At 49.2% G+C, this 71,051-nt stretch overlaps 1 protein-coding gene and 1 long non-coding RNA gene across 4 annotated transcripts; one reads left to right on the top strand and one right to left on the bottom strand.

Moving 5' to 3' along the window:
• Positions 1-33,631: 33,631 nt before the first annotated feature.
• On the top strand, positions 33,632-54,536 carry TSKU (tsukushi, small leucine rich proteoglycan). 3 transcript variants are annotated; one of them, XR_002517131.2, is made up of 3 exons: positions 43,074-49,168; positions 51,360-51,467; positions 54,254-54,536. XR_002517131.2 is itself a non-coding variant. In XM_021926342.2 (2 exons), the coding sequence occupies exon 2, from the start codon at positions 45,958-45,960 to the stop codon at positions 47,017-47,019; it is 1,062 nt and encodes a 353-aa protein (XP_021782034.1). In that variant the 5' UTR covers positions 33,632-33,795; positions 45,950-45,957; the 3' UTR covers positions 47,020-48,489. The 3 variants fall into 3 exon arrangements, 1 of the variants encoding a protein (XP_021782034.1); XM_021926342.2 differs by lacking the exons at positions 51,360-51,467; positions 54,254-54,536 and adding an exon at positions 33,632-33,795 and having other exon boundaries at positions 45,950-48,489; XR_002517132.2 differs by lacking the exon at positions 51,360-51,467.
• An 11,239-nt stretch (positions 54,537-65,775) lies between these two features.
• Positions 65,776-67,838, bottom strand: LOC108581990. The gene is made up of 3 exons (XR_001895015.3): positions 67,797-67,838; positions 66,982-67,050; positions 65,776-66,766 (listed from the first exon to the last, which is right to left on the bottom strand). It is a non-coding gene; the product is annotated as an uncharacterized LOC108581990 (long non-coding RNA).
• Positions 67,839-71,051: the final 3,213 nt, after the last annotated feature.

Below are 71,051 nucleotides of genomic sequence, written 5' to 3'. Positions count from 1 at the left end.
TGTCACATCATGTCTCTTCCCTGCTCAAAACCTTCAATGGGCCAGGCCTGGTGGCTCACACCTGTAATCCTAGCACTTTGGGAGATCAAGACGGGTGGATTATGAGGTGAGGAGATGGAGACCATCCTGGCCAACACGGTGAAACCCCGTCTCTACTAAAATACAAAAAAATTAGCTGGGCGTGGTGGCATGCGCCTGTAATCCCAGCTACTCGGGAGGCTGAGGCAGGGGAGTTGCTCGAACCTGGGAGGTGGAGGTTGCAGTGAGCTGAGATGGCACCACTGCACTCCAGCCTGGGCAACAGAGTGAGACTCCATCTCAGAAAAAAACAAAACAAAACAATACAAAACAAAAAAAAATTCCCTCCAATGGCTCAGGTCACTCAGGGCAAAAGCCAAAGCCCTTACCATGGCCTGTAAAGCCCTGGTGAACCCGCAGTAACAAACAGCGTGACCTCCTGCCCTAATGCTCTCCTGTTCCCTGCCACCCACAACAAGCCAGGTGGCCCCACCTTAGAGCCTTTGCCATGGCTGTTCCTTGGCCAGAAACATGCTTCCCACAGACAAGTGGATGATGAAGCCCACTCTTCAAGCCCTGGCCCAACTGTCCTTCTAAAGAGGCCTGCACCGACCACCCAATTTAAAATTGTAACCCACCCCCTTTCCCCCCACACTCCCCCTCACACTGCTCTATTTTTATCCATAGTGCAGTCATTTTCTAACATTCACTGTGTTTGCTCTTTGTCATCTGCTCCCTCTGCTAGAAAGCAAGCCCCACAAGGACAGGATTTGTGACTTTTGTTCACTGATGTCACCTAAGTGCCACAGACGGAACCTGACACAGAGTATACGCTCACTAAGTTTTTGTTGAGTGATTGAGCGATGCACAGAGAATGCTCCCCACATTGCCTCTCACACAGGGAGGCTCAGAGAATGTGGCCCTATTTAGCTTGTGTGGGTCAAGGTCAGGGCCACGCCCCTCGCATGTGTTACGATGGATGGGTCAGGTCCTGCGTTAGGCACTGGGGATCAAAATAACCCAGTGCTCAAGGACTTCCCATTCTGATGGGGAATACACGTCAACTAACATAACACAGAAAGCAAGACAAATTTTTATTGAAGGAAAAAAGTATCACCATAAGGAGATAATTTATATGCTAAAATCATGCTGGGCACGTTTGTACAAGTTTTCTCACCCAATACTCATAGGACCCACAGGTAGGTACAAACAGCACCATATGCAAGCAAGTAAACGGAGACTCATTGAGTCAGGTAACCTGCCCGAGGTCAGGTTGGTGTGGGAGTCATTCTGACCCAGGGGGATCTTGGGGAGTTGCAGTAGAGCTGAAGGATAGGTAAGATGTTAACAGAAAGAGAAGGCGGACTGCACATCCCAGGTGGCAGGGACAGCAGAACCAAGGCAAAGACGCAGTAGCCTGTGAGATGTACTTAAGGGCAGCTGGAATCAGGAAAGGGCAGGTCTGTCTGCTATGCCGCCTGGACCCATGCTGAAGTGGGACAAGAGTCTGGTGCTCAGCCTGGGGGTAGAGTGTGCCCAGGCTCACTGCTGAGATAGGGAGTGAAGCCTGTAGTCCTGAAGACAGCCTCACCCCTCCATCCAGGCCCTCACTGGCAGGACTGGCCCTCTGACCCTGGCCTCCTCGGGCCTGCTTCAGGGTACAGCCTCCCCAGATTTGCATCTCTGGCTCTCAGCAGTCACCCTGGCCACTTGGTCAAGAACCTGCAATAATAAGTTGGGCACACTGACTCACACCTGTAATCTCAGTGATTTGAGAGGCCGAGGCAGGAAGATCACTTGAGCCCAGGAGTTCAAGACCCGCCCAGGCAACAAAGCAAGATGCCCATCTCTACAGAAAAATAAAATAAAGTAAAATAATAATAATAATTTGCTGAGTGTGGTGGTGTGTACTTGTAATCCTTGAGCTAAGGAGGCTGAGGCTTCAGTGAGCTATGATTGCACCACTGCACTCCAGTCTGGGTGACAGAGGAGATCCTGTCTCTTAAAACAAACAAGCAAAAAAACAACCTGCAAAAAGTCTCCAGGCACCTTCACTCAATCTGCTGTGGGCTTGAGGGCCACTAAAAGGCAAGCCAGGGCCTTTTTCCATGCTCCTTAGCAGTTTGGGCTTAAGTGGGGCAACTGCCCCAGCATTTTGTGACTCTTAATTTTTTATTTTAAGTCTTGCACTAGGATTATCATAATTTATATAAGGGCAAATGTGTATGAGCACTGACTGTGCACTTTCATATTCCTTATTCAATTTCATTTTCTTGACAAGTTTGCAATGTAAGTTTTACGTTTCCATTTTCCTGAGAATCTGTGATATATGCAAAGCCACAGGTGACCAGTGATTGAGATTCAGTCATTCATTGTCTCCTCATCCCTTCATTTGTTTACTGTTCAATTCTTTTTGAGCATCCCCCTGGCCAGCCACAGAAGGCATAGATGGGATTTGAACACAGATACCCTGACTCCTGGCTTATTCCTTTGTCAGGCTTTCAGATTCCTTCCCAAATAACATTTATCAAGAGCCTTCAGTGTTGGAGGTTTTATCCATGTCTTAACATGTAATTCCTGTAACAGTGTACCAGCAGGGAATCTGCTGTCCCATTTTACAGGGAAAAAACAGAGGCTCAGAAAAAAGAACTCATTTGCCCGAAGCCTCCCACTGGCAAGGGGCAGAGCCCAGGATCCCACAGGGCTGAATCTAACCTGTTGATTCTCACCTCAGCATTCACATTCCATCCCATTTTTCCTTTCTGTGCCTTGCCCTCTCATGCCTGGGTTCTCCTATATCCCTCAGACTGGGTTCTAGGGTGAAAACTGAAGCAGCGAGATTTCTAACAGCCCAGCTCCCAGCGGGCTCTGTGGGAGAAAGTCAGCAGAGGAAAGCATTCCCCAGTGTGTGTATGTTTGGGGGTGGGGGCATAAGTGCAGCCCCTGTTCTGGGGGCTCCTCCCTCGCCAGGCACTGGAGCAGTCAGGGACTGGAAGGGACCAGGCTGCTTCATGCAGGGTAGGGGTGGGGCATCTCCAAGCTGGCAAAGCGCAGATGACCTTGGCCATGGGTCACAACCAGTCCCTTCTCCCCCTCGGGAAGGCAACGCTGGGATGTTATGGGTCCAGTACACTCCCCCAACTGTCCTGGGGCATACACCCGACAGAGGTGTGTGGAGGAGGTTGGGTGGGAGAGGGGATTCAGGCTGGTCAGGGCAGGTTCGGAGGCGGGCCTGGTTCGGAGAAACAACCACCCGTCAGCCAGGCTTGGGGAGGGGAAGGCCAGAGGAGAGGAAGGAGGAGTCTGGAGAAGGGAGAGAAAGACATAGAAAAACAGACAAGGAGAGAGGGCAGGAGTTGGGGACACAGGTACCGGGGGCGAGTAGAGACACAGAGACGAGAGAAAAGACAACAAAGACAAAGCCAGAGATGCACAGCCTGAGAGAGAGCCACACGGAGAGAACGGAGAGGGGAGCAGGGTCAGAGGGCCCTGACGACGCAGAGGAGGACGCGAGAGGACACAAGAGGGACTTTCCCCAGGGGCAGGGAGAGGCCTTGGGCAGCTCCTCCGCTGGGCCGGGCTGCCTGCCTGCTGGACTCCGGAAAGGAGGCAGTGACCGCACCCATCTGGAAGCTGTCAGGTCCCTCAAGGATGAGGGCGTTGGGAGGAAGCCAGACATGAGCCACGTCGATGTGAGTGGGCAGAGGGGGCAGGGAGGTTGCAGTAGACTGGGTTCTCCTGTCTGGAATTTTTCAGCGGGGAAAAGAGAAAGAGTCTGGCAGTTTGGGACTCTTCTGGAGAAGGCCTGGGCTGGGCGGGTTGGTCAGAGAGAAGGCCAGCTCCCCAACTCCACCTCTGTACAGATGGAAAACAGAGCCCTAGAGAAGGGAAGTGACAGGCCCAAGGTCACAGTTTTCAGGTCATCTCATCATTCATTCATTTATGCTCTCATTGATTCAGCAAACATTAACTGAGCCCAGTACTGTGTTAGGTTCTAAGGGAACATAGATGAGTGTTAGGTGGTCTCTGCCCCAGAGCCCACAGTCTGTGAGGAAGGCGGGCATGACTACACAGTGTGCCACGTGCCACCATGCAGAGAAGCCCAGGGCTGTGAAGGTCAGTCTGGGGGTTCAAAGGCAACTTCCTGAGGAGGGATGCCAGGGCTAAACTGAACCGAACAGGAGGAGCAGGGAGGGAGGGCATGCCAGGCCATGTCACACTGGTGGGGGGAGTCACAAAATTCAGCTCACTTTACTCTCCAGTGCACAAGGAAGCTGTGATTTATGGGTTACTAATCTGACTTTCCTCCCAAACTGCTCCCTCCCCTCCCTAACCCTGGACTGGCAGGAAACAGTTACAGAATGCCATCTAATTTGGTTGAAAGTTTGGTCTGAGCTGATCATTGAAACTGTCTAGGTAATATCAGTCTGTCTTGTGTAAAAACGCCCTGTCCCTCAGGTCACTTCCCCTTTCACCTGCCTCTCAGCTGTGTGGGAGCATCAGGGGTGGTGGGGGAGAGGGGTTTTAGTGGGAGCAGCCAGGCAGGCCAATCGTCCTGAACCGGCAGATGCAGTCAGTGCCACTGCCTCTCCAGGGCCATCTTGAGCCTGTCCAGTTGCTGGTTTCTCCTATGGGGTCTCCAGCTCATGAATTCAGGGCCTTCCTCTAGCCCAGGCCATTCCTCCAGTGGTGGCCCTGGCTGATCTGACTGCACCTGGGCTCCTAGTGCTTGCAGACCCACAGTCTCTGCCCTGGTCCCCATCAATCCCCCTGCCCAGTGCGCTCTCATCAGCCTCTACCACCCAGGCCCTTTACCCTTTCAGGCCTATTCTTTCACTGGCCCTCAATTCAGTCTCCTGGTGCCCCTGGGACAGACCAGCCCAGGGAAGCTGACGCTCAGGCCTCCCTCTCTTGGGCCACGTTGTAAGTCTAAGTTTACAGGGCTGCATTGCCTTGTTGCTCAATGGCATTCCATAGTATAAATATATTGGAGTTTTTTGTTTTTCTTTTTTGAGCCAGGGCCTGGCTCTGTCGCCCAGGCTGGAGTGCAGTGGCACAATCTCAGCTTACTGTGACTTCCAACTCCCGGGCTGAAGCCATCCTCCCCATATCAGCCCCCCTAGTAGTTGGGACTAGAGGCACACGCCACCATGCCTGGCTAAATTTTGTTGGAGTTTTTAACCACTTCTTATTCTTCTACATTTTCCTCCAATTTTTCACTATTATAAACAGTGCTGCAGTGAATATCCTCTACTTTCCTCTCTGTGCACATATGCAGGTGTTTTTCTGGGGTAGATACCACGAGGTGAATTGCTGGGTCAAATACATAAAGATATGTGCATTTTAAATTCTAATAGAGCAGGAGTGTCTAATCTTTTGGCTTCCCAGAACCACATTGGAAGAAGAGTTGTCTTGGGCCGCACATAAAATACACTAACACTGGCCGGGCATGGTGGCTCATGCCTGTAATCCCAACACTTTGGGAGGCCAAGGCTGGTGGATCACCCGAGGTCAGGAGTTCGAGACCAGCCTGGCCAATGTGGTGAAACCCCATCTCTACTAAAAATACCAAAATATATATATATATATATATATATATATATATATATATATGACACAGAGAGATATCCTGGCATGGTGGGTGGTGCTCAATCCCAGCTACTTGGGAGGCTGAGGCAGGAGAATTGCTTGAACCCGGGAGGCAGAGGTTACAGCGAGCCATGAGCCGAGATCCCGCCACTGCACTCAAGCCTGGGCAACAGAGCAAGACTCTGTCTCAAAATAAATAAACAAACAAACAAACACACACTAACACTAACGATAACTGATGAGGTAAAAACAAAAATTCACAAAAGTGTTTTAAAAAAGTTTATGAATTCGCGTTGAGCTTCATTCAAAGCCGTCCTGGGCCACATGCAGCCCGTGGGCCCCAGGCTGGACAAACTTGTGATAGAGTCTATCAGATGGCCTCCAAAAGGCGACGCCAATTTACATGGCCAGCAACTCTTACCAACGTTGACTATCATCAATATTTTTCAAAATGTGTCAATGTTATAGGTGAAAACTAATTTCTGATTTATGTTCCTTTTATTTATTCATTTATGTACTTATCTATTTATTTGTTTAATAGAGATGAAGTCTCCCTATGTTGCTCAGGCTGATCTCATATGCTTGGGCTCAAGCAATCCTCCTACCTTGGCCTTCCAAAGTGCTGGGATTACAGGCATAAGCCACCACGCCCTGCTCATGTTCCTTTTAAACTTCCATTTCCCTGATGACCAGTAAGGAGGGCATCTTTGCATGTATACATCCTTTTTATTTCTTTTGTGATTTTCTTATTCAAACACTTTGCCCAGTTTTCTGTTTTGTCTGTCTTTTCTTATTGATTTATAGGAGCTGTTTCTATTTCCCAGACATTGATCTCTTCTCATACATGGGGCAAATATTTCTCGTGATTTGTCATTTATGTCTTAACATTATTCTGTCTCTTATTACAAAAAAAGTTCCTAATTGATATGTGGTCAAATGTAGCTGACTTAATTCTTCAGGGCCATTGTGCTTTATTTTTTTCTAAATTAAAATTAAAATTTGCTCAGATCTCCAATCTTATCTTTCTTGGGGAGATACCCTCTGAATTGTTCCCCAGACAGTGGGAAAGGGACTTAGTTCAACTTTCCCAGCCAGTGAGCCAGCACCTGTGTCCAAGGAACCCTTGCGGCCATCACTCCTCCCAACCACCAGCAGCACCGCATGGAAACTTGGCCCTGCCAGCTGCAGCAGGGCCCTCTGCCAGGCCATTGTGGTCCCCTGAGGGATCATCCCACTACCTCCATGCCAAGCTCAGATAAGGGTGCACCTGGTTTCTTTGCTTGGCAGCCCTGGCCATGGGTGGTCCTGCTTGGGTGGAGGCTGGCGCCACCATTCTCTCAATGATAAGACTTCTGTTCCCTCATCTCCTCTGGGTTGGCTCAGGGGCCTGGCAGCTTTTCCTTTTCAGCCCACAAAATACTTTAATTACACTCTAATTACACTCCCATTCCCTGCCACACTGCTGTCCCCACCCAGGCAGGGCTTGTCTCCATGCTTCCCTGCCCACCCCATTCAAAGGGTGACTGTGTTTCCCAGGAGCTGAGAAGAATACAAATCCTCTAGCAGCAACCTCACCCCTTATCAACCCCTTCTACCCTGACAGCCTAAGCATATGTTGCAGTTATTAGGGGGACCCCGTTCTCGTTTTTCATTCCCAGGCAACCCCAGAGTCCAAGATGCAGGTTGCTTCCAGGGTCTGCTTTCTCAAGAACCCTGACCCACCCCTGTTCCCCCAGGGCCCTCTCACTCTCCTAGGACAGTGGAGGCCTGCCCTGCAGCAGCGTTGTAAGGAAGGCCACATTCAGGAAATCCAAGGTCATTTTCTGCCTATTAGGCTTCCTGTTAAATAAAATACAATTTAACTCCTTACAGGGCCCACCTTCAGGGAGAGCACCCACTGCTCACCTGAATTCTAGAGAACCACTCAAGTGCATATAGACATTCAGGACGGCATCCATCCTAAGAAGGAAAGTGCTCTCTAAGAAACCACTATGCCTGAAATGCCACCATATGTATACACCATTCCACTGTGGAAAACGTTGCCTTTTCGGGGCTCTTCCTGTGAAATGCAGGCATATTTAGCTCTTCATGCTATAGTATGAATTAGCCTGTCACGGGGTTCCCTTGTGACAAGAAAGCCCATGGCAACCAGACTGCCCAGGTTTCCCAGGGACATCCTGATTCTAAATATTAAAACATTGCATTAACTGGAATCTATGTAACCAAAGTTTGTACTCGCTACACATCATCCTGTTCTTTTCAAGGAAGTCATTGGTTGAGTGTGTGACTGCATATGGTTTCATTTTTATGCCTTATTGACACTTAACCCTGTCCCAGGCCGTGAGCTAGTGCTGGAGATAGCAGAACAAAGACACAGTCCCTTCAAGGTGGCATTCATAGCCATAGGGCGGGACGACAGGTGGGTGACAACCATAGCCAGCAGAAGAGCAGACGCTGGAACAGAGGTTCGAACCGAGCACTATGGAGCCAGCTGAGGTGGTAACTCATGGTCTGGGGAGCTGAGAAAGCCCTGAGGGATCTCTGGATGTAGCCAGATGGAATAGACTAGCAAGGGCATTCCAGACAGAAGGAACAGCCGTGCTAAAGCCCAGAGGCTGAAAGCAGCATCTCGCTTTCAGGGAGTGGCAATCACCTTGGTGCTGTGAGGGCTGGAGAAGGGGTGGGTGGAGTGAGAGCAGGACAGCAAGGCAGGGGCCAGGTCATGAAGGACTTTGCATTTGCCAGTCTAGAAGGGAGTCTGTAGGTTTTATCCTGAATGCAATCAAGACTCAGGGAAGATTTTATTTATTTCTTTATTTTAGCTTTTTATTGAAGCATAATATAACATACAGAAAAATTCACCTATCATAAGTATGCATCTTGGTAAACTTTCACCGGGAATATACCCATGGAACCAACATCCAGATCAAAATCTGTCAGGCGTCTAGCACCCAGAAGCCCCTGCGAGTCCCTGCGAGTTACTATGTGTCCCCAAGGCTGACCACTATCCTGTCTTCTGGTACCACAGGTTTGTTTTGCCTGTTTTTTGAACTTTATAAATGCAAGTGTACAGTATGAACTTTGTCGTGTCTTTTCTGTTGTTCAACAGGACATCTGTGAGATTTCTCAATATTGCAGCTATCTCCGTAGCTTGTAGCACTCTGTTGTGTGAATCCACCACTGTCTGCTGATGGGCATCGGGTGGTCTCCTATTCTTGGCTATTATGCATAGTGCTCTGAATGTCCTTGTATACATCTTTGATACACATGTGTACACATGTCTGTTGGGTATATTCCCAAGAGTAGACTTGCTGGGTTGGAGAGTGTATGCACGCTCAACTTGAATATGTGACGCCAAATCATTTTCTCAAGTGTTTGTAGATGGAGGGTTTCGAGCAAGGAGGTGGCAGGAGCAGGCCTGGGTCTCGGCAGTCCCTCTCTGCACAGGCTGAGTGTGAGGGGCATAGGGACATCCCAGTGGAGCTGTCCTAAGGCTAGAGAGCAGTGGGTCTGGAGCTGGGGAGCTGGGGAGCCAGGCAGCAAGGCTCTAGGCTGGAGAAGGTGGAGAGGGTGTGGAGTGAGGAAGGCAGGAACCAGGGCCAGGCCATGGATACAGCAATAATTAGGATGCCATGGACACAGAGGAGCCCTCGGAGGCAACTGAGGAGGTGCAGCCTAGAGAAGAGGGAAGACGCAGCAAGGGAAGGAAGAAAATCACATGGCTGCCAAGGGGAGCATCTGAGGCAGAGGCAGGCCTAGAGCAACAGAGGCACTAAGGGGCCAGTTAGTCAAGACTGAGCAGGAAGTGTTTACCAGACTTGATAAGGGGGCCATGAGGACCTTAAGGAAGGCGTGGTCAATGGGGTTGGTGTGCGTGTCAGACTGCAACAGGCAAAGCAGGGAAGAGATGAGGGATGAGCTTTAAGAATTCAGCACTGCACCTGGAAGCATGGTATTGGTGCTGCTGAAGTCAGCCCACCTGGAGGCTGGGCCTCCCCAGCATCCTCCCATCCCCCAGGTGTAGTGGGAGCTGTTCTGCTATTCCAACTAACAAAGGCCTCCCATGGCCAGTGCACTGTGGAGGAGGAGAGTGGGGTGGAGACTCAAGGAGATTAAAAGGGACAGGCAGTTCTCTCTACTCTTCCATTGTTTATCTGAAGCTTAAAGGTGATTAGAGAATGTAGAAATGGCAGTAGCTTTGTGGGATGAGAATGAAAACAAAGAACTCCCCACGGACTGTTTCCAACACAAAGCAACTTTGGTCACTGTCCAGGTCTTCTCCTCCCTGGGGACACCTTGCCACTTACTCTCCCTGGGTGTGGCTCTCTCATACCAAAGAGACCTACATCCTAACCCTAGGGATGACAACCACAGCGGAGTATTCTGCCAGGCCTTGTGTTAAATGCTTCCCACACAGCATCTCATTTAATTTTCATTACAATCTGATGAAGATAGAATAGCGTATTATTACCCCATTTTATAGATGAGAAAACCGAGACTCAGGGAAGTAAAATGACTTGCTCAAGATTACCCCAACCAGAAGGCTGCAGACACTGACTCCAAAGCCTGTGTGCTTCTGCCAGCAAGTCAGCCTCCCCAACACCCAGGCTCTTAGAATCTTGGAGTCATAATGTGGCCACCTGCTCTATTCTTTAGGAAAACCCAAATCTACCCCTTTTATCTCGACTTCCCTGAAGTAGGACTCTGTTTTGTATCAGGGAACAATTGTGCCTCCATAAGAGGGTAGAATTTTCTACTAGCTGCACAACCATGGGCAAGTCATTCCTTCTTTCCCAGCTTGTTTTCTCCCCTGTAAAATGGGGATAATAATTTAACCTCTGAGATTAACTGAGCTGTACATTAAGGCCCGAGCGCAGGTGTCTCAGAGTAATGGTCTACCCCTGTGAGTTATGTTCTTTCCCACTCCAGTTTCCATGCTTGGTCCTCCCATCTCCCTTTCTCACCAGACACCTGGGCCTCTGCATGGACAGATCCAGGGATGGTCTTTGCTGTGAGATGTGGTAAGGGCTCATGTTTGCTTTGGGTGACTCAGATCTCCCCAGCTTCTGACAGCCTCCTCTCACCTTTCAGCCTAAAGAGCCCCTTACCCCAAGACACCAACAAACCCTGCAAAAGAAAAAAAAAAAAAAGACAAAAAACAAAAACAAGGCTGAGAGTCTTTTGGCTTAGAGCCGCTGAACTGGCCTACCAACAGGCTAACTGTTGGGATCCTCATTTGAACACACTGACTCAGAGGCTGATAGGTGTGTAGCACTTGCTGGGTCTTCATTCAAACTTATCTGACTTACTTTCATGAAGTTCCTTGTGTGGGCGCACACACACACACATCCTCACAAAAGCCCTGCTCATAGGTGCACTCACAGCCAAGGCCACAGCCACACATACTCATAGCCAACAATATACGCCCCAACTCAACCTGCTAGCAAGTGAGCTTGGGGGTGCAGGGGCATCAGGTGAGCAGGATACAGAGCTCTGTTATGTGGGAAATTTCATGGTCCTGAACAAACGGGGGTCTGTTTTTAGCCCCCCCTCCAAAAGAAGAGTGAAGCTTCCAGCCAGAAGGGGCTTTACTGTGATGTGTGTGCCCATCACTGCCGAATGGCGGGTGCCCACTGCAGAGAATTGACATGGGCTCAGCATGGAGCAGGGGCTGAGCTCCGTCATGCAACCAAGCTTGTGGACCCAGAAGCGTCACCTTAACGCTTCACTCTGGTGCTGGTGGGCATGATGCTGGTCAGTTCAGGGTTCCCTCAGACAATTCAGGGCTTTTCCCCACTCCTACTTGGAGTGCATTTGCGTTCTGGAGGTGGGAGAGGTACAGAGGGCCAGGGCATTGGCCTAGGTCACCTTCAGTCTATAAGGGCATCCCCCGCTGCCCCTCATTCCCACTGGTAGCTCGAGCATGAGCATCTCCCCTCTGACATCTGTGGAAGGCTTACATTTCCACCTACTCAGACCCATAAGGGGCCTGAGTTTTGAGATTTAGAGTCCCATGCATATCACAAAAACTTAGATACAAACATATAGATGGAGTCTTGTAATAAGAAAGCCCACTAACTGACTGAAACAACAAAAATGATCAGAGATGGAAGTAAGAGGCAAATTTCCTCCTCTCCCTGCCAGGCTGGAGGATCTGGGCTGAGATGCGGCACCAGTTGAGAACAGAGCAGTCCCGTGTCTCAGGCTCGCTGAGGTGTCAGGAGGGGAAGGCACATTGCAGAGATGGCCCTCATCCCCTCACAGATCCACCTGGGCTCTCAGCTGCCCCCACTGTGCCTGGACCCCTCAGTTCAGTGCTACCAGCACCATTAACCTCACAGCAAGTCTGAGCACCAGGAGGTCATAAGCTCAAACAGGCTTTGGGGCAGTCATTAAATCAGGCCAATGGCAGTGGGTCATAACTGAGTGCAGGAAAATGAGGAAGCATCTTTAAGGTTCTGAAGGAAAATAGAAGCACAGAGGCATTCCCACGGGGCCTGGCTAAAGCTCTGGACTCAGGTAAGGCGGGACTCAGGTGGCACAGGGCAGGGGGTAGAGGACAGGAGTTCCCAGCTGTGAATCTGCTCAGACTCATCAATCCTCAGAGCTGGAGGTTCCAGCAGTCTCTGTGCAGCTGAGGAGGTGAGGCCCAGGGTGGGCAGGGCTTACAGCTGAGCCAGGATTGAAACCAGATCTTTTGATAAATGGCTCTACCTACCTCCCCATGCACCTCAGGAGCCCTGGAAGTTCCAGGCTATGACTCATCCCCATGTGACTGGGGCTTTGTTTCTTCATCATAAGATAATGATATTGATGAGACCAAGTCACTGAATCCTACCTTGACCCCAAGCAGGGCCCTGCATCTCCACGATGACAGCTTCCATCCCCCAAAGACAAATATAACCTTAAGAATAGCTGGTCAAATGAGCAAACTCAGCACATAGATTTTCGGCTGTTGCATTGCTTTGGAAACTGACCTGAGTTCAAGGACTGGTCCCACTACTGACTTGCTAAGAGCAACTGGATAGTCACCTGATCTGTCTTAGCCTCAGTTGCCTCAGCTTTCACATCAAAATAACCCATTCCTTGCACAGTTCTTGTGAGAATTACAGAGAACATCTTGCATTGTGCCAGGTACACAGCAGGCCCGAATGACATGTAGTAGGTCAAACCATGAGGAATTGTCAGTTTTTCGAATAATGGATCCACCTAATAATTATCTATTTTATTCGTATTAGCATAATCATTATCAACTATGTGCATATTACTTTATCTCTCAGTCTCCTCATGCAAAAAACTGGAGATGATATGCAAAGCACCCTGCATAAGGCCTGGCACCCTGCAGAAGGTGCTCACGAAAGCTTCGCCTCCTCCCTCCCCACTCCCTCCTAATGCAGTCACTTCTTCTTCCATGGGTGGCCACGGGGAACTTGTCCTCTTTCCTGATTACCACAGCCCTGTTGGCATGAAGCTGAAACTGTGACTGAGAGATGGGAGAGGAGTAAGAAAATGGTTTCTAAAATAATATTCTCAGAGAAGTTTAAAAGTTAAAAGAAAAGGAAAACATGTTGTGTTTTCAAAAACCTGACACAGTGCCGCACTTTCAGGTCATGCCCAAGACTTCTGGTGGGTTCTGGGGCAGGAGACCAGAGCACTGCAGATGGGCCTCTCCCTCCCCATCCGCCCCCTGCTGACACTCTTCTTGACTCCCTGAACAGGGTTCTGCAAGGAAGTTATTCTGCGAGTTATGAGTCACAGCCGACCAAACAATCAGAATATCTTTTAGGCATCCAGATGCCACCTGGAGCCATAATGGAGCAGAAGATTCCAGGTCCGGTAAGGCTCCAGCATCTCTGAGTCCAGCCGTCTGCCTCCAAGTGGAGTAGCTGTCACACCCTGCAGGGCAGAGGCTGGTGGCCCCATCCCTGATGCCCCCTGCAGGGTTCTCTCTCATGCCAGTCATGCAGCCCTTTCTTTTGTTCAATCTCAGCCCTTCCTTCCTTCATCCGTTCATCAGATAGCCCATGACAGCATCACTGTGCTGGCACAGGAATAACGCAGGGATGATGGAACAGCCCCTGTACGTTCCCCAGTCTGTTTCACTTGGATGGCATTACCTATTAAGCACCCAACTTCTCCACCAGCCCGGGCGCAGGTGAAGCTGGAACCAGGTGAAACAGGACCCAGGTAAGGCTGGACCAGGTAAGGTGGGACTCAAGTGGCACAGGGCATGGGAGGTACTCTCTAAATAGTTGCTCAATGTTAAAGGAATGGATGAACAAATGAATGAATAGCCAGGTCCATAGGAACACTTTGGTAACGAGATGCTCACTGCTTCAAATGCAGCTCATTTTCCTGAAGGTTGGAGGTGACAGAACCAGGTTGAGGCAGGCATAGCTGGCGCCAGATCTCCTTCTGACATGGGAGGTGGCATCCACTGGAGAAGCCGCTGCTACCCAGAACCTTCCCATACATGCCTGGGCTCCAAACTGGGAGCTGGGGGATTCCCCAGGCCTGGAAACCCCCAGTAGGGTTGTCTCACTCCACCCACACCCCACAAGGCTGGTCATTCTCAACCCTGCTTCTTGGAAGGAGAAACTGGCTCATGATCAGAAGTTCTGGAATTCACTACAGGAAGTGGCCATTGAGCGAGAGGAAAGGCCCTTAGTTAAATGAGCCAAGAATTCTGCATTCTGATTCCCACTCCAACATTTAAAGGCATGGGATGCAGGCTCAGGCGGACCTGGCTTCAACTCCAGTTCTGCTGTTTCAGAGCTGCTTGGTTTCTGCAAAGTTACTTACTTCACTGAGCCCTGGTTTCCTCTTTTGGGAAAGGGATTATAGTATCTGCCTCAACAGGTTCTTGTGAGGATTCTAAGAGGAACTGGTAGGGCTGATACTCAGCTGGCATGCAAAGATTCTAACTTACTGCTTGGTAAATAGCCATGACTCCGAGCCCTTGAGTGCCCCTGCCATGCAACCCAGCATCCCCCGACCTTCCCACCATGATTCAGCAACCAAGGGGTTAACATCTAGCCCCTTGGAAGGTCCTCAAGATCCTGGCAACCCTTCTGATTGGTTGCTTCCCATAGTGAACTAAATGGGTGCCAGTAAATGCTCTGTAAACTACAAAGTGCTGGCTAACTCCAGATCCACACTTCCAGCTCCAGTTTATCTCCTGGAGCCTCTTCACCCAACTCTTGGCCCTTCCACCTGCATACCTCATGCAAATGGCACTCTCACAACTCCCAAACTGAACTGAGTTTCTCCAGTTAAACTCATCCCAGGGACTGCCTCCACCTCTGCCTGGTTGCTCCAGGCAGACAAGCCTGGGAGACCCCCTCCTTACCCAGTCTCTATCTGGCAGTCCTGTTTCCTCTATGTCCCCCAGCTCTGTCCCTCCTTCCTGCCCCCACCCACCTGGTGCCTTCATCATTTCTGTGCTAAATCATAACGACCACCTTCCCACTGGCCTCTGGACTCCAATGTGTCCTTCCACATCATTCTCACACTGCAGACAGAATCACCTTCTAAAAGTGGGGTCTCTCATTGAACCCTCAGTGAAATGTCAGCCACCATTGACATCCCTCAGTAATGATCGTTGGAGGTTTGGTTCTTGGGGAAGGAGACTCTGAGATGAAGATTCACTTGCAGGAGGTTTACTGGGGGAGTACGTTCAAGGTCAACACCTGGCAGGGAGTGATTGAAGCAGAATTGGCCAGAGGGATAAACCGGGTTGTGATGCAGACCCCACAAAGGCCTCGGCCAGCCCCTCAGGGAGCTGTGGAGCTGGAAAGACTCTTCGTAGTTGTCCCAAGTGGGGGCAAGGGGCCTGGGCTTTTATACCCCCATGCGAACCAGTCTCTGGATGCAGGCTGGCCCTGGAGGCACCATGGCATTAGGTGAGCAGGCAATGGCAGTGGTGGGAGGAGTCTCACCTGCAAGCTGCCTGCTGTCAGCACTCTCAGCAGCTGAGGGGTGGGGGTAGGAGGCACAGGCATTGGCAGCCATTGCAGTGCCTGCTACAAAGATGTCTTGGGTCAAGTAGATCCTCAGGAATGTTTGTCGCATGATGAAAAGAGTAACTCCCCATCGCCTTCAAGACACATTTTGAATGTCTGGTGTAGCATACAGGCTCTTCATGATCTGCCCCAAACATCCTGCCCATTCCGCCTTCCTCTCTCCCTCTCCCTACTCGCACCATATTGTGCTTCTTGCAGTTTCCCAAACTCAACATGCTATTTCCCACCTCTCTGCTTTTGCACGTGTTATTTCATCTGCCTAGACTGCTTTAAATGGAAAAAAAGAAATCCTATTCTCTTCTTCCAGCCAATTCCTACTCCTTCATCAGGACTCCAGCTAAGCTCTGCCTCCCCTGGGAAACCTTCTATTAATTCCTCCAAGTCTGGTGCTCCCACCTCACACAGAGCACAGCCATTGGGTGCTGATCTGCCCCCAGGCTCCTCCAGGCTCAGATTCACAGGGCCTGATTACTCCATTACTTAGGATGCATTTGTGCTGGAAGAAGTCTTGGGGGATGGCGAGGGAGAAGAAATGGCAAGTGTGAAGCCTGGAAGCATGGAAGTACCCAGTATGTCGGAGAAGGCTGAGCAGCGTCTCACACTGTTCAACACAACGGTTGTCGCCGTCCTTTCCCCACTCATTCCCATCTTCACCATCATCATTGTTGTGATCAAGGCCACACTTTCTGAGTGCCGACTACATACCAGGCTCTGTGCCAAGTGTTTTAGAGACACTTCCCTTTAATCCTTATTTTATCCTCACTATTAATAACCTTCAAAAGTAGGCACTATTATTATCACTGTTTTACAGATACAGAAACCGAGGTTCAAGCAGGTTAAGAGCTCTGCTCGAGGTCACACCGCTGGTTTATGATCTGTGTGACCCAAGGACACTCTCTGTTCACCACTCCAGCAGGGAGCTGGGCCACACTGATCTCATCCCTCTCCAAGCCCCCTGCCCCATCACTGTCTGCCCGTCTAAGGAAACTCCTTTCCTAAATGAAAGGACATGCCACTGAGAAGATGTGGAGTGGGCCCAGCTGGGGCAGCCAAGAGACCTGGGAGGGGTTAGGGAGAACATTCTGACCACATTTGCCCTTCTAGATCCAACCAAGACAGGGTTTGATTCAGCTCCAGCTACTGCATGTTGCTGGGAGATCTTGTCCCCTCTTCATGTCTGCAAATAGGGAATCTGAAGTCCCAAAATGGAAGGGCCCCATCCAAGGTCACACTGACCATCAGGGAGTCAACTGAAGCTACAGCTTAGACTCTGGGCTCCCAGACCAGGGCCTCGCCCACTGCCAGCCTAACTGCAGCCAAGGCTACTTCTGAGGGATAATTTGAGGGTGCCAGGAAGAGCTCCTCCTCCCCACACAAGGGTGTGCCTCTCCAGGCTGCTGGTGACACCTGGAATCCCTCCAGAGGGCCCAGGTCATGAGCCCTGGGTTCAGGCCCACCGTCTCCTCTCCACCCTCCCGGGACCCTCCTGCCCGGGCTTCCTTGCCTTAGGAAATGCACAAGCAGCCGGAGGCTGGCTCTGAGGAGGCTGTGGAAGGAGGCTGGCTCTGAAGCAGCTTGGAAGGAGGCTGCCCCTAAACCTGGCCATGCCAGGAACAGAGAGACAAACCAGAGGCAGCAGAGCCCAATAAGACCTGTGGCCAGATTGGTTTTAATCAGGCTCCACGCATACTAACTGTGTGACCTTTGGGAAGATATCTAATTGCTGTGGGCCTCAGTTTTCTCCGTTACAACATGGGGATGAGAGTTACTATCTGGCAGGGCTGTTGTGGGGACTCCGTGAAGTAGATATTGCTGGTATTTGATGAGGTAGGGGGCTGGGCGCCCAGAAGGGGCTATCGGTGGCAGCTGGGATTATTATTGAGTCTGGAGTCGGACAGAGCTACTGGACTTTATGCCTGTCCAGTCCTTGCTGGACCACACTGGTTCCTTCATGATCCTGCAGTCTGGCATGAGGCCTGGCCAGGGTGCCCAGTACCTAAGGTCTGTTGAATTATATGGAGTTCTGTGGCAGCAGAACTGACCCCAGTGGTTGGGTGATGTAGGAAGAAAGATACAGTGTAAGGTACCTGAAGGTAGAAGGAAGCCGTGGAGATGTGGGGAGTTCTCTGGAAGTTTTCAAGCAGAAGCTGGGTGGATACTGGGCAATGATGCCATCACCGAGAGTCACATAGATTCACTGAATTTATGTGCCTGGGGAGAATGTCTAAGTTGGAAGGCCTCTCACAGGCCCTCAAGTCCACCCCCTCAACACATACATGGGGAGACAGGCCCAAAAAGGGAACAGAATTACCTAAGGGGAGTCAATGCCAGATCCAGGACGAGGAGCAGGGCTCCTGTCTCTGCAGAGAGAGGACTGGTGCTATTACAACCATCTTATAAAAGGAAAGACTGAGGTCTGGGGAGAGGTAGAAACTTTCTGAGGTTACCAAGAGAGTGCGTGAGAGACCAGAATCTATGTCTCTGGCTTCAGGGCTCCCCCATGGCTGCCTGGCTGGAGTAGGACCAGAAGCCTGATCCTACCCCCAGGAAGGCTGGAATGAATCCTTCCTGAGCCCTTCCTGGGGCCATTGAGCAGTGTCTCCTGGCTGGAAAAGATACCAAAGCACGCACTAGCTCTGAAGTCTGTTTCGTCTGCGAAAACACCAGGTCTCGGAGGAGAGGCCTGCCAGGTGCTGACGACCCACCCACTGTGCATCTGAGGAGGAACCTGGGCTCAGAGAGGGGAGTGGTGGCTGCTCCAAGATCCCATGGCCACCCTGGCCAGGCCAGGCCTGGACCCCAAGGCTAGACTCTCTCTGGAGAGGGACAGAAACAGACAGACAGAGACAGAGATACCAGCTCAGACAGGAGAATGTGCTCCCCCGGCAAAGTCAGAGCAGTAGGGAGGAAACTTCTGCAACCACTTGGCAAATGCAGGCAGCTCCTGGCAGCCCTAGCTCTCCACAGTCAGGAGCCTTTGAGCACTGGGAGAGAAACAGCTTGGATTTGTTGCGTTCTGTGAGATCCCCACCGTTCTCTCAGGGGATCCTCCCACCACCAGCCTCTACCTTCCCAGTCACTGCACTCAGTGACAGCAGCAAACGCCTCTAACTCCACACAGCCTTCCTGCCTTCCTGCCTTTGCACAAGCAGCTCTCTCTGCCTGGAATGCTGCCCCTCCCTTGTTCCCCTAACTCTTCCTTGCCTTGTACTTCTCAGCTGATGCTTCTCTGAGGCTTCCCAGGTCCCCGAGCCAGCCCGGCCTGCTCCCTGAAGCAGATCAGATGCCATCTGCCCTGGCTTCCCCAGTCAGAGTGCCTCCTTCCCTCTGTCACAGTGCAGGTCACACCCGCAGTCACTGTCTGCCTCTGGCACCAGAGGGGAAGCCTCTATCAAGCAGGGTTGGGCTCTAACCTAAGGCAACATCCCCAGTTGCAGAAAAGGGCTGACCACAGAGGATCCACAATTTCCACCCTCTCTCCCTCCCTCTGCCCCTTCCTTCCTTCCTGCCGCAAATACCGACTGAACTCCTGCTGTGTGCCAGGCACTGTTCTAGGTGCAGGAGCTACAGCAGTCAACAACACAAAGCAGTGAACAAAGTCCCTGCTCCATGACCGCCACTCTAGGAGGGGATGAGGAAGCCGCCAACAGTGACAATACAATCAATAATCCAGAGAAGTTTGAGTGGTGACAGGTGCTATCAGAAAGTAAAACCACATTTATTGAACTCAGAACTGCAGACAGGGAAACCGGGGGTGCAGACAGGTACAGTGGGCAGGAAGTAGGAGCAAGGTAAATTTCAGACCCTCTGGGCCCCTCTGTTATCTTCCCTCTCAAGGGCTGCCAGGCGCTGGGGGAGGCAGGCATGTGGGAAGGAAGCCTTGGGGCCCCCCTGGAAGTGCCAGACGTCTCTCCCACCCACAGACATACTTCCTGGCTCTCCAGGAATTTGATTCAGCAACAGTAACTTAGCAGTTCCTTGTGAAAGTCACAAGAACTCCCTTGAGAGTTCCAGGGGTGGAGATGGCTTCTCACTGAGCCTGCTAACAGCCTGGCGAGGTGGGCATGATTAGCCTCCCATCAAAGGAGGGCCCAGGGTCATACGGTTGGTCGCTGGTCCGGCTGAGATTTGAGCCTAGGTCAGGTGACTGCTGGGCCCATGGGCCTCCCACCAACCCCCATAGCCTCCCAAAGCCTTGGAGGGCAAGCAAGTGGTCCAGCCATGGCCAGAGCCTGGACACCAAGGACCTAAGCCCAGCACAGGTGAACTGAATGGGAGTCCCTCAACTCCTCTGGGCCTCAGTTTCTCTCCGAGGGTAGCTGTGAGCATCAGATAAAATGCAGCATGCACACACTGTGGAAAATGCCCCAACGCACCTGTCAGCCCCTGCACCCGAGGCTCCTCCCCTCCTGCCCTTTGTGCCTGGCCAAGTTGGTCAGCCATTCACGGCAGGTGTGCTGCTGAGCATGGGCAGAGGCAAAGCAGCTTTGAACTCTGCTCACCTCACAGCCTGGCACACAGAAAGCTGTGAACTCTGCTCACCTCCAAGGACAGGGGTGGGGCTGAGGGCAGGATTGCTCTTCTGGGGAAAGAGGAGGGCAGGATCGAGGGTCAGGTGTCCTGGGTCCATGCTGAGGCAGGATGACTCAGTAACATTCCCACTCCCCTCCCCTGAGACAGCTAGCCACTATTCCTAGGCCTGGAGGGGAGGCAAAGCCAGCATTTGCTGAGGGCCTACTATGTGCCCATGCTTCGTAGGGTGTTATTGAGTCTACTGTGTGACACACCGAGAGTTAAGTCACTAGCTCGATGTTGCATGAGTGTATTCATTTGCTAGGGCTACCATAACAAAGTACCAGAGACTGAGTGGCTTAAACACCAGACACGTGTTTCCTCGCAGTGCCAGAGGCTGGAAGTTGGAGATGGATGTGTCAGCAGGGCTGGCTTCTGGAGGCCTCTGTCCTTGGCTATAGGTGACCATCTCCATGCTCACAGGGTGTTCTCCCTCTACATGTGTCTGCATCCAGATTTCTTCTCCTTATCAGGACAATGGTCATACTGGATTAGGGCCCATCCAGCTGACCTCATCTTCACTAAATTACCTTCATCCTGAGCCTCTATGTAAGTGAAGCAATTCAGAGCACAGGCTGTGAAACCAGAGGGCCTGGATTCGAGTGTCAGCTCCACCACTTACTGGCTCTATGAACTGAGAAGTTGCTGAATAGCTCCATGCCTTAGTTTCCCTCTCTGTAAAATGGGGATGATAACAGTAGTGTCTTCCAGATAGAATTCTGAGGATTAAATGAGTTAAGATAAGAATCTGATCTTGCCCATTGTGAGCTTCAGCTAAGTTGTTAACTTTAAGTTTTATTTACTGGGGCCACTCCTACACATGCCAACAGCACAAAAACTAACTGTGTGTCACAGCTCTGCCTCTCTCTCACTGTGTGGCCTTGGACAACCAGTTCCCTCTCTGAGCTTCAGCCTGTAAAATGGGGGTAGGAGCCCCACCTCCCAGGGTCACTTTGAGCATCAGATGTGACCACAGCATAAACACTGGTAAATTCTCTAAGAATGTTTCATCCCTGTAATGACACCAGAAATGAAAATGAAAGCATGCCAACAAAGTATCCTTTTTCCTTTCTGCTACAGGGCCTGTCCCGCAGCTCCAAAATGAGGACTTAGAGCTGGCTAGGGTGGGAGGGAGGATCTCAGCTTAGCCATGGGTGGTTCACTGACCCTGGCCGCTTACCAGGGGCTTAAGCATCCCTCCTTTGCAAAATTGTTCTAGAATGTCTGCTCTGAGAGCACAAAGCTGGTGAACTTTCTTCACCCCTGGCAGGACACCTGGCTCTGGTCAGGTGGTGGCCTTAGGCACACACACTTACACAACTGTGCACAGCCTGGCCCTGCCCTTTTACCCCCTCTTCTCTCTGCTGCCCTCACCTCCCTCCTCCTGCCCCTTCCATTCTCTGCTTTCTGTGTGTCCAAACTAGACCACCCCACTTCCTCCCTTCAAGGCCTAGTTTTGAGAACAGACCTAGTTTTGAGAACTGTCACTGGAGACACCTAGGATTTCAGTCTTTGGGGAGAAGGGGAGGGGCATTCTGAGTAGTGGAGACAGCCAAAGCCAAAGCTTACAGGATGGAAAGTGCTGCCGTGTTTGGGGCCTGTCACCTAGTACGGGTGACCATTGGCTGTGCCTGGGAGGGGGCAGATGTGTGGTGGGCAGTGAGGCTGGATGGGCATATGGGACCTCACCTTGTGGTCCACAAGGACATGGAGAGGTGGAGGCTGGAAGGGGCTGGGTCAAAGCCCTTTTGGGCAGCATTCTTCGTGGAACCAGGGCTCACTCGAAGGGTCCAGCATGGCCCAACACAGTATGGCACAGAGGACCTACCAGCAGAGGCAGAGGACAGGCAGGTGAGAGTGTGGAGGGTGCTCAGGGACTCTCAGGCCCAAAAGCCTGAGGTGCAACTCTGTAGTGCCACTCACAAGCCATACAACCTTAGTCAAAGTATTGTCCCTCTCTGAACCTCAGTTTCCCCATCTATAAAATCAGACTAGTAATTGCACCCACCTTGTTGTAAACACTCACCAAGGTGGCAGTTGCGACATTTTGCACAGTGCCTGGCCCACAGCAGGAGCTCTGTAAATATTAACCCCTTCCCCATCACCCTCCAGTCTCAGCCCTGAGGGCAGCTATGTGAACTGATTCACCCCTGCTATTCACCAAGGTTCACTGAACACCTGTCTCCATAATTCTTGTTATAAGAGATCGTTATAAATAAACACTTACTAAGCAACTACTATGCATCCAGAATCACATGAACCACTTTACATAAATGATTTCATTAAATCCTTTCCACTACCTTGCAGGGTAACAATTTTCTTCATTTTACAGAAAAGGAAATAATCTTTAAGGGACTCACCAGGAAGTGGCAAAGCCAAGATTTAAACCCCGTGAGAGGTCACAGCTGGAGATACAGATTTGCAGTTTTTCTGCATCAGGAAACAACTGAATGTGGGGGAGGGGGAAGTGGTCCCAGAAAACTTCCCATTGTAAACCGTTAGTGGGATGTGAAATCAATTTACAGGGACATGACCACCATTGCTATTCCTAATGGAATAGAATGCAGTAGAAAGGAAAATACCAGTCCGTATTACATGCAGCAAGGGTGAGTACTGTCTGCCAAGCTTGTGTTTCATACACACACACACACACATATATATATATTTCCCCGGTTGCGTGATAACATGCGTATCTTACTATGGACTAACTTTTTAAAAAAAATCTGAAAATCTCTTAATGGAACTTGTTTGCTTAAGGCCAGGACTGATTCTAATATGCTCTGAAGTAACCTTCTGTGGGGTAACATTCTAAAGTTCTGTTTGTCTTGGGACAGAAGGTAATAAATTGAGCACATAGCCCTTTGCACACAATAACGTAATCACACAACAACCCAAGCGTGATAACAAAGTTCCCCGGAGTTCACTGGCCCTCAGAACGCTTGACCTAGTCAAGAGGCTTCTGGGTCATGGTGATATCTTCCCCTACAGGGGGTCAGAGGACTTTGTCAGCTGAAATCACCCTGCAAATACTTGTTATTAATAAGATGTTTCTACTCAGGTCAGTTGGTGGCAAAAATAGGACTGGAATCCCGTGTGCTGCCCTGACCTCCAGTCGGGGGCTCTGTGCCTGGTGTAGTGCTAAGACACAGGGAGATGATGAGCGAGGGAGAAACAGTAGGGTCTGCATGATTGGCAAGGGCTGATAGGCCAAAGGGAGGGAGAGAGACCAACAGAGGACAGACAAGCCGGGGAGGGGATGAGTCCGCAGGCCTGTGTGGGGACGGTGGGGAAGGCAAGAGAGAATTGCCAGGCCTCTGGGAGACCAACAGGCTAACAGGAAGACACAAGGGTCCCCAGTACTTGCCCTCCCTCCCTGGGTCCCCCCCACCAGGACTCCCTCAGATGAGCACCTGACAATGAAGACACCATCTGTGGCTCCCATGCATGTGGCACCAAGGCCTGTCACCTCAGCCTACCCACGAGACTCCACGTCCCGAGAATTGCTCCCCTTCTTTCAGACCTATCCTTCCCTGGGCACCTGTACCCAGCCACGCTGAACCACTTTTTGCTCCACAACCTCCAGTGTGGTCTTTGTTCATGCTTCTCCTTCTGCCTAGAAGGGCCCTCACTTCTTCACTAAGCCCACACTCCCAGCCCTCTGTGCCCAGCAGGACTCTCTCAGCCAGGCCCTCCCTCAGGACACTTTGCCTGATGGCTCTGGCCAGCACCGCGACCCTCTCTGCTCCGAATGTTCTGCACAGATTTCTAGTGGGCACCCAAAACTCTTCAGGACCTAAGGTATATCTGTGTCAGTGTGCCCACCCCAACTGTAGGCTCCTGGAGCCCAGCGCAAGATTCAACATGTGTCAGAGGTTCAGCAGGTAAACATTTGTTGGATGGATGGATGGATGGATGGATAGAGAGTAAAGACAGTAGGACACATGGATGGAAGGATAGGATGGGTGAGAGGGAATACATAGTGATGTGTGCTGTGTAGAGAAGTAAACAGAGCTCTTGACTGGGAATCTAGCTTTCCTGCTCATTAGCTCTATGACCTTGGACAAGTCACTCTCTCTTTGCACCTCAGTCTCCCACCTGCAAAATGAGAAACGTGTTGAGGTTAAATGCCTGATATCCGATCCCCAAGGCCCTTCAGCTCCCATGTTGATTTCATGGTGCCTGGAGCATCACATCTTGTCAGAACATGCAAGTCAGGTTAGCTCCTGGATGCAGGGATGGGGCAGAGGTTTCAGGCTCAGAGGAAACCTGGAAGCAAAGCTGGGGAAGGGCAGTGCCTCTAGTGTAGACCTGGCCTTCTGGAACTAGACCAGCTCTGGCAGCTGCTCAGGAGACAATTTGTTCCTGGCCTCCTTGCACCACCACCAAACTAGGAAATTTGGAGGGAAGGCTTGGCAGATTTGACCTAACAGCCTACTGCCTCTTTATAGGTTACAGTCTCCTGCCCAGAAAGTGGACCAGAGATCCACACGTGGCTCCAACTGAGGGAGCCTCCCTCTCTACTGTGTCCCCTCCCCCAACCAAGGGCCAAAGCCACCTTCCATTTTTTTCTCTTTGTGCCTTCCAAGACTCCCACATCTCACACTGTGCTCTCCTGGGCTCTACACGCTAGCTTCTGCCTCAGTTTCCCTGTCCAGTTTCTTTTGTTGTTGTTCAGTTTTTTTTTATTGTGGTAACATGTAACATAAAATTTGCTGTCTTAGCTATTTTAAGGGTACAGTTCAGTGGTATTAAATACATTCATAATGTTATGCAACCACCAACACCATCCAGCTCCAAAATTATTTTCATCTTGTAAAACTGAAACACTTTACCCATTAAGTGTATGTCTATTAGATCTAGTTGGTTTATTCCTTACTTATCTTTTGTCTGGTCATTCTATCCATTATTGAGAGTGGGGTATTGAAATCTCCAACTATTATTATAGAACTGTTTATTTCTCCCTTCAATTCCGTCAGTTTTTTGCTTATATTTTGATGGTCTGTTACTAGGCACATAAATGCTGATAATACCTTCTTGCGATATTGAAACATCTGTTTTTTTCCTGAGACAGGGTCTCATTCTGTCACCCAGGCTGGAGTGCAGTGGTGCAATCTTGGTTCACTGTAACCTCCATTTCTGGGGCTCGAGCGATCTTCCGGCCTCAGCCTCTGGAGTAGCTGGGATTACAGGCATGAGCAACCATGCCGGCTTATTTTTGCATTTTTTGTAGAGACAGGATTTTGCCATGTTGCCCAGGCTGGTCTTGAACTCCTGAACTCAAAGCAATCCACCTGTCTCGTCCTCCCAAAGTGTTGGGATTACAGGCATGAGCCACTGCACCCAGTTGAACCTCTTATATAATATCCTTCTTTGTCTTTTATAAACTTTGTGTAAAGACTATTTTGTCTGATATTAATATAGCCAACCCTGCTCTCTTTTGGTTACTATTTAGTTGAAATACATTTTTCCATCCTTTCACTTTCAATCTATTTGTGTTTTCACAAATATCTAAAGGGAGTCTCTTGTAGAGAGCAGACAGTTGAATCATGCATTTTTATCCATTCTGCCAATCTCTGTCTTGATTGGAAAGTTTAGTTCATTTACAATTAAAGTAATTACTGATAAGGAGGGATTTGCTTCTATTATTTGCTATTTGTCTTCTACATGCCTTACAGAGGATTTTTATTTGTTGGTTGTTTGTTTGTTTTGTTTTTTGTTTTTTGAGATGGAGTTTTGCTCTTGTTGCCCAGGCTGGTGTGCAATGGCGCAATCTTGGCTCACTGCTTCCTCCACCTCCTGGGTTTATGCGATTCTCCTGCCTCAGCCTCCCTAGTAGCTGGGATTATAGGTGCCCACCACCATGCCTGGCTAATTTCTGTATTTTTAGTAGAGAGGGGGTTTCACCATGTTGGCCAGGCTGGTTTCAAACTCCTGGTCTTAGGTGATCTACCTGCTCGGCCTCCTGAAGTGCTGGGATTACAAGCATGAGCCACTGTGCCTGGTCAATAGAGGTTTTGTACATTTCCTACAACACTGTCCTCTTCTGTGTTTAGTTTTTTTTTTTTTTGTAATAAGACATTTCAATTCTTTTCTCATTTCCTTCTGTGTATATTCTATAGCTTTTTTCTTATTGTTAACATGGGGATTATATTTAACATCCTAAAGTTATAACACTCTAATTTAAATCTATACCAACTTAACTTCAATAACATACACAAACTCTGTTTATTTTGTTTTATTTTATTTTTTAGAGACAGGATCTCACTATGTTGACCAGGCTGGTATTTAAATCCTGGCTTCAAGTGATCCTCCCATCTCGGCCTCCCAAAGTGCTGGGATTAGAGGCATGAGCTACCGTGCCCAGCCCATAAATTCTGTTTCTTTAACATATTCCATCCCCAGACCTTTTGGTGGTGGTTTTCACAGAATTATATCTTTATTCATTGTGTGCCCAAAACCACAAACTAATAATTATTTTAAATAATTAGCCTCTTAAATTATGTAGAAAACAAAAACTGGAGTTACAAACCATTGTTACAATACTAGCTTTGTAATTGCCCACATATTTATCTTTATTGAGACCTTCATTTCTTCAAATGTCTTTGAGTCCCTGTCTAGTGTCCTTTATTTCACCTGCAGGACTCCCTTGCGTATTTATTGCAGAGCAGGTCTAATGGTAAACTCTTTCAGCTTTTGTTTATCTGGGAATGTCTTAATTTCTTCCTCACTTTTAAAGGATGGTTTTGCCAAATATAGGATTCTTGATTGACAGTTTTTTTCTTTTTCTTTTAACACTTTAACTATATCATCCCACTGCCTTCTGACCTCCAAAGTTTCTGATGAGAAATCTACTGACAGTCTTATTGAGGATCCCTTGTATATGATAAGTAACTTCTCTCTTGCTGCTTTCAAGATTCTGTGTCTTTGGCTTTTGACAGTTTGATTATAATGAGTTTCAGTGTGGGTCTGAGTTTATCTGACTTGGAGTTTGCTGAGCTTCTTGGATGTTTATGTCTTTCATCTAATTTCAGATGTTTTCAGCCATTATTTCTTCAAATATTCTCTCTGCTCCTTTCTTCTAAGACTCTCACAATACATATGTTGGTCCATTTGACGATATCCCATAGGTCACTTAGGTTCTGTTCATGTTTCTTCAATCTTTTTTCTTTATGTTCCTTAAACTCAACCATTTTTATTGTCCTATCTTCAAATTTATGGATTTTTTTTTTTTTTTTTTTTGCCTCCTCAAATCTGTCTGAATCCCTACAGTAAATTTTTCATTTCAGTTATTGTACTTTATGGCTCCATAATTTCTTTTTGGCTTCTTTTTAGGTTTTTTCTCTTTTTTGATCCTTCTATTTTGTTCACATGTCATTTTCTTGACTTTATCTACATCTTCCTTTAGTTCTTTCAGTATCTTTAAAAGAGTTGTTTTAAAGTCTTTGTCTAGTGGATCTGCCATCAGGTCTTTTTCAGGGACAGTTTCTGTTTGTTTTCCTTTTAAAGAGCCATACTTTTCTGTTTCTTTGTATGCTTTGTGTTGAAAACTGAACATTTAACTGATGATGTGGTAGCTCTGGGAATCTTCTTTCCCTAGGGTTTGCTGGTTTTTGTTATTATTTTTCTGTAGATGTTGTAGGCTGTCTCTGTGCCCAGGATCAGCCTGAGGTATAAACTGTTACTGTTTTTCTGTTGATGTTGTGGACTGTCTCTGTGCCAAACATTAGCTTGCAATGTAAATTTAAGGTCTTCTGGAGTCTTTTCTGAGCCTGAACCTTTCCCTGAACATACATGGTCACTTTTAACTTTTCCTGTATATACAGTTGCTTTTAAATGTTCTAGTTTTTAATGTCTAGCTCTCAAAGGGGAAAAAGAGAAAAATAAAGGAAAAGGAAGGGCACTAGCCCTTTAAATCCTTTGGAAGTCACTTCAGCTGGAGGAGGAGAGTCTTGAGACAACAGAGGAGGTGCAACAACAATGGCCATCTGCTTTTGTGTCTGTATTTCTTTGATTAGAAGCAATAATCAGTGATCAGAGCTCAGATACCCAGTATTCACTACAGGGTCCTTTTTGTCCACCCTGGCTCTCACAGGCTTTGTGCAGGTTGCTGCAGGCACACACACACAGCCTCCTGGCCTGACATGGGGCTGTGGTCAGAGTAGCTGCTTTCATGTTAACAGCTGAAATTGACGAAATTAAGTACAATTTACTGTCCCAGACTTCCCCTGGAAGTTTCATGCCTTCAATAGACTCCAGTGTTACAAAACAGTTACATCAGACAGATCTGCCAGTGCAATTGTTGTCTAGGTGGGAAGATGGATTCCTGATGCTTCCTACTCCGCCATCTACCCAGAATCCTCTTCTCTGTCCATTTTTACAAACGTTTTTTCCTATGTTGTAAAGTGAATTAACAAGTTGTAAGAGTAGTAGCCAACATTCATCAGATACTTACTAATGTATTAGTGTGTTACTACATTCGAGGCAGTGTTATACACATGCTATACAGATAATTCATTTAATCCTTACAATAACGTTTGAGGTAGGGACTATTGTTTTCCTCATTTTACAGATAGTGAGGCAGGGTGGGGTGGTTAAGAACTTGCCCACTTTGAAGCTAGGGTTCAAACCTGAGATTTGGCTCCAGAGTCTGCACCTTGCTATAATGAATGAATGGGTGAACGAATGAACAATCTTGTTCATTACAGAGGTATCCTCGGTATACTATGGCATCACAGAGGAAGGGTTCCTAATAGTAGAATTAGGGGTTGGGGAGGTCAGGGGAGGCCTCCTGGAAGAAGTGATACCTGAGCTGAATTTTGAATAATAAGTAAGAGATGGGGCAGGGCAAGGGGCACTTCTGTAGGCACAAAGAGAAGCAAAGACCCAGAGGTGGCAAGGAACTGCCAGAAGCTGCAGGAAATCCCAACAGCTGGGGATGTTGGAGCATCAAGTTGAGGCAGGAGATAGGACTGAAGAGACAGCTGTACTGAGGCACAGACCAAGTGTTTCTAGGCTCAAAGGAAGAGAAACTGCGGAAAATGGAAACATCTTTGTGCAGGAGGTGGCAGGGCTCGGAGGACAGCGAAAACTGCAGCTGGTAGATTGAACTGAGAAAAGCATTCCAGGCAGGGGAAAAAGCATGGAGGTGGAAGAGTGGGAGAGAAATATTTAGGGAAGCATTTGATTTGGCAGGGTGGGAGAAGCATTTGTCATGCATTGACTGCTGAGACACCAGCAAAGCCCAGACACAGAATTCCGCCTGGCAGAGGAATGGCTGGAGTTCTGTCTGTGAGCCAGTTTTCAGTTCCAGCTGTGCAATCCTGGGTAAGTCACTTCTGACTCTCAGTTTCCACATCTGTAAAATGGAGGGAATAATCAACTACCTAAGAAGCCTGCTCGGAGGTTTAACAAGAACATGCGTGGAAGGTCTTCCAACTCCAAGGTATTCGGTCATGTCCCACAGCCCTCGTACTGACATCAGAATCACCAGAGGAACTTTTAGAAAACATAACCTGCCACACGCCACATCTACAGAGTCAGGGTTGGGGGCGGGCGTGGAGACACATCCTTTTTCTTCCGGCTCTTGTTGTCTGCTATTTCCACACATGGTTCTGATGCTCTATTAACTTAAGACCTGCCAGCTTCTGACAGCTGAAAAGAAGAAAATGCAGCAAGAAAAATAGAGATCCTGGAGGCTCACGGAGATACATAGGATCTGAAGAGTTTTCTGGTCAGGGCTTGACAGCTATAATGAAGGACAGAAAATGAAAGGCCTGTCTCAAAACATGGAAAATGAGCAAAGCAGCTGAAGGGACGAATAGTGTCTTCTGACCTCTACTCGAGAGCTCTTCGAGAAAAGAGATCTTCAACAGATCACCCGCAGCTGCAGTATGGCTGTTCAGGTAAGTCAGTTAAAATCACACCACAGCCAGACACGGTGGCTCACACCTGTAATCCCAGTACTTTGGGAGGCCAAGGCGGGAGGACTGCTTGAGCCCAAGAGTTTGAGATCAGCCTGGGCAAGATAAGACCCCTGTCTCTACAAATACTTTACAAATTAGCGAGGCACGGTGGTGGTGTGCCTGTAGTTCCGGCTACTCAGGAGGCTGAGGCAGGAGGATCCCTTGAGCCCAGGAATTCAAGGAACCAGTGAGCTATGTATGATTGCACCACTGTGCTCCAGCCTGGGTGATAGAGTAAGACCTCATCTCTAAATAAATAAATAAAAGCACACTGCACCCTATGGCTTATAACACATTTGTATCTGTATTGATTCCTTTGATCACCCCATATCCCTGGGAGGTAGGACTTCTTATTTATCCCTATTTTACAGGTAATGAAACTGTGGCTTAGAGGAGGAAATGACTTACCCAAAGTCCACAGCTAGCCAGGGATAGAGTGACAGTTTGCACCTGAAATCCTTAGATTCCCAGGCCTTTCTGCTACGCCACCTCTGCTCTTTGTGGAGATTGTAAGGCAACAGAAAGAGCACTGGAGCCCTAACTGTTGTTCCAGCTCTGCAGAGAACATGCTACGTAACCCCAGACAGATCTCCTGCCCTTTCTGGGCCACACCACTATCCATCTAGTGTGGTTGTTTGGATTAAATCATGATCTTAAACGTATCCAGCACAGTCTCAGACATGTCACAGTGGCCAAGATGATCACAAGAAGGGGAAGAGAACAGTGAAAATGATGGTGCTTACATACAAAGGGCATGGCAATATCACAGACAGAGAGGCCAAGTTCACCAGAGAGAGAGCTCCCCGGGGGGCGAGGACACTGAACAGACTTGAATGGAGAAAGTCCACCTCCCTTCCCTTCTTTCCAGGTGACTAGGGGACTAGAGCTTGAGACGTGTGCGAGGGGGTGGCCAGAACTGATGCTGGAGAGTGAAAGTGAGGTGGGGGCATATCACACAGGCCTTGAATGCTACGCCAAGCAGTTTGGCTTTTGCTATTGAAAGGTTTTAAGCAGGCAAGTGTCATGATCCATTTTGCAGATCTGCAGTTTAGAAAGGGCACTCTTGCTGGAATGTGGACAGTAGAAAGGAGAGGAGACTCTAGAGGCACAGAGATTCTCAACTGGAGGCACAGTTATGAGGGGAGGTGGGTAAAGTTCATGGAGATCCATCAGCTGAAGCCCCTCAAGGCCACCTCTCCCTAAGGGGAGATCAAAGGAAATGATGAATGTGGAAGTGCTCAGAAACTGCTGCCAGCTACCAGCCAAAGTGTGAAGGGTTGTTGATCACTTTTGTGTTAAACGTGAGGTCTGGAGCCTCCAGCCCAGCTGGCTAGACCCTGCACACACAATGCAGTGGGAGTTAGCTTCCCTGAGTTCCCGGGCAGTTGGGTCTTTTCATCTCCAGTTCTCAGATGCTGAACTTGAGACTCACTAAACAATTCCACATGGAGTAGAGGATGGAAATCGTCAGTCCAGGGCAAGGGGAGGGGGGTGCCATTCCTTCCAAAGAATGTCCCTATGGGAGGGGAGGAAGCAGCAGGAATATAAGCCAGACAAGCCAGGGAGTACGGAGGCCATTCCCAGGCACGCTGTCCTCCCAAGCCTGCTGGGCTTTCCAACCTCTACCCCAGTTCCTGACGGAAGACATTTAGCAACCACACAAAGGAGCTTCCTGTGAGCCAGACTAATGCTTTACCTAAATTACCTTGTTTATTCCTCAGAATAGCCTCTTCTACAGTTGCAGAAACTGAGTCTCAGAGAGGTTAGGTAACTTGCCTAAAGTTACCCAAAACTGGTAAGTGGCAGGGCTGGAAACTGAATCCTGACCAAGCTTGGCCTTCACCCGATGCTCCCATCCAGGTCTCTCTCCCATCTAGGCAGGGAGCCTTTAGAGAGGGGAGGAATGGGAAGGTGAGAAATGGGAGGGGCCTGACTCCTCTCTATGGGTCCCAGGGGTTGTGGAGTTGAATCCCTGCAGCCCTTTTAAGCCCAACAGTGAGGAAGACACTGGACACCAAAGGGCCCATGGTGCCATCCCAAAGACTCATGAGGAGTGTGAGCTGGATGATCACAGAAGGCCTCCTAGTTCTGAAAGCTGGGATTCTAATCAGGTGAGGACGATGAATGGAAAGGAGAGAGGGGAGCTCTCCCTGCTTCCACACATATGAGACCAGGCTCCCAGCCTTTTCTCTGCACGTCCCTAACTGGCAGGGTCCACAGGTCTCAAACCAAGTGCATCCCCAAGACCACACAATGGCTCTGAGTGCATGGAGGACCTGTAAGACCAGTTTGTTTTCTGGGCAGCAGATGATTTTGCTGGCCTGAGGCCTAGGGTAGTGGCCTCTACTCCTACCTCACCATCTCTCTAGTGTCTTCCTTCTTCCCAAAGTAGACCGGCATGCGTGCACACACCCAGGCCCAAGCAACTCCTTTTTTTTTTTTTTAATTTTAAATTTACTTAATAAGAAAAAGTAATAAGGAAAGAAGCAGCAAACAGACTGGGTGTGTAACGAGTCTGGGCCACTGCAGGGGGGACGTTGCCCAATTTCTGCACCCCGAGGCCCTCCAAAGTCTGGGAGAAGCTCCCGGGAGGTCCAGGGCCCAAGACCAAAGCCTCTATCAACTCCCCCACCTGTGAACTGCCCCTCTCCCGAGGTAGGCATTGTCTGAGTGTGTACACTGGGAGCCACCCACACACCCAACTCTCCCCTCCTAGGGAATGCGTCCACCAGGTCATTTCTCCTGCAAACTCTCATTTTAAAGTGTCTTGGATGCTTTCCTGCCCCCCGCCCTTGCCTTTTTTTTTTTTTTTTTTTTTTTAGCATAAAGAAGGGTGAGAGCCCAAGAGCTGCAGCAGGGGGAATAGATTGAAACTGCTGCCTACTCATACGCCAGTTTCCCTTCTTAGAACTCTAACCAGAAGCCAATGGTTTCCTCCATAAAAGAAAAACTCAATCTGTTGACTTTCTCTCTCCTCTCCTGCCAGCTTTCCTGCCCGAGCCGGGCTCTCTCTTCTCTGTGGGTTCGTCTTTCAGCCAGTCTTTCTCTTGCTTCAGATTCTTGGTTTCTGGCTCCCTGTCGTCCCTGAACCTCTTTCACTCTTTAAAAAAAAAGGGGAGGGCGGTGAACAAGCAAAGACGAAGCCCTCACCCACCCACCCCATCTCTTCCTTACTAGCAACTAATTCCCTCTCTCTATACACACACACACACACACACAGAGGCACGTACTCCGGCGACCTCCAGATGTTCCCGACAGTGAGGCCATCTGCTTAGATTGCTGGGGCGCGCAGGGGGAGGGGGCAGGGATCCGGGATGCAGGAAGCTGTGAGCGAAGCCTACTGGAGGGGGCAGGAGCTGCGCACTTTTGAGACGCTCCCTAGAGTGGAACCCGGGCTCGGCTCGGGCTCCGCGGGCGGGGCGCGCGCCGGGAGAGGCTGGCACTTTGGCGACACTCCCTGAGCCGCCCCGCGGCTGGCTAGAGCAGCCACCCGGCGCCCGGCAGGGGGGAGCCCGGCTGCGGGCGGGGACCGGGGGGCGGGCCGCGCCGCCGGGAGAAAAGCGCCGGCCGGAGGGCCCGCGGCCGGGCCGCCGGGGTGAGCGTGCCGAGGCGGCTGCGGCGCAGGCTTCCAGGTGGGTGCGGGTCCCCGGACGGGGCGAGAGTTCGCGCTGCGGGTGAAGATCCCGAGTCCCCGACCTCAGCCTCGCGGCCCCTTCGGCGGGCGGGTAGGGGACGCCGGTCGCAGGGGCGGGGCTGGGTCCCGCCAAGGCCCCTCAACTTTAGCCGGACGCCTGGGGCTGGGCGGGAGTGGGGAACGCTAACCCAGGGGAAAGGGCTTGCGGGAGACAAAGGCTCCGCCCGGGGGCCGTGTGGGTCTTTGTGCGGACACGTGCATCTCATGTTTGTGGGTCTTTGTGGATTTGCAGTCGGGGACGCGCCGCTGCTGGTGCCTTTGTGTATCCGTGGCTTTGCGCGGCTGCTTTGCGCCGGTGTCCACGTTTGCGGGCCTGCGCTTGGCTGTGGGCGTCGGTGGGCGCATCGCGTGTGTCCGCATACGTGGTAGGTGCCTGCCGACGTGTCTGGGCTGGGTGTCCACAGAGGGTGTGCGCGCCGAGAGCCCAACTCCGCCCCACCTCCCCGCTCCCCCGCTGTCCACTCGGGCCCACGACTTCGCTCCAAACTTTTCTCCCGGTTCCTCGGCAACAGCCCCAGTCCTCCCCACCGCAGCCCGGCCGGGGGCGCCGGCAGCCCTCCCCCTCTCCTTCCTGAGGTCCCAGGACCGCAAGGGGCTGCGATGGGATTGGTGGTCAGGGGGATCCGCAGCGCCTGGGGACTGGCCGGGCAGGGGCTGGGAGGAGCGTGCGGATTCCCCTGCAGACCCCGGCTGGGAGGAGGAGGCGAGAGGTGGGTCCCGGGCTCCGGTCCTGGGCTGGGGAGAGGAAGGGACAGGGCGCTGGCGTTGCTCTCCCCGCGCTTCTTGGAAAGAGTGTGACCCAGAGAGTTGTGTCTGTTTGGTGGGGAGACAGGCTCCGCTTTGAGACCCGCTCTCCGTTTGCAGCCCGCCCCCGGGGGAGGGGGACCAACCCTCCGACCTGATAGGGAGCGAGCGACTGCCAGTTCAGATCATGCCCGAGGCGCCGCCTCGCAGGACCTGGAGCTGGGCTGGGGGCCGTGGGAGCCTCACACACACGGGTTTCAACTGGGACGGCCACTGGCCCACTGTGCGGCGCTGGCAAGTTGCTCAGCTTCGCGGAGTCGCGGTCACTCTGGCACGGACAGGGCGAGAACTCCCTCGAGGCTCAGGGCGTGCGGTGGGAATAACCCGCGCTGCTGGAGCCGGGCGGAGAGCAGCGCCAGCCCACATTTGGCCTGGCGAGGAGGTGACTCAAGACCTTCGATCCTTCTTTCATCGTTGTGCGCCCTGCCCTCCGGATAAGTCTAGACTTGCAGCGCCTGGGACTGACCGGAGAGGGAGGGCTCAGAGTGGCAGGAGCCTGCTGGGCTTTTGAGCCTAAGTCGCAAAGATAACCCTGAACACCCTCCTCCCCACCGCTCACTCCAGTCTTTAACCTAGAGCTTTGTCGAATGCTGCAGACATGATGGAAGGGCACAGCCGCTAACCTGGGAAAGAGACAACTGTGGGCATTTTCCTTTCCCTCTCCGGCCTCAGTTTCCCTTCTGTAAGGGGAGGTATTGAGAGCCTCTTCTGTTCTGGCTGACTGCTTCAGATCCCAGAACCTAGAAACACTTTGATGTTTAACCTACACCTCCATTCTGACCTGACCTATTCCCAGGCACTACTTTGCTCCCCAGGAAGGCTGCAATGCTACAGCCACCGGGCTTCCACCTACCCTTCCTCCAACACCAGGAAAGGCAAAAGCTGATAAATGAGAAGGGACCTTTTCTCCTTTCTGACCTTTTCTCCTCTTACTTTTTAAATGACAGTTTGTGGGTGGTAGAGTCCAGATCAATTTTCTTCTTAATCATAACTCCTGGGTCAACACAGGGGATGCACTTAAGAGTTCATGCTTCCTTTTTCAGAGCAAGGCTGGCCTGGGCACTGAGGACACTTCATAAAGAGGGTTGGGTCCTCCTTGAAAGCCCCCTGGCCCAAGCAAGTCCTAAGAGGGGTTCTGTGGGAATAGCCCAGGGGAGGGGCCTCATGGGAGGTTCCTCCTGCTGTGGGTTTTGAAGTCAGTGGGTACACAGAGGGGAGGCAGGAAGTATCTCCCACAAAAGGATCAACATGTGCAGGACCTGTGCATGAAAACAGCACAGGTGGTCCGCATGGTGGATCGGCAGACGCAAGGTCTTGAGGGTGGTGAATTGGAATTGAACTTGAGGCTGGGAAGGCAGGGACCAAATCACCAAGGCCTTGAATGCCAGGCCGAGAAGTGGGATTTGACCCTGTAGGCAATGGAGAGCTCCTGGAGGATTTAAACAGATACAGCAGGGTGGGGTTGGTAATTCTGTGAAACTGGTCTCTGGCTTGTGGGTGGTGCTGGAGGTCAGGAGACCAATCTGGAGGCCGAGTGATCCAGCCTCTTAGAGTCAAAGGACCCGGATTTTACTCCCACCCCATTGCTTCCTACCTCTGTGGCCTGGGACAAGTAACTTATTTAAAATGTGAGGATATTAATTCTTGCTCCACTGATCTGGTATATTAAATAAGATGATGAATTACATGTGCAAATAAATGAAAAGTGGTTTGTAGTATGTATTACATTGTGTAGACAGAAATTCATTGGATTGCACCGACAATAGAAGGCAGAGACAGTTTTGATTCTGGTCCTAAACCTGATTTCACCAGTGGGCAGAGCCCTAAGCATCCTGCAGGGTTGCACCAATTGTTATGTTCACCACAAAGCAGAAGGGAGCTTTCTGTCCATCTACACCGATTCGTAGATGGCCACAGAAGTGGGCCAGTACCTTGACAGGGGCAGCCCAAGGGCCATGGGAGCTCACAGCATGGGTGGCCTTTCCTGGGTGCGGGGCAGGTTAGACTGGGAAAGCCTCACAGAGGAGGTGGCTTCTTGAATCAAATGTATGAGAATCTGCTGGTAGACAAAGAAGGGTATCTGTGTCTTCATCAGAGGGAACAACGTGTGCAAAAAGGCAGGTGGCTCTAGAAGAGTCACAGGCCTCTAGACTAGAAAACTGTCTCTGTGGGATGGGTTTGAAAGAGGGAGCTGTGGTAGGGTCCCGGTGTTCTGTTGGGAAGTGCATTCTGGTGCCCAGCATGGCTGGCAGTTGAAGTCAGGGGCCAGGAGTGAGGCTGTTGCAGCAGGTCTCCTGAGCCTGACCTGGACAGTGGGAGGTGACTGTCCAGCTTAGGGATGTGGGAGAGGGAAGACAGTGATTCCACCTACCCAGGGAGAGCTGCGGATTTGATGCTGAGCCCTCATTCTGTCACAGGCAACACAGCAGCTTTTGCCTGCTTTGGCCTCTGAGACCTTTCCAGTTCGCCCTTCCCAGTCTCCTGGGAGTGCCTTGTCAGCACCTCGTAGCCACACCGGGATCCTGGATGGTATGTGGAGAGAAGATCCAAGGCCTCTGGGATGAATTGTGGATTCTTCTCCATCTTCAGCCCCTGCCCTTGCCTCAGGATTTGCTGGTGTCACAGCACCTTTTTCTTCCCTGGTCCCTGAAATCACTCACTGGGGACAGGAACCAACATTCAGTGAATACCAATGTGTGCCAGGCCAGGTCTGAGTCTTCACTTTGCCTCATGTAATCATCACAGTGACCCATTGGGACCAGCACGGGGAATATCACCATGTTATGGATGAGGACTCAGAGGGGTGAGGGCACGAACAAGCCTCAGAGCAGTGAACGCCCTGTAGGGTTGGAACCCAGACTGCCTGGCTACAGAACCCTTGCCCTCTGCCCCATAGCGCCTCCTCATGTGTCCATGTACGCTGCCTCAAGTTGATGGGAACTTGAAAATCTTCAGGAAGAAGACATATTGGAAGGAAAACATCCTATTGGGAGCCTTGCCCATCTCCCTGTAGATTATCCTCCTTGGGTAAATTGTTAGGCTTACAGGTCCCTGGGATCATGTCATGGAGGAGACCAAGTACTGGATGTCAGAATATCTGGGTCCTGGTCCAGCCCCATCCCCTCTGGCTGTGTGACTCTGGACAGATCACAGAATCTCTCTGGGCTTCTTTACGCAGCTGTAAAGTAGATACGATGCCATCTAACCTGCTGATTCTGCAGGGTGACTGAACAGATCGTAGTTGAGGAAGCATGGGAGAGGTTGAGAGGTGTCCTTTGGTGAGGTAGCGGTATTCTAGATGCTTGGTGCATCTTCACATGGTGTCTGCTCTGTACCAGGCTCGGTGCTCAGCTTCAAGGGCATAAAAAGGAACCTAATGCCATCCCTGCCCACAGTAGGATAGACAGGTAAACATGTAAGTACAGTTCAGCATGACCAGGTCTAAGCTGTCTTGCACATGTGCTCATTTGGAAGCTGAGGCAGAGTGGATTTGGAGCTAAGACATCTGGGGTTAAGTCCTGGGTCCTCTCCTTCTCAGCTGAATAACATCCATTTCCATGTCTGCAAAATAGGGACAGTATCCCCAGGGTCAAGGCTGTGGTGAGGCAGAAGTGAGATGCTGATGGAGAGCACATGGTGGGCTGCTGTGTTTGTCCAGATGTGCTGCATTAGCGGGTCTGTTGCAAGAGCTGGCCCTCGGGGCTCCGGGAGTCTGGCCTTGAAACTCTTTCTGCCTTGCATTTCCAGAGCTGACAAAGTGGTTGGAGGGCAGGACGTTTCTGAAAACCGTCCACCTGGGGATTTCTTTGGCATCAGCTTGAGTGAGCTCATGACTGAGGGGAGCAGGGTGGGAGGCAGCTCTGCATTGAGGAACAGCCAGTCGAGACAAAGGCCGGTCTCAGGAGGGTGCTGGGGCTCTGTGCCAGTGCGGCCCTGTGCCAACAGTGCCCTGTGGAAGTTGTCGAGGGCAGTGGGAGGAACTGGAAAACTTTACAGACCAGAGATGCTGTAGTGCAGCACCAGGGTCAGGCAGCTGGGGCCAGGTGGGTTCAAGCTGGAACCCAACACCCAGAGAGCTGTCCTTATCAGCAGACACCAGGGAAGTAACTGGAGAATGTCATCACAGGCAGTCTCGGACCTGCTGCGCTCCTGGGCTGCACTGGGAACTTGGTTGGGGAGAAACATGAAGGATCACATGGTGACTGCCTTTAGAAGGCTTAGCAAATCACCGTCATTGTCTACCACACACTGAGTACTTGTGTAGCAGATAGTGAGTGGAATGCCTGCCATTCTGTCATTTAATTCTTTCAACAATCCTGTGCTCTGAGCCCTGTTGAGGACCCTCGGAGTGGGTCCCAAGACTTACCCAAGGCTGGTAGGTACAGAGCTAGGTTCACACCTTGTCTGGGTCTTGCAGTTGACCGGTTCATCCTGCTCTTCCTCCACGCGCCCTCTAGGCCTGGCTCTGTTCCCAGGTGGGGGAAAGAACACACAGTTAAAGTAGGCATGGCACTGCCCCATGCTGCTCACACATCAAGCAGGAAAACAGCAGGTAACTCACGGCAGAGAATTTACTGAAGGAGGCCTGTGGGTAGCCTGTGGGGTGAGAGGCCAGGAGGGAGGGGTGGGGGGGCCTGAGTGGACAGAACAGGCTTTGTTCTGCTGGGAGCAGGCCAGGGGCAGGCGGGATGGATGCATGCAGTTCTGGCAGTCACATGAGGCATCAGGTCCTAGGTCCTGGGCCCTGCTCTGCCATTCCTTGCTGTCACTGCCCCTCTCCAGGCCCCAGTCACCCATGATCCCCAAGGGGCCGTCCAGCTCCCAAGCCCTGGAATTCTCCAAGTTTGGAGATGTGTTAGCAGAGGGTGAGAGTTGTTCAGAGTCCATCAAGGTGAAGGCTGTTCCCACTCTGGCTGTCAAGGAGGGTTCAAATCCACATGGGGGGCTGGGGACAGGTGGGAGGGGAGAAGAAAGTGGTGACAACTTGCAGGTGCCTTGTGCACGGGAGACTTGATTTCTGTAAGTAAAAAGCAGAACCCAAGAGGTTTCTGATAAGGAGAGTGATGTGGCCAAAGCTGTTTTAGAGATGTCTCATAGCAGTGTGTGCGGTGTCACCTGGGGAGACCTGCCTGGAGCCTGTTGGGGCCGTAACATTTACTCTTTGTCCTAGCAGACCATCAGCAAACTTAGAGTCACTGTGGACCTGGCCCTGTGGGCCCAACAATGCATGATTCATGGCCCCTGCACTGGAAGGCCTTACAGTATATCCCCCAAACCACAGATGGATGTGGTTTCTAAGCCCTTGTCCTCCTGTTCTTGTGTTATGTAATATGGTCAATCAGTGGATATCTTTTATCTGCAGGTCATGGTTTGGAAAAAATGTTGAATCTTGACCGAAAGATCCCTTTCCTTCTCAGCCTTCTTTGGTGGCTACCAGTCTTCATTTCTCTTTCTCCTGGGGGTAGAGTACGGGTCCCAGAGGGAGGCAATGTGAATACTGTTACACAGATAAGAAAACCAAGGCTCAAAGAAATAAAGAAAACGGAAGGTCACACAGATAGTGGCAGACCTAGGACTAGAGCCCTAGTCTCCTGGGTCCAAAGCTGGTGTTAGTGATCTTGTTATAAGTTGGTCTTCTATTCTCATTGCTGGTCTGTAAGCCCCATCAGGACAGGGACCCTAGTATCTGTCTCGTCACTACCACCCTCCGCCCCCCACTCCCCACTCCCTCCTGGCCTAGCCCAGTGCTTTGTATATACTTAGTAGAAATTTAGGATGTGCTTTTGTTAAACTTTAAAATCCCAAAACCCTGGAGTTGGATTATCTAAACTGAACCTCTTAATGTGAAGCTGGAAACTGAGGCACAGAAAGGGGAAGAGACTTGTTCAGCGATGAGATGAGGACAGTCCATGGCAGAACAGGCACTGAGACCTAGGGCTCCTGACAGTCCTGCAGGACTTATCTTGTCACCAGGTACAGTTGCCCTGTCACCTCCCTGTGAGTGCCCCAGAGTGTGGGGAGGGATGTAGTTGGTGACTGTGTCTCAGTCTACCATTGGCTGCACATCTGTCAGTGTCCTGGCACTATGCTGGGTGTTTCACACAAGCAGTCTCTAGCCCTTGCGGCAACTCCTTGAGGAAGGGATTGTTAACTCCATTTTAACTCCCCATGACTTCTGATATGGTTTGGCTGTGCCCCCACCCAAATCTGAACTTGAATTGTATCTCCCAGAATTCCCATGTGTTGTGGGAGGGACCCAGTGGGAGGTAATTGAATGCAGGAAGCTTTTGCTTCCTCCTCATTCTCTCTTGCCACTGCCATGTAAGAAGTGCCTTTTGCCCTCTGCCATGATTGTGAGACCTTCCCCAGCCACGTGGAACTGTTAAGTTCAATTAAACCTCTTTGTTTTGTATGCTGCCCAGTCTCGGGTATGTCTTTATCAGCAGCATGAAAAAGGACTAATACAGTAAATTGGTACCAGTAGAGTGGGGCGTTGCTGAAAAGATACCCAAAATATGGAAGCAACTTTGGACCTGGGTAACAGGCAGAGGTTAGAACAGTTTGGAGGGTTCAGAAGAGGACAGGAAAATGTGGGAAAGCTGGGAACTTCCTAGAGACTTGTCGAATGGCTTTGCCCAAAATCCTGATGACAGTGTGGACAATAAAGTCCAGGCTGAGGTAGTCTCAGATGGAAATGAGGAACTTGTTAGGAACTGGAGCAAAACTGACTCTTGTTATGTTTTAGCAAAGAGACAGCAGCAATTTGCTCCTGCCCTAGAGATTTGTGGAACTTTGAACTTGAGAGCGATGATTTAGGGTATCTGGCAGAAGAAATTTCTAAGCAGCAAAGCATTCAAGAAGTGACCTGGGTGCTGTTAAAGGCATTCTGTTTCATAAGGGAAGCAGAGCATAAAAGTTTGGAAAATTTGTAGCTTGACAATGCATTAGAAAAGAAAATCCCATTTTCTGAGGAGACATTTAAGCCAGCTGCAGAAATTTGCATAAGTAACTTGGAGCTGAATGTTAATTCCGAAGACAATGGGGAAAATGTCACCAGGGCATGTCAGAGTTCTTCAAGGCAGCCCTTCTCATCACAGGCCTGGAGGCGTAGGAGGAAAAAAAGGGTTTCTTGGGCCAGGCCCAGGATCTCCATGCTGTGTGCAGCCTAGGGACTTGGTGTCCTGTGTCCCAGATGCTCCAGCCATGACTAAAAGGGGCCAAGGCACAGCTCAGCCATGGCTTCAGAGGGTGCAAGCCCCAAGATTTGGGAGGTCCCAGAACCATCATTCACTGGCCTTGGGCAGGTGACCCAATCTCTTTGAGCATCCACAGAAGGGGATAATTGTTCATTTTACAAAACGCAAACCAAAGCTCAACAGCACTTGGCAGCTTCCACATGGTGTGGAGCCTGTAGGTGCACAGAAGTCAAGAATTGAGGTTTGGGAACCTCTGCCTAGATTTCAGAAGATGTATGGAAACACCTGGATGCCCAGGCAAAAGTTTGCTGCAGTGGCAGGACCCTCATGGAGAACCTCTGCAAGGACAGTGCAGAAAGGAAATGTGGGGTCGGAGTAGAGTCCCTACTGGGGCACCGCCTAGTGGAGCTATGAGAAGAGGGGCACCATCCTCTAGACCACAGAATGGCAGATCCACCAACAGCTTGCACTGTGCACCTGGAAAAGCTGCAGGCACTCAATGCCAGTCCGTGAAAGCAGCCAGAAAGGTACCCTGCAAAGCCACGGGGGTGGAGCTGCCCAAGACCATGGGAACCCACCTCTTGCATCAGCATGACTCAGATATGCGAGATATGGAGTCAAAGGAGATCATTTTGGAACTTTAAGATTTGACTGCCCTGCTGGATTTTGAACTTGCCTGGGTCCTGTAGCCCCTTTGTTTTGGCTAATTTCTTCCATGTGGAACAGCTATATTTACCCAATGCCTGTACCCCCATTGTATCTAGGAAGTAACTAACTTGCTTTTGATTTTACAGGCTCATAGGTGGAAGAGACTTGTCTCAGATGAGACGTTGGACTGTGGACTTTTGGGTTAATACTGAAATGAGTTAAGACTTTGGGGGACTGTTGGGAAGGCATGATTGGTTTTGAAATGTGAGAACATGAGATTTGGGAGGGACCAGGGGCGGAATGATACGGTTTAGCTGTGCCCGCACCCAAATCCCAACTTGAATTGTATCTCCCAGAATTCCCATGTGTTGTGGGAGGGACCCAGTGGGAGGTAATTGAATCATGGGGGCCAGTCTTTCCCAAGCTATTCTCATGATAGTGAATAAGTCTCATGAGATCTGACGGGTTTATCAGGGGTTTCAGCTGCTTCCTCCTCATTCTTTCTTGCCACTGCCATGTAAGAAGTGCCTTTCGCCCTCCACCATGATTGTTAGACCTTCCCCAGCCACGTGGAATTGTAAGTCCAATTAAACCTCTTTCTTTTGTAAATTGCCCAGTCTTGGGTATGTCTTTATCAGCAGCATGAAAACGGACCAATACAACTTCCCAGAGTTGCACAGTGTAGCAAGTCACTCCTGCTAAAGATGGTCAGCCACCTTCCTTTTCCCATCCTCAGTTCCTCTGCTCTAAAATGGGGATGAGACTGCTGGCTCACAGAGTGACTGTGCGGACTGAATGAAAGCATGTGTGTCCAGCACTAGCAGAGAGTGAGGACTGGCCCCGACTGTCACTGTCGGCACTACCCACTGCCAGTGCCCAGCCCTGGGCATAGGCCCAGCACAGAGCAGGAACCCCGGGAGAGGTGTCCACTGTGCAGGGCTGAGCAAGGAACCTAGTCCAGTGCCCTGGGAGCATCTGCGAACAGTTACCTAGGTACTCCTGCCTCTTTATATCAGGTGCCTCTTTATATCAGCGGTTACTACCATTGCCTCAGTTCTGTATCTTCTGGCTGCTGGGTTATGACCGCCCTTTGCATGTGCACAGCCCTTCACAGTTGGCAGTAAGGGTTAATCAACTTAGGTGAAGAGGGCAGGGCAGAAATTGCCACCCTTTAGTGCAGAGGACAAGGCTGAGACTTTAAGAGGGTCAGCGAGAGGTCCCCTCTGGTGGGAGTGGGCTTGGGCAGTGTTTTGAGTTGCTGGTTATGTAAGTGGGAGCTCATACGAGGCCATTTGGCATTTCACGGACCCCTTGCATAATCATCTCTGGGAATCAAAGGGTAATCTTGGGGCCTTTGTGGTGTTTGTTTAAACCCCAGGAAGGGTGGGTATGAATGAGCAGATCAGCCTAGCAGGGGAGGTGGGGCCTTTGGTGGTAATGAGCCCTGCGGTGAGGAGCTCACCCAGGGGAACAAAGGGGGCCTGAAGCAACTTAATATTTTCCTATTGGTTCCAGACATTGGAACACTCTGTCCTGCCTTGGTTGGGACCATGCCCAGGATGCACCTGGGCTGGATTTAATCCTGAAATTGGCCTCTACAAAAGAAAGAGGTGGGAGAAGAGGGGCCTACATGGGGATGGGGGCAGGGGAGAAGAGTCCCACTTTTCCCTGCCCCTGGGCAAAGCCAGAGTGCAGATCAAGTGGCTAGCTCTTTAAAGTTTCATGCAGGGCTGGTAATACAATCCTGCTACTCCCTCCCCACCCACCTTCCAGTCTGGAAGGGGGGCAGGTCCCTGGCCCATCTCCTCCCCCTCTCTCACCTCCTTCCTGAAGGCCAGAGGGAGGGATGGGCAGGAGGGCAGGGGGCCCAGAGCAGGGCCACCCAGATGAAGAACCCTGCTAGAAGGAAGCTTAGTGCCTTCTGTCTCCCAGGCTGCAGGCCGCTGTGCAGGGCAGGGGTGACCACACACTATCCAACTGGTCTAGTTAGAGGCTCCCACCGCCCAGCCCTCTGCTTCTCATGCTAGCACCACTGAGCACCAGCATCCCAGGAGCTACAGTGGGCGTGAACACAGGCTTTGAATCTAACAGCAGTGGGTGGTGTGACCATTAGATGTGACAACACGTATGTAGCGCCCGGCATCTGTGGCAGCCACCACTGTAATTGGACAGAGGGAACTGAGATCTGAGGAGGGAAACTGGCTCATGCCATAGTATGTGTCAGTGGGAAAAGCCCCTCCTGCACCCTGCCTCTCCACCAGCTACTCTGCCAGTCTAACTGGAGGCAATGCATATGAATATAGGAATTGGAGTACAGCAGGCCTGGGTCCCATTCCTGCCCTGCATTTTACTAGTTTGGGGTAAAGCCCTATTCCTCTCTCAGCCTCTGTTTCTTCATCTGTATAATGGGGGAAGCAGCCTAATTGCCTGCCCAAGGTTAAAGGAGGCACGAAAGAGGTGTAGTAGCTTAATCTGCTGGGGGAAGGGGCAGGGTAAGGGGGAAAGGTGCTCGGGACAGGTGTCCCCAAAACCCATCTGGGAGTGTAGACACCTACGTTGGACACCAGGATGCCCAGTGAGAAGGGAAGATCCTGCCTCTGGATGACAGGCTAGGGGGACAGGGCAGGTGGAGTAGGGGTGCGGTGGGGTAGTCACTGCAGGCCCCATTGCAGGGAGGGAGCCCTGGTCTTGAAGTCTGGAGTGTGGGTCTCAGGCCTGGCTCAGCCCCGGCCAGACCACAGCAGTGGGCGGTGCTTTGTCTGTCAGTGTCCCCTCTAGTGCCACTCCACTCTGTTGTGTGGCTGTCCAAAAGTGTCTTAACCTAAGGCCCAGTTCCCTTTGAGTAAAACAGAATTTTCTGCCTTGCAAGGGGGTCGTGAGGGTCAGATGTGACTGTGCTGTGGGGCAGCCAGGATAGCACCTGACATGTAACACTTGCTCAGCAAAGAATGGGGCACCCTGGGCACACCCTACCCTCAGCCCAGTGGATGAGCCCCTCACCCGGGGGTCGGGGTCTAGACCAACCCAGGGACTCTGGACCATCAGAGCTGGAGAGGCCAACCCGAGAAGCCGTCTAGTCTGGTGGGTTTCAAACTGGGTTTCCTAACACCCTAGGCAGGGATGGTGGGCAGAAGTGGAGGGCTTCAGGTCCCCCTCACTTCACCAGACCAGGCCTGCCTTCATCTGCTGCTCTTGTTTAAGAAAGGAGTCTGCTTCTTCTAGTTGAAAATTCACCACCTAGCCTCACGCCCCTTTACCATACAGATGGAGAGGCAGAGGCCAGAGAGGAACTGGGTCTAGGAACTCTGGGGAGTGTTCCAGGAAGCATTTGAGGAGGTTGGGGCCTGTGACACCTTCCAACGGTGTCTAGACTGGGCTCATGTTCTGTGCGGTGGGTTTAGACCATCTGGTGCATTCAGTCCTCACCCATGGCTCTCTTTCTAGCCCCCACCATGCCGTGGCCCCTGCTGCTGCTGCTGGCCGTGAGTGGGGCCCAGACAACCCGGCCATGCTTTCCCGGGTGCCAGTGCGAGGTGGAGACCTTCGGCCTTTTCGACAGCTTCAGCCTGACTCGGGTGGATTGCAGTGGCTTGGGCCCCCACATCATGCCAGTGCCCATCCCTCTGGACACAGCCCACTTGGACCTGTCCTCCAACCAGCTAGAGATGGTGAACGAGTCGGTGTTGGCGGGGCCGGGCTACACGACTCTGGCTGGCCTGGATCTCAGCCACAACCTGCTCACCAGCATCTCACCAACTGCCTTCTCCCGCCTTCGTTACCTGGAGTCGCTTGACCTCAGCCACAATGGCCTGACAGCCCTGCCAGCTGAAAGCTTCACCAGCTCACCCCTGAGTGACGTGAACCTTAGCCACAACCAGCTCCGGGAGGTCTCAGTGTCCGCGTTCACGACCCACAGTCAGGGCCGGGCACTACACGTGGACCTCTCCCACAACCTCATTCACCGCCTCGTGCCCCACCCCGCGAGGGCCGGCCTGCCTGCGCCCGCCATTCAGAGCCTGAACCTGGCCTGGAACCGGCTCCATGCCGTGCCCAACCTCCAAGACTTGCCCCTGCGCTACCTGAGCCTGGATGGGAACCCTCTAGCTGTCATTGGTCCGGGTGCCTTCGCAGGGCTGGCAGGCCTTACACACCTGTCTCTGGCCAGCCTGCAGAGGCTCCCTGAGCTGGCGCCCTATGGCTTCCGCGAGCTACCGGGACTGCAGGTCCTGGACCTGTCGGGCAACCCCAAGCTCAACTGGGCAGGAGCTGAGGTGTTCTCAGGCCTGAACTCCCTGCAGGAGCTGGACCTTTCGGGCACCAACCTGGTGCCCCTGCCTGAGGCGCTGCTTTTCCACCTCCCGGCACTGCAGAGTGTCAGCGTGGGCCAGGATGTGTGGTGCCGGCGCCTGGTGCGGGAGGGTGCCTACCCCCGGAGGCCTGGCTCCAGCCCCAAGGTGGCCCTGCACTGCGTAGACACCCGGGAATCTGCTGCCAGGGGCCCCAATATCTTGTGACGAATGGTGTGGCCCAGGGCCACATAGCAGACTGCTGTCCTGGGCTGCCTCTGGTCCCGAGTGACTTATGTTCCATGTGCCAACACCAGTGGGGAGCCCGCAGGCCTATGTTGCAACGTCACTGCAGGAGTTGTGGGCCTAGAAGAGGCTTTGGACCTGGGAGTCACACCTAGCAGCAAAGTCTCGCCCCTTTGTCTACGTTGCTCCCCCAAACCATGAGCAGAGGGACTTCGATGCCAAACCAGACTCTGGTCCCCTCCTGCTTCCCTTCCCCACTTATCCCCCAAGTGCCTTCCCTCATGGCTGGGCCGGCCTGACCCGAGACGGGCAGAGGGTGGGTGGGACCCCCTGCTGCAAGGCAGAGTTCAGGTCCACTGGGCTGAGTGTCCCCTTGGGCCCGTGGCCCAGTCACTCAGGGGCATAAGTTTATTTTCTAACGTAGCCCTTTCTTTGCCATGAGGCCGTGAGACCCACTTCCTCCTTTTCTATTTCCCTAGAACCTTAATGGTAGAAGGAATTGCAAAGAATCAAGTCCACCCTTCTCATGTGACAGATGGGGAAACTGAGGCCTTGAGAAGGAAAAAGGCTAATCTGAGTTCCTACGGGGCAGTGGCACGACTGGAGCATAGCCTCCTGCCTCCCAGCCGGGCCCATTGCACTTTCTTGTCTCCTCTAATAAGCCCCGCCCTCCCCGCCTGGGCTCCCCTTGCTGCCCTTGCCCATTCCCCATTAGCACAAGAGTAGCAGCAGCAGGACAGGCAAGAGCCTCACAAGTGGGACTCTGGGCCTGGTGACCAGCTGTGTGGCATGGGCTAAGTCACTCTGCCCTTCGGAGCCTCTGGAAGCTTAGGGCACATTGGTTCCAGCCTAGCCAGTTTCTCACCCTGGGTTGGGGTCCCCCAGCATCCAGACTGGAAACCTACCCATTTTCCCCTGAGCATCCTCTAGATACTGCCCCAAGGAGTTGCTGCAGTTCTGGAGCCTCATCTGGCCGGGAGCTCCAAGGGGCCTCCTGGATTCAGTCCCCACTGGCCCTGAGTGCGACAGCCCTTCTCACCCTCCCAGGAATGCCGTGAAAGGAGGCAAGATCTCCCCCACCCATGTCTATGCTCGACCCCCAGGGTAGCATCTCAGCTTCCAAACCCTGGGCTGTTTCCTTAGTCTTCATTTTATAAATGTTGTTGCCTTTTTAATGGACTGTCACTTTCAACCTGCCTCCCCCACCCCTGCTGGCCGGGGATGGAGACATGTCATTTGTAAAAGCAGGAAAAGGTTGCATTTGTTCACTTTTGTGATATTGTCCTGGGCCTGTGTTGCAGTGTTGGGGGAAGCTGGGCATCAGTGGCCACGTGGGCATCAGGGGCTGGCCCCACAGAGACCCCACAGGGCAGTGAGCTCTGTCTTCCCCCACCTGCCTAGCCCATCATCTATCTGACTGGTCCTTGATTTAATAAACACCATAAAAAGTTCTTTGCGGCTCTGGGGCCACCAAGATGAATCAGGTTAGGCCCTGCCCTGGGCAGCTTGTTCTCCCTGAAAAGCCTGATAATCTCAGGATTAAGGGAGTAAGGTGACGTGAGGGAGTTCCTGCACCTTGCTCACCTCTCATCTCCCCCGGCCCTCCCCGCTGTTCCTGTCACCCCAACTCCAGCCATAGCCATGAGCATGCCAGGCAGGCGCTTGCACACCTGTTCTCTTGCTCAGGTGTTACTGTGGGACCTTGCCCTTGTCCTCACCCCTGTCTCTCAACCTCCTTCCCATCCAGTAGACCTAGTGCCTGCCAGTCCTCAGAAGCTTCCCGAGCCCCTCCCACCTCCCTCCTCTGAACTGCAACAGTATTTTGTTCTTTCTTGGCGCTTCAGCTGGTATGGTACCCCAGCTCCTGTTTGCACACTTCCACTGACAGAGATCAGGCTTGCAGCGCATCTGGGTGGCTCTGCTGTCACCAAGTTCTTCCTTCTAACTGGCCAGTCTACAGGGAATGTCTACCATCATCACCAATGGCAGGTTTTTCCTGATACCTACTCTGTGCCCAGAACATTCAGGCCATATGCACTGGTAGGGAGCTTGCCCATCTTGTAATCAGGCCTCCCCAGGGAGAAGTATCAACCTGAGGCCCTGGGTCCGAGGCTGGCACTCAGCCGTCAAGGTAGGAAAGGGCTGAGGCGTGGCGCGGGGCGGTGTGGGGGAGAGGGAGGTCAGGGTGAGACTCTGGGCCCCCACAGTCCTCCTGTTTGTTCTTCACCTCCCCCACATTTCCTGGGACAAGAGAGGCTTCAGATGGAGGTAGGGATCACGGTACTTTCACCCACTGGGTCAGGGTCTTCCCAAGTCCCTGCTTGTGGAAGGAGTCCTTGAGGGAGGGCCATGGAACAAAAAGGCCTTAAACACAGGGCCAAAGCGTGCGGAGGCAGCGAAGGGAAGGAGGGGGCTTCTGCGGCAATCAGTTCTGGAGCAGGTCACCTCTGGCCGAGCTGCAGCTTCCTCTCTGCAAAACGGGGCAGGGTGAAGGCCCAGTGAGAGCATGGGCGTGGATGCCATCACGCTGGGCGGGCTCGTCCTTCCCGGTGGGGAACCTGCCCTGCACCCTGCAACCGTGGCCTCCTGCCAGCCATAAGGAGAGTGGAAGCCCCGGCGGGCCTAGCCGACCCGGGAGTCCCCGCGCCCCTCCTTCCCCTTGCGGAGACTCCCGGCCCGCAGCGCCACCTCGTGCTCACGCATGGCCAGACACCCCAGGTCCCCCCGGGGCCAAGAGCCAGGCCCAGGGCGGCTGCAGAACAAAGTGGGCTGAGCTGTTTGCTTTATGAGGCCAGTCCCTCCCCGCCCGCCAGACTACCCTCGCCCTGCTGTACTCCACCCTCCAGGAACCCTGGTGCTCAGGGCGAGGGCCTTCGAATCTTACACAATCAGGAAAATTAGTGCAAAGAATCCGTTTTGGAATTCACAGAAAAGGATTGAAATCTTGGGTTCATCACTAACCAATTGTGTGATTTTTGACCAGGTCGCTTTATTTCTCTGAACCTGGAAAATAGGGATGAAAATATCCCCCTCAAGGCCGGGCACGATGGCTCCTGCCTGTAATCCGAGCACTTTGGGAGGCTGAGGCAGGAGGATCGCTTGAGCTCAGGAGTTCAAAACTAAGACTAGCCTGCGCAACATAATTTAAAAATTTAAAAATTAACCGGGCATGGTGATGACGCCTGTAGTCCCAGCTGCTTGGGAGGCTAAAGTGGGAGGATGGCTTGAACCTGGGAGGTTGGGCGACAGAGCTAGACCCTGTTTAAAAAAAAAAAAAGAAAGAGAAAAAGAAAGACAAAAAAGAAAGAGAAAGAAAGGGGAAATATCTCCTTGATCCTGGGAGGTTGAGGCTGCCGTGAGCTGAGATTGTGCCACTGCACTCCAGCCTGAGTGACAGAGCTAGACCCTGAAATAAAAAGGAAGGGAGGGAGGAAGGGTGGGAGGGAGAGAGGAAGGAAGGAAGGAAGGGAAAATAGCTCCCTCCACAGGACTGTATGAAGAAGAAATGAAGTAACATTTGTAGAGAACCAAGTACTGTGTGCCTGGCACAAAATGACAGCCTGTAAGCGCTCTTTCCTGCCCTCATCCAACTTCATAGAGCCTCCCGAGTAGTTGAGACTACAGGCTTGTGTCACCATGCTCAGCTAATATTTTATTTTTTAGTAGACAAGATCTCGTTTTGTTGCCCAGGCTGGTCTTGAACTCCTGAGCTCAGCTTCATAGCGTTATGAAGTAGATTACAGAGCCATGTAGTCTGAGTCCGTTTTTATAACTGTCACTCAGAACTGAAGAATTTTGTAAAGTTCTGGGACTGTAGAATCACAGAACAACACCTGGTAATCCACAGGGTCATGGAGTAGGTACTCACCGTCAGCTGTGGCCCAGCTCACCACCCTGGGTCAGCAGGGTCACCAATCTCTTTCTGCCTTTCATAATAATGCAGCGGCCAGCTATGGTTATGTGTTCCTCATGCTTTGGGTACATGCCATCATCTCCTCACAACTGCACCAGGTTTTTTGTCACCATACAGATGAAGAAACCGGCATAGGCCAGGCTTTATCTGTCAGATGGCAATTCTCACATTCTTCCTTGTCCTACCCCAGGGGCCGGGCCAGATGTGTAAACCCCATGAATCAGAGAGGGTAGAGGTGCACTGAGAGACCAGAAAGCACTGGGATTCCATTGCTTTTTCATTTTCAAATAAATTGGAGAAGTTAATGCAGTTCTACATAGCTCCAATCAGACTGTTGATTCTAGATCTTAGAGCATAAAAAGCCAAAGTTCAAAGTTAAAGTCCTTTCTCTCCTGGCCCCTTTTCACAGATGGGGAAACTGAGGCCCAGAGACGAGTAAGTTGCCATGGTCCATGGCCAGGATTCTGTGCTTCAGAACTGCCTGTGTGATTTGTGGGACCCAGTATAAAATGAAAAGGTAGGGCCCCTTGTTCGAAGTTATTAGGATTTCAAGATGACAAGAACAGAGCATTAAACCAAGCACAGGGTCCTTCTATGGTTTCACTGCCCAAGAAGCCAGCCCTGCTGCGATTTGATTATCTCATTTCTAAAGGAGGGGCAAACACCCAGACAGTGTTGGTCAGGATGGCAGAAGAGAGTAGGTGTAGATTTGTGTGTAATCCAATCCCTCTGTAGTGCAGGGAGCCAATGAGACTCTTCCAAATTCAGAAATGTCCCTCTGTTGTTATCACACAACCCCCTGGTTTCCCCAAATTGTCATGGCCAAAAGGCTTTCAGAGGGAAAAGGCGGCTAAAGAGGTAGATTCTACCATCCAGCTGCCACCAAACCAGCTCATGAGCTGTTTCTCTGGACTGCCAGGAATATGGTGAGCAGAGGCCTACCCCTTGCTCACTTTATGTGTTTACAGAATTTAAAGTCCACCAGTGCTAACGCCCACGCATACCTAATCTCCACCAAGGGCAATGTCTATGATGACAGAGGTCATCATAGGCTAATAGGACCTTGCCCATCAATGTTCAGCGTTCCTTGTTGGCTAACGTTCACCAGGGTGCAAATATTGGTTGATATCTAATGTTTATCATATGAATGATAGCTTCCACCAATGACCAATATCCACAAAGGGAAAATGTCTGTTGGAGGCAGTGTCCACTGTATATCAGTGCCCAGTGTTCACTGGTAGCTAATTGCAATTATACTTGCTCTGTGCATCAATACCCAATGTCAGTCCATAGCTCAGCTTCTAACGACAGCAAATGTCTATCCAGTTAAGTCACATGCCCTGTGTTTATTCTTCTCTTTATTTATTTAAGTACTAGTGGTTCTGTCTACAGGGATTATTGTGTTTGTTGAGCTTGGAGGGAAATTCCTGTGTGTTTATTCTTTAGTTCCCAAAGCTATTTATTATTTTCTTTTGCATATCCATTAGATAGTCAAAGTGTTCTGAACTGGAGGTACAAACACATTTATGTTTCTTTTTGTCTTCCTTCCTTCCTTCCTTCTTTCTTTCCTTCCTTCCTTCCTTCCTTCCCTTCCTCCTTCCCTCCCTCCCTCCCTCCCTCCCTCCTTCCCTCCTTCCCTCCTTCCCTCCTTCCTTCCTTCCTTCCTTCCTTCCTTCCTTCCTTCCTTCCTTCCTTCCTTCCTTTTCTTTTTTCAGGCTCTCATTCTGTCACCCAGGCTGGAGTGCAGTGGTGTAATCATAGCTCACTGTAGCCAATCTCCCTTGCACAAGCAAGCCTCCTGCCTCAGCCTCCCGAGTAACTGGGACTATGGGCTTGCATCACCATGCTCAGCTAATATTTTATTTTTTAGTAGACAAAGTCTCATTTTGTTGCCTAGGTTGGTCTTGAACTCCTGAGCTCAAGAAATCCTCCCACTTCAGCCTCCCAAAGTATTGAGATTACATACGTGAGCCACTGTGCCCTGCCATGTTTCTTTATATATGCACATATGTATATGTAACATATAAATAATTGCATATATGACACAGGAAGACACAGAAATAATATATACATGATACAGGAAGACACAGAAAAAGAGAAACTAGTCTTTTACCAGAAGTATCAACTCAGGAACAATTTTCTAATTAGCTGAGCCTCAGAAGCAACAACTTTTCCAAAGTGAAGGGATGAATGGAGGTGCCAGCCCTCTTGCTCAGGTTAAGAAAGGCAAAGAGCCCGGCTTTTGGCTGTAAAAAGCCAGGTTCCCTAATCAGGTGAAGGCCCAAGGCGGGGACTTCTTAGGGCAGTGTAACTAGTAACCAAGGCACAGGCTCCAAAGGGAGGTTGCCTGGGCTCAAGCCTGGCCCTGCCACTCACAGCTGGGTGTCCCGGGGTGAGCTGCTCAGCCCCTCGTTCACCCTCAGTTCCACATCTGTAAATGGAAGTCTAGTAGCTACCTCACAGGGCAGTTGTTGAAAATAAGCTAATGCTCCTAAAACCCTGAGAAGAGTGCTCTGTGTATGATAAGTGTTCATAGACATCACATGATTTATTTGTTTTGAAAATTCTTCTTTTAGTCAAACTTATAAGTTTTCTGTGGCTCAAGATATTCTCAACCAGGGTTTCTTTAGTGGCCATCAGCTCCCAGAGGGTGATATCATGGAAGCTGTTATGCTTAGGAATTTGTTTAAAAAGACGTCCTACCCTGTGCCCCAGTACATTTCAACACCACCCAGCCACACAGCCGCCTTCTGGCCCAACACTCTTAAAGACACAGTGCTTAGGAAATGTCCTCATGCCCGTTTCCTGAGGCAGGTTTGCCACTGTTTCCCCAGGCCTGCATCACAGATGGCAGTCACTGACCTGCTGTGATTTGAGAGATGGAGAGAAAAACCTTCCACTCTTCTTACTCTCCCCAGTAGCCTCAGTCTCTGCCTTCAGTTCCACCATTTCTCTTTGGCTTAAGCTATGATTGTTGTCCAAGGCCTCTCCTAGATAGGCAAGGTCTCAGGATACCAAGAGTGTGATGAGGGGATAGAGATGAGATATCTGGGTTGGATGCGGGAGTGGGGCATTTTCTAACTAATGGGGTGCAAGAGGTACCTGAGCATGCTCTCAAAATGTGTTATACCCTAAAAAATGTTTTTAAGGTAGTGTGTTGATAAAACAGTTGTTAAGACCATGATGCTAGAGGCATCCATAGAGATCCATAGAGAAGGTAGTTGAAGGGTAGGGCGTTTTATTCACATATATGCTGCCTTCTCCACCAACTGATGTGATATCCTTTTCTATTCATGACTCCAGTGAACCCACACCTCTGAGGATTTACACCATTGTATTTGTACTCCTCTTGAGTCTGGGCTGGAATGTGACTTTAATCAGTGCAATGCAGAACTGGTTCAGTGCCAGTTCTAAGACTACAAAGAGAAAGAAAAGTTCAAACTTCCAATATCCCAGCAGACTTCAGGCCCCAGCTGTGCCACCAGCTTCACGCTCATGAGTGACCACAACAAACCCAGCCGAACCAACCAGCCCAGCCCAGCCCTGGTTGCAGAGTCATGAGTAAATAAAATGGTTGCTGTTCTAAGCCTTCGTGCTTTGCAGTGGTTTCTTATAAGGCAATAGATGACTGAAACAGCAAAAGCCACAGCCTCCACCTCCCCCAGCCACATTTCCCCTCTCCTCCCTACTTGCTAACCTCGCTGGAGCCCTGGGACATGGGCAGCTGAAGATGCAGAAAAGATGCCAAATGAAAAATCCACCCTCCTTGACGACAGCCCAGCTGAGGAGAGCAGGCAGAGAGGGGCGGTTGAAGGAAGCACGCTGCCTGGTGTTTGAAAGCGTATGAGGGGCTGCTCTGAGCACATCTCCTTACATTCTTGTCTCAAGACCACCCAGCAGGTATCTCCCTCCTCCTGCAACCTCACACGCCCTCCCCAGAGACTCCTCCTGTAGTCCCTGGACAGACCCACCTCCCCTTCTTAGACTCTCCATGGGTCCCTTCTCCCCACCTGCTGGGACTGCACCAGCACCCCATTCACTGTCTTATTTGTTGTTGTTGTTGTTTGCTGTCAGCCATATCGAGCCCCAGCTCTGGCACCAGGCTGGTCGCAGGGTGCCAATCTGGGCTCACTGCAACCTCCGCCTCCTGGGTTCAAGCAATTCTCCTGCCTCAGCTCCTGGGGCCAGCTGGGACTATCACATGCCACCACGCCCAGCTAATTTTTGTATTTTGTAGAGATGGGATTTTTTCACCCATTTTGGGCCAGTATAACCTACCTCGGACCCTCGTGGATCCACTGCCCTAAGCCTCCCAAAGTGCTGTGATTATAGGTGTGAGCCACCATGCGTGGTCTTTTTTTTTTTTGGCATGAGTTTACTCCTGCTCTGTGAGTACTGAGATGATTTCTAGCCTCCACTGCAACTCCGCCCCGGTTCAAGCTGATTCTCCTGTCTTAGCCTCCCAAGTAGCTGACATTACAGGCACCCACCACCACGCGCGGCTATTTCCGTACTTTAGTAGAGAGAAGGGATTTCACCATGTTGGCCAGGCTGGTCTCGAATTCCTGACCTCAGGTGATCCGCCCGCCTCGGCCTCCCAAAGTGCTGGGATTACAGGCATGAGCCACCACGCCTGGCTCACTGTCCTGTTTCCTTCAGACTAAGGGACTCCCAGGAGGGAACTGAGGCTAAATGAGGCCAGTCACTGTGTGGAAGCAGGTGGAAGCTGCTCAGAGGGGAAGAGGTGGAGGGGACAGACCAGCACTCCCAGGGGACCCTGGGAAAGGCGTAGCTTTTGGGCGCTTCCCGCAGACTGTGGGCAAAGTCATACTTAAAGCAGGCTTTAAATACTCTCCCCACACACAGACACAAACACTGTCATTCCTGGACTTGCCCCACCCACCAGTAACATTCGACATCCTGCTCAGACACATGAGGCTGGCAAGGAGGGGACAGAATGGGTGCATGCTGGGCGTGTAGGAGTGAGTCTGGCTTCTGAGCAGACCTCAGGAGTGACTACACAGACGTCCTTTGCTAACATGTTTTAAAGAAAGGTGACCTCAAGGGTAGAAGAGGAGAGGGGGAGGAATGAATGCTTCCCTATCCTCGCACCCACCAGCCTGATTAGCTCCCATTCATCCTTCCTGCCTCAGCTGCCATGCCACCTCTTCTGGGAAGCCCTCCCTGACCACCTCCCCCCATCCTACAACAGGCAAAGTTAGATGCTCCTCCTCTGTGCCAGCCCAGTACCTGGTCTACCCTTCAGAGTGATGCTCATCACATTTACTTTGTGTTTATTTTTCCCCAGAGGCAGGAACTGTTCCTGCCTTGCTCCCCACAGGGTCCACATCACCTAGGCTGCCGCCCAGCACATAGCTGGTTGTCAATTCATATCTGTAGGATTAATAAATGGGTCTGTTATATCCATTTTACTGATAGTGAAATGAAGGACCAGGGAGAGTAAGTGGCCTTTCCAAGGCTGCACAGCAAGCTCGCGGAAGAAACCACCAAGAAACCAGCTCTTGAGACTTCCAGCGTTTGTTCCAGTTCCTCTGCAAGGGAAACCCCCATTCCCTGCTCCCTCTTCTTCCCCTCCTCACAGCAGCAGGTGTGTGCTCAGACAGGCCTGGGGCTGGGCTAGGGTAGGAGCCCCTGTGAGGCTCCACCTCTGTCTCTCCACTCCTTGACCAGGACCCACTTCTGCTCCGAATCTTGCTGGTGACTAAGTCTGTGCCCCGCCTCACTCAGCCCACCGCAGCCCCACTGCCTATGGAGAGGTGAGTCCCACCTCTCTGAGCCTGCTTTCTTCCCCAGCCATAAGACGAGTCAGCCTAGGAGATCCTGAGGCTCCTTCGGCTGGGAGAGCCTATGATGCCCTGTGACGACGGAAGAGGTTGGGGCCAGCTCCGTGCTGCCTGCAGCGTGGTTCAAAGCACAAGTCTTCACCAAGCAACAGAAAGGCCCAGAAATCTCATTTTTTCCCAAATGTTCCAGAATTTGACTTCAATGTCACATACTTTTAAAACTTTCCCATATGTAGGGTGAGGGTAGGGAGTCATAGTTTTCAGTTTTTTACAACAAGCAAATCCAGATGATCTTACTGCATAAACAGGTTTGGGCCACACTTTGAAGTTGACATGGATCTTCCATTTCATACCACACCTCATTTGCTCTGTGTAGCCTTCCTGTGAGGACAGCAGGGCAGGGCTTAGCATCAGCACATTTCACAGTCAAGGAGAATGATGTCCAGAGAGTAGGTGGCAGGGCCTGGGACTTATACTCAGAGGCCCTGTCCCAAATTATGTCTGCTTCCTGCTCTCCACAGAGCGATTTGAGTTGAAAGGAGAAGAAAAAGGAAGGAAGGAAGGAAGGAGAGGGAAGGAAGGAAGGAAGAAAAGAAGGAAGGAAGGAAGGAAAGAAGGAAGGAAGGAAGGAAGGAAAGAAGGAAAGGGAAGGAAGGAAGGAAAGGAGAGAGAGGGAAGGAAGAAAAGAAAGAAGAAAAAAAGGTTGCATATAATAACTTGATTGGTAGACCTGCCAGAGGAGCCTGCTTAGCCCTGGCAGGAGGCTAAATCATTTGGTGGGAAGCCCTTTCTCTATGGGATGGGGTGAGAGATGACAAGAATAATAAAACTCTGAGACAAAGCCAACAGCATGCTGAGTGACTCAAAGGATTAGGGCAGACCAGAGAGTAGGCCCCTGGGTCTCAGTGTGCAGGATTCGTCCCCACATACACGTGAGAGCCGTATGTTTGGCAGACACCACAGTCCTAGCCATGGGGCACCCAGAGATGGACCAGAGCCAGCACTGGCCCCAGTGACTTTCCATCCCATGGGAGAGCCAGATAACTGCAATACAAGGTGGAAAGTGACTGCATAGGTAGGGCACAAGCTTGAGTTCCCATCTGACAAAGGGGCAAACCTTGCAAGAATGGTTTGCAAGGGAAAACTTGCAAGAATGGAGTTGCGGGCAGAGTGTGGACAGGGATTCCAGGTCTCCAACTTGTCATGGAGTTTGTGCCCACCAGAGGGCGCTGCCTGAGACACTCCCGTTCCTTTCCCCGCCCGCCCATTGCTCCCTTTCTTCCTGCCCTGTGCCGGGCTTGTCTCTCTATACACAGGCAGGGGTTTAGAGGGGTCCCCACAAGAGGAAAGCAGAGGGCAAGCTCAGAGGCAGAAGTCTGATGAGCAGCGGTTTTCAGCAGCCACCAAAGACTCCATCGCTTTCACATCTTCCCCTCTGATAAAAGAACTTTCAACCTGGTGTTTTATAGAATTTAAAAAATAATGTTTATTCAGTAGGCTGGGCCTAGTGGCTCATGCCTGTAATCCCAGAACTTCTGGAGGCTGAGATGGGAGAATTGCTTTAGTCCAGGAGTTCAAGACCAGCCCGGGCAAGGTAGTGACCCTGTCTCTAAAATAAATAAATAAATATTTAAAAAATAAAATAAAATAAAATTCAATAAGTAGTTCAGAGGGTCTCCTGCGTCCAGACCCAGAGACAAGTACTGGGGAAAGAGCCATGACCACAGACCGCCTTGGTCCCTGCTGTCATGGTGGTGGCCATCTACAGGGAGGGCCGATGATAAACGGGTGGCTGGGCATCTAAGTAAGTGAGAAGATGGTCAATGCTATGAAGAGGGCAAATGGGAGCACAGTAGAGGTGCCAGAGGTGCCAGCAGAGGTGACATGGCTGGGTGCTACTCTCACATTGAGCTGAGACTTGAACAAAAGGAGGTAGCCAAACCTGCAGGGACCTGAGGAACCTTTTCCAAGAGAGGGAATCTCAGTGCAAAGACCTCAATGAGTGAGTGAGCTTGACTTGCTCAGACAGGACACGAGGCTGGTTGGGGCTTGAGGGGAGAACTGAGGGCAGCAAGGCTGGCTGGATAGGCCACTGTCAGGGCTGTGGATTTTACTCCAGTCACAGCAGGAAGCCAGTTAGAGGCCTTTAGGCAGAGGTGATGCAGGCTCTGGGGACACTTTACAAAGATTGCCCTGGCTGTGAGTGCCAGAGCAGAGAGATCCATTAGGAAGTCCTTGCCATAAACCAGGAAGGAGATGAGAGTGACTTGATGGTAGCAGTGGAGATAGGAAGAAATGTAGGAATTTGAGTCTATTTTGAAATAAAAATAAAACTTGCAATGAAATGACAGGTTATCAGTGCCAGGCGCTGAGATGTAGATATTGTGTGTATTGACTTATTCATTCTTGCTGTGTATAAAGCTGTTTTACAGAGGAGAAAATGGAAGCTCAGAGAGGTTAAGTAATTTGCCCAAGATCCCACAACTGATAAGTGACAGATTCTACATTTTAAAAACAAGTCTGTCTGGTTCCAGAGCCCACAAATAGACTGCTCAATGCAGAGAATGGAAAGCAAAAGATTAGCCGTACAGAATCAGAAACAGAATCCCACAGTGCTAGTCCAACAACTTTGATGCAGGCTCCAGCCCAGACCAGAGACTTGTCTCAACTGTTTGGTTGTTCTCTTGGCCAAGGGCAGCTGCCCTGGGATCCAAAAGCTCATCAGAGAAAGCTCCCAGGAGCCCAAGTCTGCATTCTTTCCCTCCTTGGGAAACCCACTCATGGTCACCCAGCCAGTTTAAATCCTGGGTCCTCTGACCTTCCTGTCCAGGCCTCCTCCCTGTCCCCACAGAGCCTTCTCAGAACAGCATAAAACCAAGAACATCACATGGCCACTGCTCATGTCAGATGACAGCATGGCATATTCCCCTTATGAGTCCTTGGCTTTTTAACATGGACCTCAGAGCTTTAACTAAAAGTATTTGATTATGCATCCAGGTGCTGTGGCTCACGTCTGTAATCCCAGCACTTTGGGAGACCAAGGCCGGCGGATCACTTGAGATCAAGAATTCAAGAGCAGCCTGGCCAACATGGTGAAATCCCATCTCTACTAAAAGAACAAAAAATACAAAATAAATAAATAAATAAATAAAATCTGCATGCCTGTAATCCCAGCTATTTGGGAGGCTGAGGTAGGAGAATTGCTTGAACCCAGGAGGCAGAGAGAGGTTACAGCGAGCCAAGATCACACCACTGCACTCCAGCCTGGGTGACAGAGGGAGACTCCATCTAAAAAAAAAAAAAATTGATTATGTATGTGGAGGCACCCAGGCATAAAGGTAGGTCAGCAGGGAAGGCATTTTGCTCCTTAAATTGGGGTGGCAAAGAGCTGGGTTACCTTGAATTCAATCACTCCTGCAATATTCAAGCTGCATCACAGAAGCGTGGGGGACACGAACAAGCATGGGGGGCAGTCTTTCTCTGATGTTCTCAAAAGATCCAAACCATAAAAAGCTTTCTTTACCTGGTGAAAATATACTGTAGCATAATAATCTACTATTATAACATTAGCTCTCTTGCATGAGAAGTTTTATACAACCAGAAAACATGCATTGAAAATAACAATTTAGGCGGGGCACAGTGGCTCACGCCTGTAACCCCTACACTATGGGAGACTGAGGTGGGCCAATCACTTGAGGCCAGGAGTTTGAGACCAGCCCGCCCAACATGTCTCTATTAAAAACACAAAAATTAGCTGGATGTGGTGGCACGGGCCTGTAATCCCAGCTACTTGGGAGGCTGAGGCAGGAGAATCCCTTGAGCCTGGGAGACAGAGGTTGCGGTGAGCTGAGATCATGCCACTGCACTCCAGCCTGGGTGGCAGAGAGAGACTCTGTCTCAAAAAAACCAAAAAACAGAAAATAACAATTGAGTGAAATTCCTTTATAAAATGTTTAAATGGCCCATCAGGTGACCAAATGTACCTGAAGCTTTGATTGCTTTCCCAGAAATATGGGACCAAACATTGGTTATAAACTATTTTAGCAATTTATAAGTCACCACACCAATATATTCAATTTGGATCATTTTATCTTTTCCGTGATGAGTCGTGGAATGCAGAACTTTTAATAATAAAAGCTTGAAGGACTCAGGAAGGACAACGTGGTCATCCTGGTTCTCCATGAGTCCATGCTTAGTTAACTTTAGATTAGTTAAATTTATATCCTCTTGAATGGCAGTTGTTTCTTCAAATTACGTGAATAGCACTGGTAATTGATGGATTATCATAAGTAATTTGACTTAGACCATGGAGTTCATTCAAATTATATATCTAAACAATTTCAGTATCAGCTGGTTAAACATGAAAATCTGACAAAATATTTTCTTGGTATTTAATTAATTTTTTGTTCTACTTGGGTTAGTAGCTTTATACAAGGAAATTTGGTTATTTCTGTGGTTTACAATCAGTTAACATAATAACCATAATTATGATTGATAGCATATACTCAGATATATTAGAATTTTAGAAATCCCATACAATTTTGGAACATATGTTAATATTTCACACACAGAATTTTTTATAATATTTATTTTTAAAAAACCTTCCACAACTTGTTCAAACCTTTAGCTTTATCTTAACTTAAAATAATTCTTTAACACTTGGCAAAAAAAAAAAACAAAAACAAATTCACATTCCCATGCCTTCTTATAATCTTTTACCAAAAACACATTTTACTTTTCTTACACACCTTATATGTAAAACAGTTTCTTCAGTAGTCTAGATTACATGTTACAGTGTTAACTCTTTGCAACTTTACTTTTGGTGAAAACCTTGGTAAGTTTAGGATTTTAATTATGTACAAGGAGTGGAGCCTAAGACCCACACAGAAGTGCAGATAAGGTCTGACTTCTTCCAGTGTCTAACTCCGCATGTCCCAGGTCTTACCTAGCTGTAAAGCAGGCAGGTTGTACAATTAAGAGTCATGGTGTCATTTTATGAAGCATTTAGGTGGCCTAATCACCTTTAAATTGTACAACATTTCTTGCATAAATTCTCTTCGATAAATTCTTTCATGTCATACACAAACAATGTATGACATGCTTGGACTTTCTGACTTGTCCTAAACATCCCTCTTTTAAACAACCAATTATTTTACTTTAGGACAAAAAATTACCATATAAGATCCTTTCGTATGTAAAATATCTTTTCTTTATAACCTTCTTTGCATAGCTAGGGGGCATGGCTAATTTCACACATTCCCAGGCCTTATCTAGAATATAATGCTCCAAAATAAATTGAACAATTTTTAAAAGTCAGAGAAGTAGTTTATGACCTAAAGTATTTAGCAAACCTAGTATCTGACCTGCATAATTTAAGCCAAATGTTTACATTTTTTGAAGATATTTTTATTTTGCCAATAATCTTTCTAACTGTCTTTGTTCCCAAAGATTGCTTAAGTCACATGAACTAAATAAAAGGCATTGAATGGCCAGGTGCAGTGGCTCATGCCTATAATCCCAGCACTTTGGGAGGCTGAGGCGGGTGGATCACCTGAGGTCAGGAGTTCAAGACCAGCCTGACAAATATACATAAAATACATAATTAGCTGGGCACGGTGGCTCATGCTTGTAGTCCCAGCTACTCAAGAGGCTGAGACAGGAGAATCGCTTAAACCTGGGAGGCAGAGAGAGGTTGCAGTGAGCCAAGATCATGCCACTGCACTCTAGCCTGGGCAACAGAGTGAGACTCCATCTCAAAAATAAAATAAAATAAAATAAAATAAAATAAAATAAAATGCATTACACGTTCTACTTTTCTGACAAAATATTTAAGCTCCTATATCGGGGGAGCCCACCCCCAATATTTCAACATAGGTTCTTTCTATTTTCCCTAAGTGTTGGCCAGTCTGAGAAATAAAAAGAAAGAGTACAAATAAAGGAATTTTACAGCTGGGCCACCTGGGATGACATCACATATCCGCAGGACCATGATGCCCACCTGAGCCGCAAAACCAACAAGTTTTTATTAGGGATTTCAAAAGGGGAGGGGGTGTAAGAAAAAGGAGAAGGTCACAAAGATCACATGCTTCAAAGGGCAGAAAGGAGAACAAAGATCACATGCTTCTGACGAAAAGGGCAAGGACAAAATCAGGAACTCCTGATAAGGGTCTATGTTCGGCTGTGCACGTATTGTCTTGATAAACACCTTAAACAACAGAAAACAGGGTTTGAGAGCAGAGAACAAGTCTAACCTCAAATTTACCAGGGTGGGATTTTCCCCCACCCTAATAAGCCTGAGGGTACTGCAGAAGAGCAGGGCGTATTTCAGTCCTTAGCCACATAAGACAGACACTCCCAGCGTGGCCGTTTATAGACCTCCCCCGAGGAATGCAATTCTCTTCCTAGAGTATTAATATCAATATTCCTTGCTAGGAAAAGAATTTAGCGATATCTCTCCTACTTGCATGTCTGTTAATAGGCTCTCTGCAAGAAGAAAAATATAGCTCTTTTTGCCCGACCCTGCAGGCAGTCAGACCTTATGGTTGTCTTCCCTTGTTTCCTAAAATCACTGCTATTCTGTTCTTTTTCAAGGTGCACTAATTTCATATTGTTCAAACACACATGTTTTACAATCAATTTATACAGTTAACGCAATCATAACAGTGGACCTGAGGTGACGTACATCCTCAGCTTACAAAGACGACAGGATTAAGAGATTAAAGTAAGACAGGCATAAGAAAAAGAGTGTTATTAGGGAAGTGATAAATGTCCATGAAATCTTCACAATTTATGTTCCTCTGCCACGGCTCCAGCCGGTCCCTCTGTTCAGGGTCCCTGACTTCCCGCAACACTCTTATTATTAAACCAATTAATTAAAGCTCTTTTATATTACACACACAACACATATAAATACACAGACAGCCAGAAGATAAAGGACTCATTCCCTAAGCCAGGAATTGAACCCTAAACCTGGGCCACCATTGTGAATAGAGAAAGCACGGCCACATGGTTGCAAGGTCAAGCTCCCAAGGACATGACTGACCAGTTTGCTGGGCAGCCTTGAATAGTGAGCCTATAGGTTCCTAGGCACACATTGTATCCTAAGGTACCCCTCTTTATAACAGAACAATATAGAAAGACACATAAAGCACACTGGATTCACTACAGTTTAAGAGCAGCCTCAGGATTCTTTTTTCGTGTTAATCAAAACTTTGCAGAGGAGATAAACAGTGACTTTTACCATTTATTTAACCAGTTTGCACAGAGAGACAGAAGCCAGAGTCTGACTGGTAAGAAATTCTTACCCTTTTGCTGGTATGTCAGGCTTCTGAGTTCTTTCTCCCTGAGTGGCCCTAGTGGCCCTGCTTAACTGTATGCAAACAAACACATTGCTGTGAATTAAGAATATGCACAAATAGTTTACAAATTTTGGAAAAATTAGGCAGAGAGAGAAATATGACTCAAATTCTATTTACAAAAGTATGCTCAACACACTTAACATATCAGGAAGCTTAACTCCAAAAAGTCAGGTTAAGATTAAAAAGCTGGTATGTTCCATTAATTCCTGAAAGCCTGACAAAGGTAGCCTACGAATTTCAGCTAAATGGAACCAATGATGACTTGCTAGAAACACATAGAAAACAAAATAACTATCCACAGAATCAAATCAAACCTTTTCACTAGAAACTAAAAATATTCATGGTTTTATATATACATGCATACACAAGCAAAGCCCAGAGGAGAATAAACAGCAAACAAGTGAAAATTAGAAGCAAAAACAAATAAACAGGAAACCAACCCTGAATTTTTCTTATTCAATCTACCGTGGAGGTTATGGTGTTACCCAGGGCCCCCAAAAACCCACATGATGAATATTTTATTATTGATACACAATTCAATATCCTTAAGTTCACCAATATCATCATACATCCTGTGCAATCAAGAAATTCACTTTAGGCACATGACCAATAGGTACTCCAGTGCCAGCACTATGCATGCAAAACAGTTAACATAGTGTGAAGCAATGCAAGCATGTATGTGTAATTTGGCTGCACACTAAATCGAGCTTCATGCCTAACCATATGTAAAAAAGAACTGCCAAACTGCCAATACATTTCTTTACAATATTTGTTTTATTTTAATCAAGACTAAGAGCTTTAACTATGAAATGTTAATTAGCTAAATGTCTCCAATTCTCTATCAGGTTTTAAATAATATTCTATTATCTAAACATTTCCACATCCTTACCCCCTACTTACTAGTTCTTTACTACATTGTTTCATAAATAACTTTTTCAAATCTGTAATTTGAACCAACTTTTAGATAACTTCTGAATTAGACAAAATGATTCTTTTCTGACTAATAACATAACCCTTTTGGGCACATTTTGTATACAGAATTATGTGTTAACTAGAATTCTTATGTTTAGTAACCTAAAACTTTAGTGAGACCCTAAAAAGCAAGAAATCCTGAACCATCAGCTATGGGCATTTATAGACAAGAACAATTCCATAATTTTAGAAACATGTTTTCCTGTATCATAACCCTTTCTCAATTGGAAATGACTCATATATTCAATGAGCATCAAAAATAATCTTAAGATATTAATTTATGCAAAAAGTTTACCTAAAACATTTATCCCATGTACATGGACTCAATTCCCTCATTTTTAAACAGTTTATCTAGATTACTTCTGTAAACTGAGATATTGGACACTATCATTTGAAGTTAGTTATTTCCTTGTTAACCATGTTTTTAATCACCAGAGAACATCAAATGCTCACCTAAACCTAAGTAAGAGCCTCAAAGTTAAATACATGGGTATTTTTGCCAACAACTCAAAATCAAAAGATTTAGCTAATACTAACTTACTCTCATTTGTCAAAAAAAGGCACACAAACCAAGATCATTTTGTTTTAGCTGGGTTTATAGTTTTATAACCTTCTATGCTAAACCCTGACATCTCAAAATATCTAGCAGAGACAAATATAAAATCCAGACAAAAATGTACGCTGACAATTCTGAAGGTATTTCTATTTTTATTTTACTCATTATTTTAAAGTCAGCTTGTTTTGTAAAGTTATACTTAAGTCACGTGAACTTGAAGATTGCTTGGACTTATTTGCTTAATTTATTAGCGCTCTTTTACTTATCAGCCAATCTGATAGACACAACATATAACAATAAATTACATACAAATAAAGATATCTAGACAGGTACACACACATGAATGAAGATCTAATGGCTTGGAATCCTAGCCATGAGATAGCAATACAAGCTCACTGGTTTCACTTTGCCCCAATAGGTAATCCAACGAAGGCTGTGAACCAAAATTTCAGGTACAGAAGTTTCCCTGGCAGTTTGATTTTTAAAGCCAAACCTCTCCAGACTCCAAAGAATACTGGGCCCAAACAGCACCAAAGGAGAGCATCACAGGTTAACCAGGCCCCCTGCTTAGAACAGCAGCACAAAAGCCTGGCCACATGCAATGCCATCCCACTTTCCCATTCAACAGCAAACTTCAGATTCCAAACAAGATTGGGGCCAAACAGTATTGTAACTGTGAGAGAAAATTCGTAACAGGGCCTAGTACTGGGCCTCAGCACTTCTGCCAAGGGCGTCCGCTTTGGAGAGGTTGAGGACTGGAGGATCTCCCGGAGCGTCCCCCTTTGGGGTCCAATCTTAGAGTGTCAGACGTCTCTGACCTTAGGTGGGCACTGGTGCCACTTGCAAGTTTTCCCACCAGAGGCAATGGTCCACTGTGAGCTTTCCTTTTGTCCCAGGATGAAGGCCTTGACTTCTAGCATCCTTATAACTTGATAAGGCCATGCTTTCCCATGTTTCCTGTTCCATGAGCTTTAATGATAGGAGCTGGAGGCTAGGCGGGTTTCTCTGCCCTTAGCCAGTGGACTGGGAAAGGGAAGAATTTCGCATAAGAAAAGAAGGTGTAAGTCGCCTGAAACTAATGAGAGTTTGCCCGAGCTGCACCAAATGTAGGGATCAGGCACCACAACTGGAAAAGATAAAAAATTGTCCTTCAGAGTGGCCCCAGCCAGAAGCCTGTGGCTGCCTCTGTGTTTAGGCGCTGCCCACCAAGCGTCCCAAGTTGGACAAAAGGAGAGAGAGAGAGAGAGAGAGAGAGAGAGAGAGAGAGAGAGAGAGACTCACTTGTGCAGAGTAGAAAGGAAAGTGGAAAGGACAAAAATAAATTCCAAACTTCGGGCTTACCTCTGGCTGGTTCACCAAAATATGTTACCAGTTGAAGGTGTCCAGGTTCTTGGCGTCTTGAACAAAGAACTGGACAAAACACACAAACAAAGCAAGGAGATAATGAAGCAACAAAAGCAGAGATTTATTGAAAATGAAAGTACACCCCATAGGGTGTCGAGCATAGGGCCTCAAGAGCCCGTTACAGAATATTCTGGGGTTTAAATATACTCTAGAGGTTTTCATTGGTTACTTGGTGTATGCCCTATGTAAACTGTCATAGCCGAAGTGTTTCCATTTGATTTAGTTCTAGGAAGTCCAGCGTGAATCGGCCTTAGGTTCCCTGCCTCCAGATCCTATATTCCTGCCTCAGAAGAACAGAGGAGCATCAGGGACCCAAAATACCCCTGTGGCTGCCCCCATACTGGCCCTTAGTAATCAAAGAAATACAGATTTAAATACTAAGGATTTTGTTTTGTTTTATGTCTAGGAGGTGGTCCCTAGCTTGGAGGAGAACAGGCTGTTTCATACCCAGCTTGAGACACAGCATTGGCACAAACCTTGCTGAGGAGCAATTTGGCAATACGTTCCCTATGCCCTAAAAATTGCCTCAGTAATTTCACTTCTGTAATACTCTTCTTAGGAAACAATCATAGATAAGTAAAACATTTAGCTACAATAATACTTATTTTGCTACTTATAAAAGCAAAAATATTGAAGACATTCTAAAGATTCATCAATAGCATGGCTGTTTAAGTAACTTATGATATGTCTCAAGACAGAATGTTGGCAACCATTAAAAATTCAGCTGCATGGCAAGGTGCGGTGGCTCATACCTGTAATCCCAGTACTTTGGAGGGTGGAGGCAGGAGGATTGCTTGAGCCTAGGAGTCAGAGACCAACCTGGGCAATACAGTGAGACCTCATCTCAAAAAAAGAAGAAGGAAGAGAAAAAAAGACCAAGCTGCACATAGGGAAAAAAATTTTTAAAACCTTTGATTCCTATCTCACATCTTATATAAAAATTAACTCAAAATGGATCACAGATCTAAATGTAAAACAAAATGGTACAATTTTTAGGAAAAAACATAGGAGAAAATCTTTAAGATCAAGGACTAGGCAAAGGGATTTTTAGACTTCAGATCTAAAGCAGACTCCACAAATGAAAAAATTGATAAATTGGACCTCATCAAAATTTAAAAGTTTGTTTTGTAAAAGAATCTGTGAAGAAGATGAAAAATTAAAGTACAGGCTGGGCTAAAATAGTTGCAAACCACACGTCCAACAAAGAACTTATATGTAGTATGTACAAAGAATTCTCAAAACTCAGCAGTAAAAAGAACAAAATCTCAATCAGGCAAAAAATGGGCAAAAACAATATGGGCAAAAAGACATGAACAGACATTTCACCAAATAAAATATACAAAAGGCAAATAATCACATTAAAAGATGTTCCACTTAATTGGCCATCAGTGAAATGCAAATTAAAACCACAATGATATAACACTACATACCTACCATAGTGGCTAAAATAAAAAATAGTGACAACACCAAATGCTGGCAAGAATGTGGAGAAAGTGGATCACTTGTGCATAACTGCTGGGAATGCAAAAGGGCACAGCCATTCTGGAAAACAGTCTGATAATTTGTTATAAAACTAAGCAATACACTCATCATACGACCCAGCAATCACACTCTTAGGCGTTCATCCTAGAGAAATGAAGACATATTCACACGAAACCTGGACACAAACCTTCATCATAATCATCTGTAATGGTCAGAAAGGGGAAACAACTCTGATACTCTCCAACAAGTGAAAGGTATACAAGCCATAGTATATCTATCTATACCATAAAATCCTGCATAGCAATGTAAAGGAACACATTATTGACACTTGAAAAGGTTTCAAAGGAATTATGAAATATATCCAATCCCAAAATGTTATATACTATATTATTCTAACAATATATAATGTATTAACATTAATATTATATAATGTTATATAGTTATAGATTAATAGTATATAATATTGATAATATAATAATATTGAAATAATACTAAGATTATGTAGAATATATAATATTCTTGGAATCATATAGCATGTAACAAAAAACAGTAGGTATGTAATCAAAGAAATACACTATACTATCTTTACACACTATAAGAATGGTATGTAACATTCCAACCATACATACTATATAATTTCAAGAATATATAATATTCTTTAATTTTTTTTTTTATTCAGGGTCTTGCTCTGTCACTCAGGCTGGAGTACAGTGCCATGATCTCTGCTCACTGCAGCCTCCGCCCCTCCCCCCATATCTGCTGATATGACTAGTCCTGCCTGGACACTGCAGGGACACATGACACCCATCCCCTCTTCCAGGAGAAGGAGGTGGGAGGGAGACATAGGAGGCATCTCAGTGCCAAGCCTCCCCGGCACGCACACATACACAGAGAAGCCTGCATGTACGCATCCACACACCTCACTGCCCAGGAACGACTTCCAGGGTTCCCAAATCCTTCATATCCCACCAGGAATTTCAGCTCTGCTCTCATAGCCCTATGGGAAATGAGTCAGAGGGAGGAGCTGAGGAAAACAAAGAGAGGAAGGAAGGAGGCAGTTCTGGGTTTCCCACAGGAGTTCTGAGGTGACTTTGTGCGAGTCACTTCTCCTCTTGGAACCTCAGCTTCCTCATTTGCCAATCAAGGTGTGGGTCCCTACCCTAAACCACACTGGGGCCACCATGAGGATCCAGTAAGATCAGGAATAGAAAAGTGCTTAGAAAAATCAGGGGCCTGGGTCAGATCGCAGAGGGTGGTACAGGGGCTATTGCTGTATAAAGTGCTCTGAGGTCTTCCTTCCTTCCCTTCTCATTCCTTCATTCATGCCTCCTCTCTTGGCCAAGCCCTGAACCAGGCACTAGAGATGGAGAGATGAGTCAGCCAGGGTACTACCCTCAGGAGTATCTGTGGTGGTAGTGATGTGGGATGGGGAAGGGAGAAATGGAATCAACTCGTTCTGCAGAACACAAGGAAGGCTTCATGGAGGAAGTGACCTGGGGCTGGGATTTGAAGAAAGAGTAAGCGTTTACCCTGATGCACAAGATGGGGAAGGGCGTAGCTGACTTACAAAGCAAAGGCATAGATATGAAACAACACCTCCCCCTCACAGTGCATGACAGAGTCCAGGAAGAGCTTTCTAAAGATATGTGCCAAGATGGAGAAAGACTTCTAGGAAAGGAAGAGCATGTGAAGGGGCCGTTTTGTTTGGAATGCTCTGGGGAGTCAGCATTATGTGGAGAATGGAGAGGCTGGAATACAAGGCCTTTTGGGTTTTCTTCGGTCTAAGCTCTGAGTTAACCCTGATTAGAAAGAAAACATAAGATTGCTATGCGTCTGCACCCAAGAAGCAGTGCCACATCTCAGGACTAAAGAAAAATCTCAAGCTGGGAACAGTGGCACACACCTGTAATCCCAGCACTTCGGGAAGCTACAGTAGGAGGATTGCTTGAGCCCAGGAGTTCGAGACTAGCCTGGGCAACGTAAGGAGACTCTGTCTCTACCAAAAAGAAAAAAAATTCACCAGGTGTGGTGGCACATGCCTGTAGTCCCAGCTACTCAGGAGGCTAAGGTCTAAGGATTGCTTGAGCCTGGGAGGTTAAGGCTGCAGTGAACCATGATGGCACCACCACTGCACTCCAGCCTGGGTGACAGAATGAGGCCCTGTCTCAAAAAAAAAGAAAAGAAAAATCTTGAACCAGGGTCACGCTATTTATTACCAAACTCACAAGTGAGTTTGCATGCTCTGGCAGGCAACCTCAAACACCCACAACCTTTCCTGCCAGGGGCCTGAGGGCATTCGTCTTCCCATAATTAAGTCTTAGCATCCCATTCTGAGTTTTTCCAGGGAAGGCCTGGGCCCCAGGCCTCCAGCCTGAGTAAAAACCTGTTAAAGCATGTGTAGGCTGGATGTGGGCTATGTGGAAGGGCCAAGATGAGATGGCCAGCGCCTGCACTCCCAGCAGTAGAGGCAGCCCAGTCCAGTCAGCATCCTGACCTCTGAGGACTTCCAACTAGCACCCAGTGAT

Source organism: Papio anubis, chromosome 12, assembly GCF_008728515.1.
Source record: "Papio anubis isolate 15944 chromosome 12, Panubis1.0, whole genome shotgun sequence".
Classification (NCBI taxonomy): domain Eukaryota; kingdom Metazoa; phylum Chordata; class Mammalia; order Primates; family Cercopithecidae; genus Papio; species Papio anubis.
The sequence above is the reverse complement of the archived record's forward strand: the minus strand, read 5'-3'. Positions and strand labels throughout refer to the sequence as shown.

Excerpts from the sequence above, each read along its gene's own strand:
- TSKU (XM_021926342.2), top strand. The coding sequence starts at position 45,958 with ATGCCGTGGCCCCTGCTGCTGCTGCTGGCCGTGAGTGGGGCCCAGACA.